At 36.5% G+C, this 72,089-nt stretch overlaps 2 pseudogenes; one reads left to right on the top strand and one right to left on the bottom strand.

The window, feature by feature from the left end:
- Window positions 1-31,111: 31,111 nt before the first annotated feature.
- On the top strand, window positions 31,112-31,504 carry LOC101442333 (small ribosomal subunit protein eS24 pseudogene; annotated as a pseudogene).
- A 19,717-nt stretch (window positions 31,505-51,221) lies between these two features.
- On the bottom strand, window positions 51,222-51,758 carry LOC101442773 (ubiquitin-conjugating enzyme E2 C pseudogene; annotated as a pseudogene).
- Between the last annotated feature and the right edge of the window lie 20,331 nt (window positions 51,759-72,089).

The following is a 72,089-nucleotide window of genomic DNA, read 5'->3' as shown; positions in this document are numbered from 1 at the left end:
TGATAGACATAGGAAAATTATTAAAATCATTTGTTATCAGGAATGCAAATTAAAACCACAAAACTTAAAAATGGACAATTCTAGATGGTTGGAAAGAGGTGGAGCAACTGAACACTCGTACACTACTGATAAGGATGTAAGCTGTACAACAACTTGGAAAACTCTTTAGCAGTATATAAACATATGCATATGTTGTGACTTAAGATATTCTCTCTTAGGAATATATCAAACAGTAAGGTAACAAAAGAAATATGTACAAGAATGTTCACAACATGATTCATAATAACAAAATTAGGGGAAAAAAGACCCATCAAGAGTAGGAAGCATAACTGACATGTAGTGTAATAATACAATTAGCATAAAAATGAACAAACTACTGCTACATATAACATGAATGAATCTCACAATCAAAACTTGAAGGAAAGACACCTCACTTAAGAATAAACATTTTATATAAAGTTTAAAAAGAGGCAAAAATGATACTTGGTGTTAGAAGGCAGATTAGTGGTTGTGGCAGTTTGAGATTATTTTATGAATCCCAAAAAAAGAAAGATGATTTTTATAAACTAATCTGTTCCTCTGGGTATGATACACTTTGATTGCATTGAATTCAGTTGAAGGGACTTTAATTAGATTACTTGATAAGATCTAGTTAGGGCTCTTGATTGGATTACATGTCAGTGAAGTGGAACTCATATTGAGTCTCAATCTCCTTGTTGGGTCTGATATAAGAGGATTCACATGGAGAGACAGAGGAAAAAGGGAGCCGGCATATTTGATTCTGCAATGAGAGAGGACTGCTTAAGCATGAAGCCCCCAAGAGGCTGGGCCCACAGAATAGGTCAAGAGGAGACTAGCCCTGCTATATGCCTGATAGCTTACAACTGAACTTGGGAAGAGAGCAGAACAGTTAAGACTGATAGAGGAGGCCTAAATAGAGACTAGCCCTATGCCTGGTTGCTCAAAGTTGAGCTCTAAGAAATGGTAGATTCTGAAGGGAAAGGCAGAGACCTCCACAGAGATTGGTGGCCATCTTGCTTCACCATGTGACAACAACATCAGGATCAACAGTAGCTGATTTTGGTGAGAAAGCACCTCTTATAGTGCCTTAATTTGGACTTTTCATGGCCTTGGAACCATGAGCTTTTACTCCAAATAAATAACCTTTATAAAAATCAACACATTTCTGGTACTTTGCATCATCAACCCTCTGGCAAACTAAAATAGTGGTTATCTTTGGAGAAGAAGGAGAGAGATGGAGGAGGAAGAGAATGAAGGGGCTTCTGATGCTGGTGAAGATTTATTTCTTGACCTAGATGGTTACATGGATATGTTCACTTCATGCTAATTTATAAACCTTATATTCTGGTTTTACTACTTTTTCATAACATATTTCAAGGAAAATATTTATTCAAAAATTGAAGATTAAAGATAAAACACCAAATACCATGGTGTTAAATACAGTCCTTTCTGGGCCAGTGCTTATAGCACCATATTTTCAAATGCTCTTATTCTCTTCATGTAAGACATTAAAATGATCTTGAAATATTTAGTTGTTTTAGCAGACTCTAACTTGTAAGCAGGAACAAATAAAGTTGTTCTTTTTGAAAGTTTCACTTCCATTCCAAAGAGTTATATAATGTCCTGTCTGATCGAGGAAAGTACTTTGTTTTAATAATAAACAACCTCCTTCTTATGTTCTCTACAGTTTAGAAAAACATCCTTCTGTAAAATTCCTTGTAGATTTTCAGTTTCTTTTTAGGGTTAATTGATGTTCCATCCAAAGACAGGTAAGAGACCTGACCTATTCTTGGATTCCATGTTTGACTGTAAATTCCAGGTGATACTCCCACAGTATTCATTTGTTTGGCTTACAGGTGTACTCATTAACTTTAATGCACTTTTAGAACTTTCATTATCAAGAAATTCTTTCTCCACCTATAAAGCAAATAAGAAAGTTTAAAATCTCAAGTGAAATTACTTTTTTTTGGAGGTATCTTGTACATGGGAAGCAGGTGCTCAACAATTGAACTACATCTGTTCCCCAATGAGAATAGGTCTTTTTGTTTGTTTTGTTTTTAGAAGGTACGGGGGATCGAACCCAGGACCTCATGCATGGAAAGCATATTCTCAACCACTGAGCTACATCTGCTCCCTAATGAGAGTTTATTTTCTTGTTTGTTTTGTTTTTAGGAGGTACCAGGGATCAAACCAAGGACCTTATATGTGGGAAGCAGACACTCACTTGACCTACATTCACTATAGATGCACTTAATCTATGATGACTAGACCATTAAAGAGGCAAGTCTACTTCTTTATCTTAGTTAAAGGATTTTCTTTCAGTAGGCTACACAACAAATTGCATGGCTGAATTAATCTGTGGATATCTGACAAACTGTGAATATTTTTCCTTATTTTTAGAACAAGGTGATTCTGGATTTTCTATTATTTTTCATACTTTAATAAACTATAACTATAAAGTTCATCTTTAAAATATAAAAGGAAATAATTTTTGTATAAAGCACATGCATCGATTTATCAAGATATTTTATTCCTCCAGAAAAAATCAGATAAAAAATAAATGATCTGAAAAGTACTGATTTTAATATTATATTTTGAAACATGAGCTATGGAAACTGTGTTTTATAAGGGATGTGGCAGGCTGATAATTAGACATTTCATATACTAATACAATTTTTTGGCATCAGAAAATATATAGCTATTTTTGGTAAAACTTTAATTATTTAAACCTCTTGGGCTGCAAACTGCATACCCAAGAGTTTTGCCAAGTATTCTCCATACAATCAGTCCCAAGCATTAGATAATATAATTTTGGTGACACAAGCACTACCCAATTATATATTAGTCCGCACTGGTTTTTATTTTGTTTTGTTTTTAATTTTTGAAATGTTAAAGCTATTTCTCAATTATCTATTTTCCACTTATCCTTTCAAATTGAAAACAAGTCTCAATGACTCCTGGAAGGTGGAGAAAGAGTCAGCACTGAGAAATGGAAAGAAGAATAAACTTAGAATCTAGAATTTTGGCTTCTAGTTCTGGCATTACACGTCAGCATTTCTTTGGGCAAATCAGCCTTTCTGAGTCTCAGTTTCCTCATTTGTAAATGTGAATAGCAATTCTTGTTTCACTTACCTTACTGGTTGTTGTGAACAAATAAGATAAATGTGAAAGTTCTGTGAATACCTGTAAGGTATTATTATTACTACTAGTATTATTACAAATGTATTGATACCAGAGTCCTAAGATGGTATCTAACTCAGTCACTTGACTTACATTTGAATTTATTTTTTGTTGAACCTGGAAATTTCTAAAACAAGGGTTCTTTAACAAGGGGTCCATGAGCTTGAATGGAAATTCAAAAAAAACATTCTTGTGGGAATGTGTTGGTACAGGTGTGATATATTTATTAAATAATACACAGTATAGTACGGACTTAGTAAGGGGTCCATGATTTTCACCTGACTGGCAAAGGGATCTGCCCAATTTTATAAGCCAGAGAGAATATTTAAAATTTTAGAAACTAAGGAAAGCTACTGTATTTGTGTAAAAGTGGTTTGCAAATGCTTTAGTGGGTTATAGAATTAAAAAGACAAAAAAAAAAAAAAAAGGGCAAGGAGAGGCATCTCCTGCAATGTCTGAATTACAGACTATTTCTGGGTGTTTAAATGCACTAGACTAGAGCAGAGGGGCTATCCATTGCAAATGGCTCCAAGGGGCACACAAGGCCATCTGATGAGAGACACTGGCTGTAGTACAGTTACTTCAAGTAACTTCCAGCTGTTTTTCCCCATGACCTTACAATTTGGCTTCCATTGCTAGTTGACACCACTCTTCCAGGAGCTCCCTTTTCCAGACTGTAGAAATGCTCCCCACCCTTCTTTGCTTGTCTCTAACTGCCAAAGCTTTGAGGTTTCCAAAGGGCAAACACAAGTCTGATCCTCCTCCCATTGCTGCTTTTAAGTATCTCAAACCATTTGTTCCATTTGTTGGGCTTTGAGACTCAAGAATAAAGAAAACCTGTGGGAAGGCTCCCAGAGTGTTTAAAGTGGGCTGACTCATGTGGCCTAGGTCACACTAACTTTTCAGAGTCCTCAGGACTTTCTCCATGAACCCAAGCATCTCTCTGAGCAGTTACTAGCAGCTTTCATAGAGAATCAACAATCTATAGCTCCCAGATAGCCTGGTCCAGCACCTATCCACAGTTGGAAAGTACAGCCTGAATTGTAACAGAAGCACTCTGAATCCCATGTGATTTTGTGCAGTAGGACAAGTTTGGCTGGTTGCTTTACTTAGGGATTTCCCAAAGTAGTCAAGAGGATTTATATTGCGAAATAGAAAACATGGGCCTCTTTTTTCAATTACGTGCATGTTATGCATTTATTGTTACACCAGATTTTCACTTACTTCTAAATTAAAATTATATTTTCAGTGCTAACACCAGATGAGTCCTGACTTTGTTCATAGAGTAATGGTGAAAATTACAAGTGGAGTTTTAACATTGGGGAGAAAGGAGGGATACAGGAATGGTTGCTCAGAACATCACTAGTAACTAAGTGGGCACGATTTCTCCTTTCCTCCTCAAGAGGGTGTATTAACATCCTCAGCCAATAGAGAAATAGTTTAACAATTCGGCTGCCAGGGATCTCTGAGAAATGCTTTGAATTCCCCATGGGTCTTAGCAGCAGCTAATTCACACTTTTACTTGTGGTAAAACATACAAATCTGTCAGGTTACTCATATCAATCAGCACATAATTTATTTGTCCATCAAATGTTTTACAACTTTATCCATATTTTCATTTTATCACTCCTCAGAGTCTTATAAAACATACACAATTTTTCTTGCTCAAATTTCAACATTTTGTAGATTTTACATAAAATAGCCCCTTTATGTATATCTGTACCACTACAAATGATAAAGGTTTCCAAAATGCTTTGTTTCTAAATAATATTTAGGTGTTCAAAGTTTTTATTTGTATGTGATAATCTAAGAAAATAACCCCTTTTGCCCCCAAAGTCAGTACTTGAGTCTAGAAATTTTGCCTGCTACTTTGATCTTCTGTAGTCTGGCTGATTTCTATTCATCTTTCAGACCTCAAGAGAAATATTACTTCCTTAAGGTAAACTCCCTAAATCCTAGGACTAGCTTAGGTCCTTCAGCTGTAATACTCTGATAGTTCTCAGGACTTTATGTTCACATCAAATTACAGAGTTCTCATTAAATACCAATTTGTGTAATATTTATTAAGTTTAATACTTCACATCTGCTCTGTAAACTCAATCTGGGCAGAAACCACTGTTGCCTTGAATTCTCTTTGTCAAATAGAGTGGCGCTTAGTAGTAGCTCAAAAACTTTTTTCTATGAATGAAGAATGAAAAAGCGAAAACTTCTCTTGCACACAATTCCTGGTAAACCCAAAACATGTGATCTAGATGACCCCTGAATCAAATTCAGGAATACCTATACCCACTAGTTGACCAGCAGTAGAAGCCAAGGAGGCAGGAGAATCTACTCTCTGTGTCTTGCTTCAGTTAACTGAATTGTCATGATGTTTTAATTCTTCCAACTTTTTCAAACTGATCACAGAATCAGAGGCTGTGTTGAACGTCTGATGCTCTTTGATGGACCATTTGCCAGTTTTAAGTCAAATGACTTTGGAATCCACCTCTAAAGTATAAATGGCAGTCTCCATACCCTATAAGTTCAAATACCATATGAATGGTGAAGTCTGTTTGATTCACTGTTTCTTATCCACAAGGTGAAAAGCTGAGATATAAAGCTACAACTCCCATGGGAAATTAAAAAAAAGATGGACCATTTCTTTAATTCTCCTTTTTGCCATCTCAGTTAAAGAGATTACCAACAACCATATTTCTTTCAGGTCCCACTGCACATACTAAGAATTTGCTGTTCTTTCTGATTACTCAACCACTCTGTGGCAGCCATCAACTGAGTCTTGTTCTACTTGCATGCCAAAAATTAGGAAATAACCAAAAGAAAAAAAAGAGAAAGAAAAACAAAATATTCTAAAGACAAGGACTGCAAAGACAGCAAATCTTTGAGCTATTTTATAAAACATAAAAGTCATTTTGATAGCAATCTTCCTTTGTTTTAATGGAAACAGTAAAATCAACTCTCTCTTCATTTCTCAATTAAGATTCTACTGCTTGCCATATACTTAGAAAGTAGTATTCTTACTCACCCCCTTTTATAAAAACAATACAAGAGCCTTAAAGACCCCAATGATTTATCACATAACCCTCAAGTTCTAGGTAAAATTTAATTTTTGACCTTTTTCTTTTTCCAAACAAATTAGACAATGTACGATTAGTTTGTTTACTCCAGATGTCATTGTTATTTATTTTGAATGTATGATTCCAAAGATATGCATTAAACATATTATGGATATTTCAACTATGAAACAACATATAATTGTAATCATCATAGTCTTTACACTTACTTCATCTTAAAATGTGGGGCTTGGTTGTTGATTTGAAATGTTGTTTCCCTTCACCATAGTACTAGAGTTATCAGAACTAAAACGTGGCAAAAATTTAAGGATAGATGCCAAACATATGGTATCCACAACCAGTCAGCATAACTTTTGGAATGCTAATTGCAGAGAAGAGCCAAATGAAAATGCTTAATGGGACACATATGGCCAGTAGAGGATTTCCTAATAGAGTGGCTTTCTCTAGAGCCTGTAAATATCTTTGTCATGTAGAACAGGCAAATTTTAATGTTGCAAGAAATATCATGATTAAATGCAGTCTTGAAAATGTTTTATGTAGCCTTTTAAGTATAAAAGTAAAATGTGATTTTTCATATCTTTGTTAAACCTATAAAATGTCTTTTCTAAAACTGTATACAATAAGTACCAGCTATTTCTCTATTCATTTTTAAGCCAGAGCCCAACAAAATTATAGGTAAAATAATTTTTCTGGAACTAAATACATAGTTTCATGAAAACAGCCGCTACAGTGGTGTAATTCTAATATGTAGCTGATGCTGCATTTATTTGAAGCACTAATCATGGAATCTTGGAACAACTTTTCAGCTCAAAGGAGGCTAGAGATCATCTAGTTTGAATGCTTCATTTGTTACATGAGGAAATTGTGATTCATAGAAGTTATGTGAATTGCTCAATACACCCAGCTTAAAAGTGACTGACCATTGTTCTTTTCATTACAATACTGGGTATGGCTCTTCTATGTACATTGTGGTGTTGACAAAAGCAATTCTAAGATGGCTTCACTCATTGTCTGCCACCTCAGCTGGCTAGAATCTGGCTGGGATGGCTAAGCCTTTATCTTCTGGTGGTATTGTGTGGACTTACCCATACGTCTGTCTGGGTCTCCCATTTTTCTCCATGTGGTCTCTCTCTTCCCATGTGAATGTCCTGGACTTATTTATATGGTAGCTAGCTTATAATCTGAGTGAAAGCAGAAGCTACTAGGTCTACCGAGTACTAGGCCACAGACTACCAAATGGTTCCTTCCACTGCCTTATGTTCTATTGATGAAAACAAGTCATAAAGCTACCCAGATTCAAGGGTTAGGTTACAGACTTTACATCTTGATTGAAGAAGTAGCATATGCATTTAGCTATGGGAAGAATTGTTTGTGACTATTTTTGCAGGCAACCACTTTTGTGAATTAATGGTTTATATTTATATATACTGAATAAAATGAGCGTATACATCTATTTTTAAGTACTAATTTCCTTTCACCTTTGAATTGGTGAAACACTTAATCAAGAATAACAAAGGTAATGATTGCTTGGTTCCAGTCTTTTGTCATATAATTCCGAGTTGCATTTCATGTTGGTTCACACAGATGCTTGTGGAATCCTTGGACTGATGCTGACATATTAATTATCACCATGGGTAAAACTTAAAAATTCAGTCTTTAAAACAAAAAATATGCTTTTGCTGTTTTTTTGTTTGTTTTACCTATGGTTCAATCACCTCAATTTAATTTTTCAATTATTTCTCACTCTAATTTCTATGGCACAGATCCATCCCATATAAAAAATCTGTAAGATGTAATCTTCCTCCCATGCAAACTTGATCTACTACTTTCTTCTGCAAAATGATCATAAATTTTTCCTTCAAAATGTTTTTGAATGATGATAGTTGCATCCTGCAGAATGACTTTAAAGTAAAAGTTTGCTTAGACATCTCTGACTTTAGTTTGAGGGAAAAATAAGAAGAGGGAAAGATGTTGATTTTAATCTGGAAGATTATACTTTATTTTCAAATATTATTTACTCTGTGATTGTTTCCTCACTTCTTTTATCAACCTTCCTTTATATATCTCTTTCTACTCTTCACACACTTCCCAAATTGTCAGCCTCTTTCCTTTTTGAGGGTTTGTTACATAGTTGTTTCAAGCCTTCCATGGATATAAATTTCTTTAATTTACATGCCAAGTCAGTTTAGTTTATATACCAAATCAATTTAACTTTTAAACCAAATAAAGTCTAACTGAAAGACCAGGGAGCCATTCATCAAAGAATGAGATGAAGAAGGATATTCTAGGCTGAGGAAATACTGTGCATAAAGGAATAATGTGCATCAGGAAAGCATGTGGGGATGTTCGGGAGTGGTCCCGTATGATTCAAGCCACCTAAATTTACAGCTTGGAGTTCAGAGCTAGATCACAACGTGTTTTGCATGCAGCATGAGCAGTATATTTAAATGTTTGCATTTTTGTCAATATTTAATAATTGGGATATTGTAAATCACACTCCAGATTCCTGATTTACCTTCATATGGAAACTCTGTGGCTGCCTTTCAGCAAGGCAATATAAAATAATTAAGCTAGGCTAAATACTATAATAAACAACTACAAAATTTCAGTGGCTTAACACAATGAATATATATTTCTTCCCAAAGGAAAGGTGTTCCTATTTCCAGCACCTTTTCTGGACGGCCTGCCACCAAGTGATGAAATAAGGACACAAGCTCCTTTTATCTTATGACTCCACCCTCCCCTAGGTCTTCCTTTGCAGTCCTCTTTATTAGGCTTGGACATGGGGAAAAAGAAAAGAGGATTCAAATGGGTAAGGTTTCATGGCCCTAGCCTAGATTTGGGGTTTGTCAATTCCACTCACATTTCATGAACCATAGGTCAATCACACTTCTCACTCAATGGAAATGAAGACTGGGAAACATACATTAACCGTGTGCTCAGTAGAAAAAGAAAATGACTTATGAACAATTAGCCAGTTTCTGCCATGTGACAACAGAGTGGAGGTGAGTAGTCTCTGCTCCCTTTACCAGGACGTATGTTCACTCTTTTTCCAGAGCCTGCACCCAGACTGCTGAACTCATCTGTTGTAGGCATTTGAGAGTCTAACAGTATCATAAATGGAGAAATACAGATTTGAAAGTAGTGAAAAGAGCTCTCTGTGAAAAGGGAAAATATTTTAAAGACCTTGCATGTAACATATTTTCTTCTGCCTTTTTTTTCAGTTTTTACAGTTTTAAAGTTTTATATTGTTTTTTTTTTCATTCTCTTTGGGCCAATGGATCACATAAAGATGTACCAGGGGAAAATTATTTACTCTTTCAGTCCATCACTTTCAGAATTGCTTTTGATGTACTTAAAGATAAAATTAAATATTTGCGGTATCTGTATAATGCCAATATTTTTCTCATAGTAGAACTCTGATTTATGGATTATGATTTTGGATAATAGAGAAAATTTAGTGCAGTCTTGTTCGACATTTTTCTCTTTAAACCTCTCAATTCCTTGAATGCTAAGACCAAGTTTATAAACATCAGGATAAAGCTAGCATTGTTTCTTTAAGTCCTACTTCTGCTGGCATGATCATTTTAAAAGTTGTATCCTTTTAAAACCAGAAACAGGGAAGCAGATTTGGCTCAACTAATAGAGTGTCTTCCTACCACATGGGAAGTTCAGGGTCAAACCCAGGGCCTCCTAACCTGTGTGGTGAGCCGGCCCATGCACAATGCTGATGCATGTAAGGAGTGACCTGCCAGGCAGGGATGTCCCCAGCATAGGGAAGCCCCAAGTGCAAGGAGTGCGCCCCATAAAGAGAGCCACCCCATGCAAAAAAAGTGTAACCCGCCCTGGAGTGGTGCCGCACCCATGGAGAGCTGACGCAAACAAGATGATGCAATAAAAAGAGCCACAGATTCCTGGTGCTGCTGACAAGAATACAAGCAGATTCAGAAGAACACAGAGTGTATGGACAGAGAGAGCAGACAACTGGTGGGGGGGGGGGGGGGGAGAGAGTGAGAGAGAAGTGAAAAATAAGTCTTTAAAAAAAGCAAACAAAAAACATCATTTTAAATGTTTCTACTGATTTTCCTTTGTGCACCTGCTAAGTGGAAGCAACTATATAGAAAATATTTAGAAGTAGTTTTAGTGGTAGGAGGGAACTTGGAACCATAAAAAATTGAAACTTCGTTTCCCAATGGAGTCACTGAGGCCATTAGAGATACACTGTTTTGTCCACATACACAGCTACATAAGTTTCAGGGAACTCCTTGGTTGTTTTTCAACACAGTCTCTTGATTTATCTACATACCATAATTAAATCCTAATACAAACACATTTCTGTTTTGGTGGTTTAGAAGTCATCATGGTGGCATCAACAAACACAGCAAAGGCTTCCGGGAGACACAGGCAGAGGCAGATTAGGAAGTGGAGCATGGGGCTGAAGCATAGTGAGTAACTGCCTTTCCCAGAATGTTCTCGAGGGAGATGATCCCTGAGGAGGTTTTTAAGTTGACCAAACCTCTAAATAGATGTAAAACAAATAATATTGTCTCCTACTATTGTCCCTCCATTTCTCCAGTAGCAAATTATCCTATCTAGCCTCTCACTGGACCAAGCCAATCCATACTCAGCTATCACCCTGATCCTGGATAGAGAAAGTACAAGTAGGCATATCATCAAGTTCGATAAACAAATTTTCTTTGTATTACTTTTGCAGTTTCTCTATGAGAGAAAACATCTTTCCTGGATTCTGATCTCCTCTTTCCTAGATTCATTAGCTTGGGATCCTGACTCTGTTGCCTGCATGTTTTAGTTTTCCCAATCTCCTTCACCAGGATAGTAATTTTAACCTACTATCTCTGTTTATTCTCCTTTTAGCCCAACTACTAGCCATGGACACTCTAATTCTCACGTGTTCTGATCACCCTAATCCTACTATGATTGACCTCCTTTCCCATATGTATGATATATTATATGCTCATTATATGCCTCCAATCTGTCCCAAACAGTCTAAGCTTGCACTATAGACATAAGATGAAAATTATCTTTCCACTAAAAAGATGACACAAGGTGACTTAGCATGTGTTCATAAGGAAACCTGGTTCTAGTAAAATGTATTGCCAATTACGATTTCATGCCTTTATTTTGTTATTATAACATGAATGGGTAATGACTCTGATTTTTAGACAGCTAACTTTCTTAAAATATGTGTTCAATTGGGTTCCTCCATATACCTACTAAAAGCAGTGACTTAAATATATCCACAACAGGAAAGGGTATAACAGTGCAATGAGAGATCCAGTGTTGGCCAAAGTGCCTCTGAGCTCCATTAAACCTCCAAGAAGCCTTCAGGGTCCAGTTCTCAGATTTTAATTGCATCATTGGTCAAAGTTTTAACAAACTCATTCTGACAAAACCAGAAATACATAATAGCAAGGGAATTAGATGAAGTTATGACATTCTTAAGAACTAAAATTTGATTTATTGAAAAATATGTCAAACAAATCTAAGATAAATTTAGAGCAATTGAATGTGCTTGGAAAATGTATAAAGCTTTTCTCTCAAAAATTAAAAAAATAAGATTTCACTTAAGAGATTCATTATGAATCACATTCTGGCTCTTGGCATAACACCAAATCTTTCTTCAAATCCCTAAATTTTTTTCCCTAATCTTCACTGTAAATTCACAGTTATCTTAAAGCCCCTGCCTGATAATTCTAACATCTGGAAAATTTCTGTTTCCTCTCTTAATTTGCTTTTTCGACTCTTCCTTTCTTGACCATAGTTTATCTCTTATATTTTCATGAATCTTGTGATTTTTTTTATTTTTTGCCAGATATCTCAATAAAAGTATGGTAGAGAATGAAATAGATTATATTTAAATCCAGAAAGTGGCCTGCCCTTTCTTGTCAGGCCTCTAGAGTGAGAGTTATGTTAATGTGCTCTTTATTGAGCTGAATATGGGCTTTTGTGTACTTTTAGTTTTATCAGTTCACTAATGGATTAAAATGTTTTGAGGGCAGTATTGGGACTTTGTCCTCACCAGGGTCTTCAATCTGGGCAAAACTGCTTTTTCAAAATGTGGTTCCAAAAGTGCTTTTTCCTCACAGCTCAGCAACTTGCTTTCTAAACTGTAAGAAATTTCTTTGCTTTATACCCTGCTGCCAACATTTTGAGTTGCAGAGGAATTCTCTTTGCTTTTCAGTCCTTCCCTTAATTTAACAAAATCTCTTTTCACCCTGCTACCCCACCCTTGGCCTTTGGAAAGCAAATGAACTTTCTAGCACTCTGAATGCAGGGAATGTCTTGGATGGGTTTCACTCAGTTCTCCTGCCCCATCCCAAGATTTGTGATTGGGCCTGGAGTACCAGGGGAGAGGGTGGTTATCTTAGTTCTCCTACCCGCTCCTGCATCATTCCTTGGCTGAAAGACTTTATAGTGCAGTTTTGCTCCCTTTGGTGGAATTTAGCTTGTCATGTCAGGCTACACTCAGTCATTAGAAGTGTAAAGTTAGGCTGGTTTCTTCTTACACCCATCTGTGGAGGATTCCTCCCCTTTCTAAGTTGTTCATAAGATAACCCTTCACTCTATCTCTTATCTAGGACTTGTAATTTTCTAGATTTAATTTATTTCAGTTCTTTGTGTTCTCTGATCCCTGGTCTTTGTTTGTTTGTTTTGTTTTGTTTTTTTAATGTGTATTTATTTCTCTCTGCCCACCCTGCCCCTGCCCTGCCCCAGCTGTCTGTTCTATGTCTATTTGCTGCTGCTTCTTTTTCCCGGCTTCTGTTGTTGTCAGCAGCATGGGAATCTGTTTCTTTTGTTGCGTCATCTTGCTGCGTCAGTTCTACATGTGTGCAGCACCGTTCCTGGGCAGGCTGCACTTTCTTTCGCGCTGGGCAGTTCTCCTTACGGGGTGCACTCCTTGCACGTGGGGCTCCCCTATGCGGGGAACACCCCTGCGTGGCACGGCACTCCTTGCGCCCATCAGCACTGCACACGGACCAGCTCCACACGGGTCAAGGAGGCCCGGGGTTTGAACCGCGGACCTCCCATGTGGTAGATGGACGCCCTAACCACTGGGCCAAGTCTGCTTCCCTGTTTGTTTTTAAGTCTTTGATTTTACAATTTTTCCAACGCATTTTGGTTGGAAGAGCAAGAGTAGCAGTTTCTCACAACTTCCAGGAATTTGAGAGGAGAAGCAACAGATTCCAGAAAGTTTTGTGAGTATATATCAAGCATTTTCCATGCCTCAGCCCTCATAAACAGGCCCTGAATTTTTAAGAAAACAAGCAAACAAGGTATCAGTCTTCAGATTTTTCTTATTTTAGGCACTTCTACCTCCACAACAGTCTCTCATAATTCAAGCAAATTCTGAGCTTAATATATCAAGGCATGTTGTAATAGGGGTAAGTCCTTGGCAAGAGAAGGTCCACAGAATCATATGGGCCAACTTATTAGTCTTCGACAGTCTTATTGCATCTGGCCAAAATACAGGCAAGTGAATTTCACTATTGAGAAATATTCTGTGGAGTTGGGATTGAATTGCCTTTCTTGGTGACTGTGGTAGAAAATGCCCAGGTCTAATGAAGCTGTATGAAATAAATCATGGAAGTATGTAACTTTTCATGAGCAAGAAATACCTTGCATACCAAGAGAATAAAGTCTTAAGTACCACAAGGCCCTGTCTACACTCACATAAAATACATAAGTCCATTGACTGGAATCCTCTCACAAGGCAGATTCCTAAAATTAGGCTAAAATTGACCACTAAATTTCAAGTGTATTGTGCTGTGAACAACAAGGGATACATCAAGGAGCTCACAAACTCATCTGTATCTTTGATCTGGCATTTCCCAAGTATGGATTTGTCCCCCTATTTCTTGCCATTAAGAGAGCAAAGTGGAAACAATCATGAACAGTATCCAAGTAGTCATGTTCATCATTACTCAGTAGCTATAATAATAATAATAGAATAATAATAATGACTGTCACTTCAATAGAACTTAGTATATTCCAGGTACTAATCTAGTTCTTTATAGTTAAGTCCTACAAAAATCCCTATGAGCTAAATTCAATTATTATCTATATTTTACAGATGAGCAAATTGAGGCAAAAAACAGTCAAATTGCCCAAGCCATAGATAATGACTTTTTTTTCTATCTGGTTGTGTCATGGTCTTTTTGGTGTGTAGCTTCCCTGCATGGGGGCCTTTACCTCACCTCGCAGGTCTGGAACACCATTTTTCTTTTTTTTACCAGGAGGCCCAGGGAATTGAAACTTGGTCTTCCATATGGTAAATGCGAGCTCAATTGCTTGAACCACAGCTACTTCCCAATAATGGCTTATTGTATCTAGAGCTTATGGGGAATAAAATTTATGTTATCATTCAACTGCAATTAATTATACTAATTTTCATTATCATTTGATATTGTCACAATGATGATGCAGATCAGAGGTGACTATTCTGACACTAGTTAATAGAATATTTTAAAGTATCTGTTTATAATATGAAGCATTCATTGCTTTCTGTCTTTCACCTCCCCATCTTCTTTATGTATAATCTTAAGAGAAAGGAAAGATACACTTCGTGTAGTATATACAAGTAAAATAATAAAGGAAGAAAGCCAAATTGTGCAAGTCTTTGAGCAAATACTCTTGTATTATACATTATATTCATCCTTTTTCACAAACAAGCAAACACCCTTCAATAACAACAAAAAGAACAATCTCCAATACTCTTAACTAGGTGAATCTTCAATCCCATGTTAAACTTATAAATGACACGTTCAATGTCATTTGAATGATGAATAATGCTATATCAACTTGTGCTAAGATTATCAGTGAGAAACATTCCCTCAAATCAAGACTTATTCTAAAGACACATTCCAAATTCCAGAATGCCCCAACCCCAAATCATTTTGTTGAAAACCTGGAACTCCTTCTGGTTGAAAACAGAGAAGGGTGTGGTGAAAGTGAGGTTGAGAAAAAGGCTTTGGAGAGAAAAACAGTGAAAGATAACTCTGGATGATGGTTCAAGAACAACTTATAAACCATATGAAGTTTGAAATAAAAGTACCTTGCTAAGACAAAAAAATAAGCAATATATTTTTTAAATGAATATTTGTGTATATTTCATGTAAGAGTAATTGCCAGTCATTTTTTTTTAATTGACAAATATTTATTGAGGGTCTATGAAGTCCAGAACCTGAATTGTTCTGAGGTTTAAGTGGCAATAATACAATGCCCTTACCTTCACAGAGCTTATGTTCTACTGGAGACAATTAAAAAATTTCATAGAAAACCTGTTACAATAAAACTTTAACATAGATCAATTATGAGAGATTGTAATTGTCCTTGACTTCTGGCCCAAGACAAGTTTGATTCTCAGGGGCCAGACTAAAGCAAAATCCTCCAGGTATGAAAATATATGTGTGACCTGGCATCACCTACCAAAGGTTCTTCACTTTTTTTTTAATTAGAGAAGTTGTGAGTTTATAAAACAATCATGCATAAAATACAGTATTATTGCACACCATACAACCACTAACACCTTGGAATGATGTAGAACATTTGTTACAATGGATAACAGCACTTTTCTTTTAATTCTACTATTTTTTAACAGTAGTTACCTTTGTTCAGTTAATGAAAGATTATTAAAATAGGTCTATGTCCATTATTTACATTATTTTTTCCCATATACCACCCTATTACTACCACTTTGTATTAGTATCTTATGTTTGCTATAATGCACGAACAAATATTCTTTTATTTATACTAACTATAGTCCATCATCTATAATAGGGTTCAATGTGTTGTAAAGTCCTATGTATACACCCTAGAGTCTCCTCTTTTAACCACATTCACCTATATAACTGTGCTACCATCCTATACAATAGGATTCATCTATATAATAATATGCGATCATCATTACTATCCATTTCCAAACCTTTACCATTAGCCTAAGTAGAAATTATGTACAAGTTAAGCATCAATTCCCCATTCTCTAACCCCAATCTATCTGCTGGTAACCTATATTCTAGATTCTAACTGTATGAGTTGCTTAGTACTAGGTTGGTGCAAAAGTAATTGCAGTTTTGCATTGTTGAAATTTGCTGTGTGATATCGGCATACATTCTTAAATAAATATGGTTATGTTATACAACGTTTTAATGTGCATTTCTTGCTTTTTTTTTTGCTAATGCCTTATTAATTGCTGTTTATTTTATATTAATTTTAGACTATGGAAATGATATTAGAGCAAATCTGAGCAATTTTCTTATTTGAGTAAAGCATCAGAGACAACTTGCAACATCAGCAATGCATTTGGCCCAGGAACTACTAAAGAACATAGTGCAGTGGTGGTTCAAGAAGTTTTGCAAAGGAGATGAGAGCCTTGAGGATGAGGAGCTTAGGGGTCAGCCATTAGAAGTTGACAACAACCAATTGAGAGCAATCATTGAAACTGATCCTCTTAAAGTACACAAGAAGTTGTCAAAGAACTCAACGTCAAACATTCAATGGTCTTTCAGCATTTGAAGCAAATTGGAAAGGTGAGAAAGCTTGATAAGTGGGTGCCTCATGAGGTGAGTGAAAATCAAAACAATTGTTTTTGTGCTAAGATTACACATCACAATCCAATCGAGAAATGGTTCATTGTTGTTGAGTAGAATACGAGAAGATGACACTTCAAAACAATTGTATCGCATCAATTTGCTAAGCATACTTTTCAGATGTAATTTTTTTGCTGGGATTCAGAAAGCTGTGTTTGAACCTAGTTATAATGATTTAAAATTCATGGTCTGAAGCCACAATTCCTTTTGCACCAACAGAATATAACTAGTTCAGAATAGTGAAATCATACAATATTTGTCTTTTTGTGTCTATCTTATTTCACTCAACATAATATCCTCAAGGTTCATCCATGTCTATTGTTACATGCATCAGGCTCAATTCATTTTTATGGCTAAATGATAGTCCATTGTAATGATATACCGTATTTTGTTTATCCATTATTCAGTTGATGGACACTTGAATTACTTCCATCTTTTGGCAATTATGAATAATGCTATGAACAATAGTGTGCAAATATCTGTTTGAGTCCCTGTTTTCATTGTTTCTGGGTATATACATATAGGCATGAATGCTGGATCATATGGTAATTCAATACTTAGCTTCCAAAGTGGCTGCACCACTTCATATTTCCACCAGCAATGAAAGAATGTTCCTATTTCTTCACATTTTACACTTGTAATTTTCTGGTTTTTTTTTAGAAATAGTGACCATTCTAATAGGTATAAAATGATAGTTCGTTGTGGTTTTGATTTGCATTTTTCTAATAGCTAGTGATGTTGAGCATCTTTTCATATGCTTTTAGCCATTCATATTTCCACTTTGGAGAAATGTCTATTCAAGCCTTTTGCCCATTTCTTAATTGGGTTGTTTGTCTTTTTATGGTTGCGTTGTAGGTTTTCTTCATATATTCTGAATGTTAAACCTTTATCAGATATGTGGTGTAGCAGAAAATTGAATTATGTTTGTAAACTTGTCTCCTCTGGGCATATTAGATTATATTGGATTGATAGGGTTACTTGTGCCCATAGGGCGTTGAGTCCCTACCCCTTGGTGGGGGATAAAAGGCATGGCAAAGGACAGAGTTGGGGGTTTTTATGTTGGAGTTTTGATGTTGGAGTTTGATGCTGAAGCCTTAAGCCAGAGCCCTGGGAAGTGAGGACACAGAGAAAAAGAAGCAAGCCTTGGGAAGATAGGAACTCAGGAAGCCTGAACCCTGTCTGATGTTAGCAGCCATCTTGCTCTAATACGTGGAAATAGACTTTGGGTAAGTAACTTATGCTTTATGACCTGGTATCCGTAAGCTCCTAACCCAAATAAATACCCTTTATAAAAACCAACTGATTTCTGGTATTTTGTATCACCCCTTTGGCTGATAATAAATGTGGTTTCCAAATATTTTCTCCCATTGAGAAGGTTGTTTTTTCACTTTTGTGATGTGCAAAAGGTTTTAATTTTGAAAAGGTACAATTTATATATTTTTTTCTGTTGTTACTTGTGCTTTTGGTGTAAAGCCTAAATAATCATTGCCTACCACAAGATCTTGAAGATCCTTCCCTATATTTTCTTCTGAGTTTTATACTCCTGGTTCTTATATTTAGGTCTTTGGTCTATTTTCAGTTATTTTCTTTATATGGTGTGAGATAGAAGGCATCTTTCATTCTTTTGCATATGGATATCCAAATCTCCCAGCACTATTTGTTGAAGAGACTATTCTTTCCCAGTTAAGTGGACTTGGAAGCATTGTCAAAAATAAATTGGCCATAGATGTGAGGTTGTCTTTCTGAACTCTCAATCCAATTCAATATATACATATTTTATGTCAGTGCATGCTTTTTTTGACCACTGTAGCTTTTTAATATCTTTAAAGTTAGGAAATGTGAGTCCTCCAACTTTGTTGTCCTTTTTAAGATGTTTTTAGTTTTCTGGGGCCCCTTACCCTTCCAAATAAATTTGATAATTGGCTTTTCCATTTCTGAAAAGTAGATGGTTAGAATTTTGATTGGGATTGTATTGAAATTGTACATCAATTTTGGTAGAATTGACATCATAATGATATTTTGTCTTCCAATCCATGAACATGGAAGATCCTTCCATTTATTTAGGTCTTCTTTTATTTCTTTTAGGAAGGTTTTCTAGTTTTCTGTGTGCAAGCTCCTTACATCCTTTTTAAATTTTATTCCTAGATATTGATTTTTTAGCTGCCATTTTAAATGGATTTTTTCCTTGATTCCCTTCTCAGATTGCTCATTCCTATTATATAGAAACACTACTGATTTTTTCAGGTTGGTTTTGTTTCCTGCCACTCTGCTGAACTGTTTTATTAGCTCTAGCAGTTTATTCAGATCTTTCTATGTAATTGGTCATGCCGTGTACACATAGTCAATATTTTATTTTTCATTTCTAATTTGGATGCATTTTATTGCTTTTTCTTGCCTACCTGCTCTGGATAGAAATTTCTAGCACAATGCTAAATAAAGGTTGTGACAATGGACATCTTGACTTATTCCAGATCTTAGAGAAGCTTTTAGTCCTTCCCCATTGGGCATGATGTTAGTTGTGGGCTTTTCATATATGCCCTCTTTCATGTTTAGGAAATTTCCTTCTATTCCTATTTCTTGAAGTGCTTTTTTAATCAAGAAAAGATGCTGGATTTTATCAATTGCCTTTTCTGTGTCAATCGAGATAATCATGTGTGGTTTTTTCCCTTTGTTTTGTTAATGAGGTCTATTACATTAATTGTGATTTGTTAATGAAGTGTATTACATTAATTGATTATCCCTTGTACACCAGGGATAAAACCCACATTATCATAGTGTATAATTCTTTTGATGTGTTATTGGATTAGATTTGCAAGTATTAGTTCTGAGGAATTTTGCATTTGTTATCATAAGATAAATTGGTCTTTGATTTTCTTTCCTTGGTATTAGGGTGATGTCGGCCTCAGACAATTAGTGAGGTAATTTCCCCTCTTCAATATTTTGGAAGAGATAGAGCAGTATTGGTTTTAATTCTTCATGCAATGATTGGTAGAATTTACCTGTAAATCCATCAGGTGATTTTTGATGACAGATTCAATTTCACTTGTAATTAGTCTGTGGAGGTCTTTTATTTCTTGTAGGAAATGTATATTTATGTCTTTCATCAGAGCTCAGAGACTTTTGGCTTTTATTTCCTCAAATATTCTTTCTTCCATTTTTCCTGCTCTTCTCCTCTGGGACACCAATGAAGTGTGTGTATATATATATATAAAATTTTTTTTTTACTTCATGCTTTTATTCAAATCCCAGAGACTCTGCTTAATTTTTCCATTCTTTTCTCTATGTTCTACTGTCTGTAAGGTTTTCATTGTCCTGTCTTGTCTTTTACTTATTCTTTCTTTTGCCTGTTCATGCCCATAATTTCTGCTATGTTTTATTTTATACATTTAATTTCTTCTTTATGCTCACACAGTATATTCTTAATATCATTAGCTCTTTATCTGTTTTTCATTTATCTCCTTCAAGAGATTTGTTTGAACTTCTTTGATTAGTTGTTCCAAATTCTGTGTCTCCTTTGAAGTTTTAATTTTTTTCTTGACTGGGTCATGTCTTCCTGTTTCTTAGTATGGCTTGCAATTTTTTGCTGATGTCCAGGCATTTGACTGTCTTGATAACTTAACTCTGAAGGTCATTTTCTCTCTTTTGCCTAAGGTTTTATTGCTGATTAGCATTGTATTAGGGTTGTTCTTTGCCATTTTGTTCACATTATTCTAGACTTTTAGAATAGCCCATGTTTAACTGAGTCTATTTTTTCAGGTTTTCTTTGTCTTATTTTTGCCCTGGATATACAATACCATTTTTAAGATTGCACATTTTGTACAATTGTTTATCCTCCAAAGAAAGTTGCCTTTCCACTCTTTCTTCTCTGAGAATCTTAATTTGTTCTGGTTTTTTTTTTGCCTCTATAGCTTTTTACATTCCTTTCCTTGTCTCGCTCTTTTTTTCTTGGAGGATTTATTTGTCAGCCAAAGGGGTGCTTATGCCAAGTACCAGAAATCTGTTGACTTTTATAAGGGGTTTTTATTTGGGTTATAAGCCTACATTCATGAGTCCCTAAGGAGTCTAAATCAGGTTACTTACTTACCAACCTCTGTTGTCATGTGTTTAAGCAAGATGGTGGGCAGTGTCTGAGAGGGTTCAGCCTTCATGCTTCCTCTTAAGTCTCCATGGTCCCAGCTTCTTCCAATCTTAGTGGTAGCCTGGCATAAAGTTCATCTCCCTCCCCAGGGCTTATTTCTTTTTATGTTCAGCTACTCTGTTCTCTTTACAAGGTCAGCTGTAGACCATCAGGATCATCTCTCTTCTCAGTGCCTCTACGGTGTCTATTGAGCTGTCTCTCTTCTCTGTTCTTCTCCAGTGTGTCTACTTCTGTGCGGAAGTCTGTTTTATCAGCCCAAGGGGCCTGAGACTCAATGCTAAGTCACATGCTAATGATGTGGTTGAATCAAAGCCCTAATCTTAACATAATTTAATCAGACTTCTCAGCTGAATATAATACATGCAAAGGATAGATGCCCAGAGAAACAGACCAGGTTAGAAACATAATCAATATCTCTTTTTGGAATTCATAAATATTGTCAATCTGCCACAGAGTGCAAATTCTGTGAGGAGGAACACTCCAGAAAGGACTTTGCCAAGTCAATTTTTCCCAGCCAAAACAGGTCCAGGAATCCACAAAAGTTTGCACAGACTGTCTCAAAAAATGCCCTAGAGAAGGAATCAGGGAGGATGCCAAAAGCCTTTTAGGCTGCTCCCCAAAATTATGCTATACTGGCCTTCCCAGAAAATACTGCCCTTCACCTAATTGTTCTCTAGAGCCCTGAGGAGGCACTGTACCTTTAAATTTCCACTGCCTCCGCCCCAGGGCAGGACTGAAATTGTAAATCAGAGCTGGGATCCAGTGATCCAAATTCACTACTCAAAAGCTATGATCAGTGATTGGCATCGCCCACCCTTGTTCTTGTGGAAGATAATTTTTATGTACCATCCTGTCACCAGTGACCTAACCAGGGACCTGACCCTAAGTCTGCCCACTGCAAGAGTGGGGAACTGATGTTGGCTGCTGCCACTTAGAGAGAGCTACTCACTGTTCTTTATGTGGTTTATCAGCTTCTTCCTCCCACTCTTCTCTGGATGCTGTACAATGTTTTTCTGGCCAGAATCTAGACCGGTGACTGGAACATTATAGGTGCACAATAAATGGCTGTAGAAGTAAATTAACTTATTTTTTTCTATAATACACAAGTCATAGATTATCTACTACCCACAGAAACACAAGGGTCTCTCCTGTATTTAAGCTAAGGAGTTCTATATAAAGTTTAATAATGGTTTCTGACTAATAAACTCCTTCTCTCAAAAATCTATCTCCTTGTTGACCCAGATGGTAGAGTAAGATGCTCCAGTGTGCTGTTCACTCACAAATTTTGAACAACTAACAAAAAATGGCAGAGCTATCTTCCTCAAAACTCTAGAATATAGTTAAAGGGTTGCAATAACTGAATGAGAGATGCATCAAGAAAACAGCTTTATAAATGGTAGGAGAAGCACATGGTACCTTCACTGGCTTCTCACCCAAAACCTCCCCAGCACAATATGAAGCCATACTGCACTATCATTGTGTCTTTTGGCTCTGTTCCAAAAGGAGTAGAGTAAGCCTTTTGTGCATACTGGGATACCTGTATATGGGTGCCAATCTATTTGTGGCAGTCTGAAAGATTGAAACAGGAAAATCATCTCTGACTTGCCTTCCAAGAATCTGCCCTGTAGGTAGAAGAGCTGAAGAAGAGCTAAAACAGTGTAAGAAAATATTGTCATAGCATCCAGGAACAAAAGAATAACTGCTTTAAGAAATACAATAGCGCTCCCAGGATAGGGGACAGGGTATTTCTTAGGGAGTAGAATGGCCATTCAAATTCCTATAAATAGAGGGAATTCCATAGGTCCCCAAAGAAAACAAGCCCAGGAAAATATGGCCAGGACAAGATGCAGGCTCAGTAAAGAAGAATCTCACTTTCGCATCTTGCTGATAGGAGGGCTAAATTCTCAAGGAGAGCACTGGCCAAGGCAGAGCTAATTTACAAGGACTAGGAAAGGAGTTTCAACTATGGTTTGTTTTTGTAAGATACTGGTACTCAAAGTAATCTCTATTGTATCATAAACTGGATACAAACTTAAGGAACAGAAAGTTCAGAGACTAAATCCCAGGGTTATAACATTACAATATTAAAATGCATAGTGTACAAGAAAGATTAAAGACTAGAAAAGATACGAGAAATTATGGCCCATCCAGAAAATATCAAGAAGACCAGACTTTAGACATAGCAGGCAAAGATATTTTTAAAATATATTTTCAAAATTTATTTTTAAAAGATACTTAGATTACATAAAATGTACATTAAAAAAATAAGGGATTCCCATATGTTCCATTCTCCACACCTTCCAATTTTACCCACATTAACAACTGCTTTCATTAGTGTGGTACATTCATTGCAATTGAAAAACACATTTTGGAGCATTGCCACTAAGCATGGACTATAGTTTACAATGTAGTTTACACTCTCTCCCACTCAATTCTGTAGGTTATGGGAGGATATATAATGGCCTGTACTTGTCATTACAGTGTCATTCATGTCAATTCCAAGTCCTGAAAATGTTCCCATATTACACCTCTTTTTCCTTCTCCCTGATTTCAGCACCTTCAGTGGCCACTATCTCCACATCAATGATATAATTTCTTCCATTGCTAGAATCACAGTAAGTCTATAGTAAAATACCAGTAAGTCCACTCCAGTCCATATTTTATCCCCCAATCCTGAGGATTCTGGGATGGTGATGCCACTAACAGAGAGAGTGCTTTGATCTTATATGCCTGATGGATGGGAACTCTTTTGCTTGTAATTTTTAAATCTCAGTTCTTTGGTAAGGTGGTTGTACATCCTCACCTCCTTGTTAGTTGTCCTGGGTGAGTCAATGAACTAGAGATTAGGTGTTGTAACTTCACTGAGGCTCAGAGCCCAACTGGCACATGGACAGCCCAGAGATTCAAGACTCTTGGATGTACATCTACCAACTCCAGCACCAACTATGGGTTCAAGTAAAAGAAACAGAAGAGGCATGTGTAGAGAAGTCACATCTAGGTTGAACTCTGTCACACTCAGGGGCACAAACTCCTAAGTAATGCTGACTGGCAAGGTACCAAACTCTGGAGGTATCTGCCATGACTATAGGACCTGGGAGTCTCCAGAACCCTCAGGAGCCCCGCTGTTTGGTGTAGTATCTACTTTGGCTATCTATGAGATCCTGCTGAGATGTGCATAAGCTTAACTCTCTGATGACCACCCAACTCACTTTGAAGTCTCTTAGCCATATAAACTCATTAATCTTTACCTTTTTCCCCTTTTATTCAAGGTCTTTTTCCAGTTGCATCACCAGCTGGTGCTTGATAGTAATCCCTCAGTGCCAGGGAGGCTTATCTCTGGGAGTCATGTCTCATGTTGGGAGGAAGGTAAAGCATTTATATGCTGATTGTGACTTAGAGAAAGACCACATTTGAGCAACATGGAGGGTCTCAAGAGGTAACTCTTAGGCACCCTACAATACTAGGCTAAGTTGCAAATTAAAGAGGAAAAAGCTCATAAACATAGTCATCAATATTAAGCACCATCCCTCACTAGTCATTGTCCCTACACTTGTGAGATTGTTGCTGTTTCTTTAGAGAATGTGACAGAGCTCCCCAGGATGGGAATTCAAGATTCTTTCAGTAGTTGTATGAATCTATACATACTGTAGCAATGCCCTATGAGCATTTGAACATATTTATATACCTTTTATATATGCCCAGGCGAACTTCTTCCCATGTATCCCCCATCACTGACAACCCACACCAATGATCTTCCCCTGCCATAGTTGTAACCCTTCTGTGATCCAAAACTCCTTCAAAAATGAAGCCAAGAATAGTGCCAAGTTCAACTAATAGGAAAATGCAATAATAATGATAGGTTTAAACACTTGAAATAAAATACATAATAATTTAGAAAAATTAAAACTAAAATAAAGTAAAAAAATTTAGGTATTAAAATAAATGAAAAGTATTTTTAAAAATTTTTTACATTTTGCCTTTCATCACTGTAATATCTATTGTTTTGTATGTACAGTGGCATTTTCTTCCATTTCTTCTCCAGTGTCTTACTTTTTTCCAGTTTGTCTGCAAAGAAGTTTTAGGTCACAGTAGAATCACATACAGAATATAGGAGACTCCCATATACCCTATATCCTCCCCCTTTTCCCCCTATTAAAAACCTTTTTACATATGGATGGTACACTTGTTACAACTGCTGTAAAAATATTGAAACATAGCTAATAACCATGGTCAATGGTTTCCATTATGGTGTACACTCTAGGCCACACACTTTTATAAATTTTTGGTGAAAGTCAACATGACTGGTATCCATCAATGCAAAATCATGCAGAACTCATCTATTGCCCCCTAAATACTCCCTCTTTCATATACTCTATTCTTCCCTTCCCCTCCCCTCAGGGCTCATGGCAACCACCAAGCTTCACCCCTTGAAGGACAAGATTCATAGATACTTGCACCAAAGCTGAGGGCTTGGCATACTAGTCTGTCCTCCCCAATTAGGAATAGTCATGTTCTTGAGAGACACACTTCCCTCTGTTTGAGACCATATCGGGCCCCCTGAGTATGGAAGTCCAACTCCTTCCCCCCCACTGATTATACATTCTGTGGGACCCCCCACTGATACTACACACTATGACAAAATAATCACTCAAATTCTCTAGAATACTGCCCCAGGTGCACCCTGTCTCAAATGCTCCCCCATCCAAACACTAAACCAATTACCCTTCCTTGTTATATTGACCAGAGTTTGTTCAACATTTTAGTATAAACCACACCCACCAATCCCCAGTGTTTAACTACCCCCACCCCCAACTCTACTCCCAGTTCCATGGATTGTCCATCCCATCCTCCCCACCCTATCCCCCTGTCAAGCTTGCTCCACCCAACACAATAGTATCCATACACCCTTGTCATATCACTTCACTGCACAACTAATCACTTCCACCTTATTATAGTCCATATGGGCATTGACTCACAACATTCTTCCTCCTTTCTATTTCCAGTAAACCTGTATTCCAGACTCTGAGGTGGCATGATTTGCTTAATTCATATAAGAGAGGCCATGTAATAGTTGTTCTTCAATGGCTGACTTGCTTCACTCAACATAAGGTCATCAAGATTGATCCATGTTAACCTGTGTGTTCATACTATATTCCTTCTTACACCTGAGTAATATTCCATTGTATGTATGTACCACATTTTGTTTATCCGTTCATCTGCTGATGGGCATTTGGGTTGATTCCAACTTTTGGCAATAGGGAATAAGGCTGCTATGAACATCGGTGTGCATATATCTGTTCTTATCCTTGCTTTCAGTTCTTCTGGGTACGTACCCAGCAGTGGAATTGCTGGGTCATATGGCAGATCTATACTTAGTTTTTTGAACACCCACCAAACTGCCCTCCACAATGGCTGGAACCTTCTACATTCCCACCATCAGTGGATAAATGTTCCCATTTCTCTACATCCTCTCCAACACTTGTAGTCCTTTTTTTTCTAATGGCTGCCTGTCTGAAGGGTGTAAGATGATATCTCACTATAGTTTTGATTTGCATTTCCCTAATAGCTAGTGATTTGAACATCTTTTCATGTGCTTTTTAGTCGTTTGTATTTCTTCTTTGGAGAAGTATATGTTCAAATCACCTACCCGTTTTTTAAATGGGCTATTTGTCTTTTTAATTTTGAGATACAGGATTTTTTTGGTATATGCTGGATATTAGGCTCCTATCAGGTATATGGTTACCAAACATTTTCTCCCATTGAGTAGGCTGTCTTTTCACTTTCTTGACAAATTTGAGTTGCAAAAGGTTTTAATTTTGAGGTGGTCCCATTTATCTATTTTTTATTTCATTGTTCATGCTTTGGGTGTGAAGTTCATGATGGCTTTTCCAATTACAGGGTCTTGTAGATGCATCCTTACATTATTTTCCAAGGTCTTTACAGTCTTGGCTTTTATATTTAGATCTTTGATCTGTCTTGAGTTGATTTTTGTATAAGGTGTGAGATGGTTTTCCTCTCTCATTCTTTTGAATAGGAATATCCAGTTCTCCAAACACCATTTGTTGAAGAGGCCATTCTCTCCCACTTGAGTGGGCTTGGTGGCCTTGTCAAATATCAGATGACTATATATGTGAGGAACTATATCAGAATTCCCAAATCAGTTTCATTGGTCAGTATGTCTATCCTTGTGCCAATACCATACAGTTTGACCACTGTAGCTTTGTAGTATGTGTTTAAGTCAGGTAGTATGATTCATCCAAGTTCATTTTTCTTTTTCAATATGTCTTTGACTATTTTGGGCCTCTTGCCTTTCCAAATAAATTTTAGAGTTAGTTTTTCCAATTCAGTGAAAAATGCTGTGTTGATTTTTACTGGGATTGCATTGTATCTGTAGATTAGTGTGGGTAGGATAGACATCTTAATGACATTTAGTCTTCCTATCCATGAACAGGGAATATTTTTCCATTTATTTAAATCTTATTTGATTTCCTTTAACAGTGTTGTGTAGTTTTCTGTGTATAAGTCATTTACATCTTTAGTTAAATTTATTCCTACATCTTTGATTTTTTTAACTGCTATTGTAAATAGCATTTTTTCTTGATTTTTTCCTAGATTGCTTATTATTGGTGTACAAAAATGCTACTAATTTTTGTACATTGATCTTATAACCTGTGACTTTACTGAACTCAATTATAAGCTCTAGAAGCTTTGTTGTAGATTTCTCAGGGCTTTCTATGTATAGGATCCTGTCATTTACAAATGTGAAATATTTACTTCTTCCTTTCCAATTTGGATGTCTTTTATATCTTTTCCTAGCCTCAGTGATCAAACAATTACTCCTAACACAATGTTAAATAGTAGCAGTGATAGTGGGCATCATTATCTTGTTCCCAATCTTAGTGGGATAGCTTTCAGGATTTCACCAATGTATATGATGTTAGCTGTGGGTTTTTCATAGCAGAAAGTTTTATGTTCAGAAAGTTTTCTTCTATTCCTATCTTTTGCAGTGTTTTTATCAAGAAAGGGTGCTGTATTTTGTCAAATGCTTTTTCTGCATCTATAGAGATGATCATGTGATTTTTTTCTTTCCATCTTTTTATGTGGTATATTACATTGATTGATATTCTTATGTTGAACCATACTTGCATACCTGGGATGAAACCCACTTGATCATGGAGTATAATTCATTTGATGTGTTGTTGAGTATGATCAGCAAGTATTTTGTTGAGGATTTTAGCATCAAGGTTCATTAGAGAAATTGACCTGCAATTTTCCTTTCTTGTGGCACTTTGTTTGGCTTTGGTATTAGGAAAATGTTGGCATCATAGAATGAGTTAGGCAATGTTCCTTCTACTTCTGTTTTTTTTTTTTTTTTTTTTTTTTTTTTGAGGAATTTAAGCAGAATTGGTGTTAGCTCTTTCTGGAATATTTGGTAAAAATCATCTCTGAAGCCATCTGGCCCTGGATTCTTCTTATTTGGGAGGTTGTTTATGACTGATTCTATCTCTTTACTTGTGATTGGTTTGTTGAGATCATCAATTCTTCTTTCATCAATTTAGACTGTTCATGCATTTCTAGGAATTTGTCCATTTCCTCTAAATCATCCTTCTCATTGCCATATAGTTTTTCAAAATGTCATCTTATGATACTCATTATTTCTGTGGGGTCAGTGATGATATCCCTTTCCTCATTTCTTATTTTGCATATTTGCATCTTCTTTCTTTCTTTGTTAGTCTAGCTAAGAGTTTGTCAATTTTATTGATCTTCTTGAAGAACCAGCTTTTGATTTTATTTTTTCAAGTGCTTTCTTATTTTCTATTTCATTTAGTTCTCTTTTTATTTCCTTCTTTCTACTTCCTTTGGGGCTAGCTTTTTGCCCCTTTTTTAATTCCTCCATGTGTGCAGTTAGGTTTTGATTTTAGCTTTCTTTTTTGATATATGCATTTATGGCTATGAATTTCCCTCTCAGTATAGCTTTCACTGCATCCCATAGCTTTTGGTATGTTGCATTGTCATTTTCAATCTTTTTAAGATAGTTACTGATTTCTTTTGAAATTTCCTCCCTGCCCAAGTGTTTCTCTAAGAGTTGTTTAACTTACATATCTTGTGCCTAATCTGGTCTCTGGCCCTTACTAATTTCCAGCTTTCTTCCATTATGGTCAGAGAATATAATTTGTATAATTTCAGTCTTTCTGAGTTCATTGAGAATTTTTCTTTGGCTTAGGATGTGGTCTATCTTAGATAATGTTCTGTGTGCACTCAAGAAGAATGTATATCCTGCTGTATTTGGGTGTAGTGTTCTGTATATGTCTATTAGGTCCAGATCCTCTGATGTATTATTCAAAGTCTTTGTTTCTTTATTGATTCTCTCTCATGATGTTCTGTCTAACGGTGATAATGGTATATTAAATTCCCCCTCTATAATCGTAGAGGCATCTATTTCTCCACTTAGTTTTTCCAGTGTTTGCCTCGTGTATTTTGAGGTGCCCTCTTTAGGTGCATAAATGTTTATGATTGTTCTTTCTCCTTGAAAGATTACCCCTTTTACTAATATATAGTGTTCATCTTTGTCTCTTACAATAGTTTTGTATTTAAAGTCTATTTTGTCTGATATATTCGTATAGCTATTCCCTCCCTTTTTTGGTTATTGTTTGCTTATAAGATTGTGTTGCAGCCATTCACTTTCAGCCTCCTTGAATCCCTGGTACTAAGGTGGGTTTCTTGTTGACAGCATATAGATGGAGGATATTTCCTTATCCATTCTGCCAATCTGTGTCTCTTGACTGGTGAGTTTAATCCATTAACATTCAGGAATTACTTACATTAGCCATATTTTCTTTGGGGTTTTGTAGGCCATATGTTGTTTCCATTTCTCTTTTTGTCTTTTTAGTTGTTCTTACACTCTATTCCAACTCTCTCTCTCCTTTTATTTCCTTTCAAACTGCAGAACTCTCTTTAGTATTTCATGAAGGGCAGGCTTCTTATAGGCATACTCTCTTAATTTCTGTTTATCTGTGAATATTTTGAACTCTCCATCATTTTGAATGCCAGCTTTGCTGGATAGAGAATTCTTGGCTGGAAGTTTTTTTTTATTTTTGTACCTTAGCCATGTCATACCACTGCCTTCTTGACATCCATGGTTTCAGATGAGAAATCGGCACTTAATCTCAATCTTATTGAGCTTCCCTTGTGTGTGATGATTTTCTTTTCTCTTGCTGCTTTCATTATTTTCTCTTTGTCTTGAGCAGTGAACAATTTGACAAGTATATATCTTGGAGTAGGCCTGTTGGGATTTATACTGTTTGGGGCTTGCTGTACTTCCTGAACATGTACATTCATCTCCCTCAATAAGGTTGGGAAGTTTTCAGACATTACTTTCTCCAACAAATCTTCTGTCCCCTTTCCCTTCTCTTTGTCTTCTGGGATGCCTATAATGTGTACATTTGTCTGTTTTGCATTGTTGTTCAAATCTCTAAGTCCCTGCTGAATTTTTTCTAACTTTTTATCTAACTGTTCTACTATCTGTTTGATTTCAGAGGTACTGTCTTCCACATCACTAATTCTTTCATCTGTTGTTCTAATCTGCTGTTATATGCTTCCAGTGTGTTTTTAATTTCTTGGGTTGTGCCATTCATCACCATTACATCCATTATCCTTTTACGTATGTTTACAGTTTCTTCAGTATTTTTTCCCAATATCTTCTTCATATTCTTAATCTCTTCCTTCACTTCATTAAGTTGATCCATGATATTTGTTTGGATATCTTTGATTAGTTGTTGAATGTTCTGCATCTCTTCCTGTTTTTTAGTTTCTTCCTGCTTCTTGGTATGTTTTGTATTTTTTGTTGCTGTCTGGTCATCTTTTTATTTTGAAGGGTTTTTCAGTTGATTAGCTTCTTTCTCTACTCTAGAGTATTATTTAGCTGCTGTTTCTGTGTATGTGTTAAGTTTTTTCTTTGACAGTTTGTTCTTATTGTTTCCTTGCTGTTTGTACATTCCCTTGAAGGGAAAAGATGAGGGCCAGAGAAAGTGAAAGAGGTAAGAAAAGAAAAGGGAGTTTTTTCCTCCCTGGCTGCCTGAAGAACTCCAGCCCTCATGAATGACACTGTAACTATCCAGAACAGGAAGTTCATGACTAACAGACTACTTCAGCGGAAACAAATGGTCATCGATGTCCTTCATCCTGGGAAGGCAACAGTACCTAAGACAGAAATTCGGGAAAAACTAGCCAAAATGTACAAGACCACACCTGATGTCATCTTTGTATTTGGATTCAGAACCCATTTTGGTGGCGGCAAGACAACTGGCTTTGGCATGATTTATGATTCCTTGGATTATGCAAAGAAAAATGAACCCAAACACAGACTTGCAAGACATGGCCTGTATGAGAAGAAAAAGACCTCAATAAAACAACGAAAAGAATGCAAGAACAGAATGAAGAAAGTCAGGGGGACTGCAAAGGCCAATGTTGGTGCTGGCAAAAAGTGAGCTGGAGATTGGATAACAGAAGGAGTAAAGATTCTTCAGTGACTCGATTGGTGATTTGGCAGGTTTTTCACCAGAGGATTAATAAAACTCTAAAAATTTTGATATGTTTGGTTGTTTGAAATACATTTGAAGTTTACTGGAAATGTCAGTCTGCTGTTATGGCAGATTTAGATTGATGCTCAGGGTTCACCTATTGTCCCATTAAACATTCAGTGAAAAAAAAAGAAAAGAAAAAGGATAATAGTAATAATAATATCAAAAATTAGAAGAGGAATCATATAAGACTTAGAATATTTAACTCATGTAAGCAATGTAGAGTAATGGAAATAAAAAAGTGGAGTACCTACAATGAAATGGAAAACTGAATAGAGAAAAATGTGTAGAATGAATTAAAAGGCTGTAATCATGAGGAGAGAGGGAAAGGGAAAAGAAAGGACAGAAAAAAAATTAGTAAAAGAAAGAGAACAGAATAGATGAGATAGAAATAAAAACCAGAAAAATTGAGGACTAAACAAAGAGAGGTGGAATGTAAGTACAACAACATTGAGATAGAAAGATGAAGGAATGAAAAGAGATAGAATTGGTAGACAAAATTGGTATACACAGAAAAGGGGAGATCAAGGAAGAGCAAACACACCAAACAAGAAACAAGCCAGCAGCACCTTATAAAACAAGAAGGGGGGGGGGGGGAATAAAAGAAAAACAAGAAAACAAAAACAAACACACAAGCATGCAATCAAACAAAAACTAAGGAAGATCAGTCTTCCCTCTTAGACCCCTGTGGAGCTTCTCATACTGCTGGTGTTCATCAATCAATTAACCTGCAGCCTTCTCTCTGCAGATTTTGAAGTGGGTTTTAGTGAGTAAACTAAGTTAATCTTTTTTTAAAAGTAACCTTTTTAGGAAAAATAAGAGACTTAAGAGAAGCTAATAGAAAAATAATGTCTATGTTTTCTCTGTCCTGGATGTTTGATATCCCAGTGGATCACTACTCTAAGAGGAGCTGGGAATCAAACTAAGGACCTCATATGTTCAAGGTGGAAACTCCTTCTCTGAGCTAAACTTTCTCTTGGGTCAGTTAGCTCTTCAGAAAGCTATCCAGTCACTTTCCCTTGGGCAGGTTTGACATTTTGCATTTTGATAGATTCCTGTTGATTAGGAGTCTGTCTCTGCCCACTTTCCATTCTTATTGCTTTCTATCCTAGGGCAGCAGGATGCAATAGCCTGCATGAGGGGATCTCCCCTCATATCTCCAGATCAGGTTGAGTTCCCTTTTGAAATTCAAATGGGACCCTGGTGACTAAACTCACCACAGGAAAATGTCTCTCAATCCTCTTCCAGACCACCCACTTATTAAGCACTTCCGACTGCCCTCCTCCCTTAGGGGAGTTGAAATTTTGATAGTTTTCAGCATGGGACTAGTCATTACCCTGAATCCACCCTCTCCCAGGCCAAGTTTCTTTATCCCAGATCAGGGCTGCCTCCGCAGATTTTCCTTTCCCCTCTTCCTGGTGCCACCTCAAGCCAGTTGTTATGCTCCTCAAAACTCAAAGTGGGTCTAGGCAACCAAACCCACAGAAAGGAAACCTCTCTCCACCCTTCACCAGAACCTCCCACTCTTGGAGAACACACCCTCCTGCTGGGCACCAACAGGAGTCAGAGCTGGGGGCTTGCAGTGGCTTTGCCTTTAGGATGAGGCTAATCCATGCCATAGTTTCCAGTGTCAGGTGCAAAAAACTCAAGGTTTACCTTGAGAACTTTATCTCTTTGTTCAGTTCTCTCCAGATTGATGCCCTGAAGCTTCCATTTCTTTGGGTTCTCAAAATAGCTCTTTTGGACAGGATCTTGCCCCCCACTCAGCTGTTTTTTTTGTGAGAGAGATGGTGCAGGCATACTTAAACTGACGCCATCTTGCTGCTTCTCTGCAGGTGAACTTTTTCTTTAATTTATTGAAGTATATCACTTATGCATAAACACATATAAACAATAAGTATATGGTAATAGTTGTGAACTTACAAAACAAACAAATATAACATCATACAGCTCTTTCATAACCTGCCCTACCACGAATACCTTGTATTGTTGCTAAACCTTTTTATCTAAAGATTAAAGAGCATTGTCAAAACATTTCTACTAACCAAACTATTTTCCCCCGACCCACTCTATTATTATTATTATATTCATATCATTTATATATGAGCATACATAAACAATAAGAGTATAGTAAAAATTGTGAACTTACAAAGCAAACATGCATAACAGCATACATGGTTCCCATACATCAACCCTCCACCCAACACCTTGCATTGCTGTGAGAAGTTTATTGCAAATTATGAAAGAATATTGTCAAAATCTTACTACTAATTTTAGTCCTTATCTTACATTTGGTGTAATTTCCCCCAACCCACCCTATTATTATTTTTAAGTATAATTTTTATGACAGAAGTTGTAAATTTATAAAACAATCATGAACATGTGCAGAATTCCCAAACAACACCCTTCTATCAACACACCACACTGTGGTGGAACATTTGTTACACATAAGATAATATCATCTGCTTGTTATCACATCCATAATGTACATTTGACACACGTTTTCCATACTGTCCCATTATCCACACAGTATATCTTTGGCACAGATGCAAAAATATTGTATTATCACTGCTAACCACAGTCCAGACGTTACTCCATTTGTATTTTTCCCATGCTTCTCCACATTCCCACCAGCCTGCAATAGTGATGTACACTTGCTCTAGCTCACGAAGGACATTCTTGCATCTGTACCATCAACCAAAATTCTCATCCACCTCTTGCTTGCTGTACTGTGCTAGTCATTTCCTAGATTACTCTCTAGCATTCTGTCAGTTGGCATTTATATACCTAGACTACCATTTTGAGCCACATTCCCATTTATAAACTAGCTGATACTATTTGTTACCATCCACTCTATATATTTCCACACTTTAACTAATTAAAACTAATTAAAACTTCTACAAACATTAAACATCAGTAGTCCATCTCAGTCCTCCTCTTATCTCCTTTAAGAATCTACCACCTACTACTGGTCTTGAAGATATTTTCCTACAATTTCTTCTAAAAACTTTATGGTTCTTGCTTTTATTTTTAGGCTTTTGATCCATTTTGAGTTAATTTTTGGATAAGGTGTGAGATAGGGGGTCCTCTTTTCTTCCTTTGGCTATGGATATGCAGTTCTTTCAGTACCATTTATTAAATGGACTGTTCTGACCGAGCTGTGTGGACTTGACAGGCTAGGCAAAAATCACTTGACCATACAGGTGAGGGTCTGTTTCTGAGCCATCAGTTTGGTTCCATTGGTTATGTGTCTGTCTTAATGCCAGTACCATGTTGTTTTTACCACTATAGCTAGATAATATGATTTAAAGCCTGGAGATAAGGGCTTGCTTTTCATTTTAAGATACTTCCAGTGCTTCAGGACCCCTTACCCTTCCCAAGAAATTTGATAATTGTTCTCAATTTTAAAAAATTGCTGTTGGAACATTTGGGGGGATTGCATTGAATCTGTATACCAATTTGAGTAGAATTGACATCTTAATGTTATTTAGTCTTCCAATCTGTTAGCATGAAAAGTTCTTCCAGTTATTTAGGCCTTTTTTTATTGTGTCAGTTTTCTGAATGCAAGTGCTTTACATTGTTGGTTACACTTATTCCTGACTATTTGAGTTTTACCTGTCATATTTTATTTCCACCACTCTTTTGACACTTTACCTTTATTGATAAAATCTTCATATCTGGAATCTCTTCCAGGCCTCTTTCTCCTATCTTCTCTTTTCAGGCTCTAGCACACGCTTTAGTATTTCCTGAAAATCAGGTCTGTTGGTTAGATATTCTCTCAGTTTATGTTTATCTGTTAATATTCTAATCTCATTCTCATTTTTGAAAGACAGTTCTTGCCGGATATAAGATTTTTGCCTGGATGTTTTTCTCTTGTAGTATCTTATACATATTAAACCACTGTCTTCTTGCCTCCATGGTTTCTGGTGGGAAATCAGCTTTTAATCTTATTGTGTATCCCTTGTATGTAATGCATTGCTTTTCTTTTGCTGCTCTCAGAATTCTCTTTTTGTCTTTGGCATTCGACATTCTGATTAGTACGTATCTCAGAATTGGTCTATTTGGATTTTTTCAGATGGGAGTACATTGTGCTTCTTGCACATGGATATTGATGTCCTTCAATAGGGTTGGGAAATTTTCTACCATTATTTCTTCAAATATTCTTTCTGCCCTGTTTCCCTACTCTTCTCCTTCTGGGACACCCATCACAAATATGTTTGCATGTCTTTTGCTGTTATTTAGTTCCCTGAGACCTGGTTCAATTTTTTTCCATTCTTTTCTTCATCTGTTCTTTTTATGTTCACTTTCAGAGGCCATTTCTTTAAGCTCACCAATCCTTTCCTCTGCCTCCTCAAATCTGCTATTATATGATTCCAATGTTTTTTAAATTTCATTTATTATGCCCTTCTTTCCCATAAGAGCCTCTATTTTTCTATGTATGCTTTCAAATTCTTCTTTGTGCTCATCCAATATCTTCTTAATATCCTTAGTCTCTTTAGCCATCTCATTGAATTTATTAAGGACATTTGTTTGAACATCTATGATTAGTTGTCTCAACTCCTTTATGTCATCTGGAGGCTTAGCTTGTTCCTTTAACTAGGTCATATCTTCCTGATTCTTGCTGTGGATTGTAATTTCTTGCTGGTGTCTTAGAATCTGGCTTACTAGACTGTTTATTCTAGTTGCAGTTTCTCTCTTTAGTTTAGGGGTTCCTGCCCTTTCTCCCTTGCTGGTTGTGCAGTAGAAGTCTAAGATGTGGTTGGTGTTATAAGCCGTGTAGCTCAAGCTGCCCTCATTGCCCCAGAAACTAATGAAACTTCTCCAAACTTTCTCCTTTGCCAGAAGTAGGGGCAGAGTCACAGCTGTGTGGAATAATACAAGTCTTGCAGACCTAGACTGTAGTTGCCCAGAGAGACTGATGAACCTTCATGCCCCTTTTTCTCCTGCCTGGGGCAGGGAAGAGTTGCATATGTGGGCAGCAATCTATGCAGTGTGGGTCCAAGACGACTCCAATTGCCCCAGTAGACTTCTGATTATTCAGTCTGTGCCATCCAAAAGTACTTGCAGTTACCTGGATAGGCTGGTGCAGGGCCTGCCAGCCTCCTCCCTGCCAGAGGTGGGGCTAAAGCTTAACCTAGGGCCACAAGCTGATCTGGGTGAAAGAAACCAGTTCCTACAATTATTGTGAATTTCAGGCAGCCAGGCATCCCCTCATGCTGGGGATGAAGACAAAATGGCAACCACTAGCCTCTTTCTGACTTGGACAGATTAAAACCCAGCTGTTCCCAGGGTTATACATTAGCCAGCTAAGTCTACTAATCAGTATTCAAAGTCAGTGGCCAACTGTCTCCTCCCCTGTTTTGGGGAACAGAGCTTCCAATTCCAGGCATAAAATATTTCCAGGGACAGCTTGTGCTGCCAAAGCAGGATATTCACCAGCCTCTGCAGTTTGGCTGGTAATTTCCCAGAGATTCTAGCACAGGTTCCTTCAGGTTCCTTCCTGCTGGAGGTGGGGTTGGGGCTTAGGCTAGAGCTGCAATCTGTTCTGATGGAAATAAGCCAGTATCTAACAGCACTGTGGTTTTCAGTCTTTCCCACTTCCCCTCATGCCAGGCATGGAGTTAAGATGGCAGCTACTGGCCTCTTTCTGACTTGGACAATTTCAAACTTTCACTGTTATTAGGATTATACTTCAGCCCACTGCATTTACTCATCAGTAGCTGAAACTGGTACCCAACCATCTCTTCCTCTCCCATTTTTGGGAAGTGCCTCTTTCAATTCCAGTTGCAGAATAGCTCCTAAGGTATCTTATGCCTCCAGTGGAGGATGGGCACTGGCCCCCCTGGTGTGGAGCACTGTACTTATGAATCTTCTCTGCAGATGAGCCGTCTTCTACTTCCATTCCTTCAAGGATGCTGCAGGATGCTCTTCTGGTCTCCTGGAGCCCCAAAACAGGTACTTCAGCTAGCTCCAGATAGCTCTGGATGTTTACTAACTGCCCTGTAGCAGGAGCTGACTCTAGGAGCTCCTTACTTTACTGCCACCTTGCTGGTTGTCCCCCAGGCAAAGATTTTGATAAAATGATCTTTGAAATGCTCATGAATATAAAAGGAAATATGGAAACAGAATTAAAAGATATCAGGAAAATGACAAATGAAAAATATGACAACCCCATTAAAGAGATAAAAATTTTAAAAATGGATCTAACAGAAATATTAGATTTGCAGACCAAAGTGAAAAAGCACCTGGAGGATTTCAGCTGCCAACTAGAATGGGCAGAAGAAATAATCAAAGAACCAGAAGGCAAGAAAACTGAATTGATGCAGACTGGGAAACAGAAAAAAAGAATGAAAAAATGAACAAAGTCTGAGAGATCAGTTCATACCAGTGTATACATTGTGGGAGTCCCAAAAGGAGAAAAAAGATAGAAAGGGGCATAATATTTCATGAAATAATGGCAGAAAACTTCCCCCAAATTAATAAAAGACATATGTGTGCATCTTCAAGAACCCCCCAAAAACACAAACAAGATAAACTTGAAGAGAAAAATACCCAACAGATATATATTCCAAAACTTATGGGATGTAGCAATTCCAGTCAGAGCTTTAACTATGCAACTGAAGGGTCTAGGAAAAAAAAGCAAGAACAACAACAAAAAAATCCAAAGTAAGCAGAAAGAAGGAAATAACAAAGATTAAAGTAGAGGTAAATGAAATAGATAATAAAAAATAAAGAGAATCAATAAAACCAAAAGTTGGCCTTTGAAAAGATAATTAGTATTGACAAACTTTTAACTAGTCTGAAACAAAGAAAAAAGAGAGGGTGCAAATAACTACAATCAGAAATGAGAAAACCTTACTACCAACCTCACAGAAATAAAAAAAGTTTATAAGAAGATATTATGAGCAATTGTCTGTATGCCAACAAATTAGATAATGTAGCCGAAATTGGCAAATTCTTAGAATCACACAAATTACCTAATGCCGAATCAAGAAGAAATAGAGCTCATCCATAACAGACCAATAACAAATAAATAAATTGAATCAGTATCAAAAAACTCTCTGGAAGTTCAGAACCAGAAACCTTCATTAGTGAATTTTACCAAAAATTCCAAGAAGAAATAACACCAATCCTTTTCATACTCTTCCAATAAATTGAAGAGGAAAGAATACTAACACCTAACGCATTCTACAACACCAATACCACAATTACACTAAAACCAGATAAAGATGCCACAAGTAAAGAAAATTCCAGACGAATATCTCTTGTGAAGATAGATTAAAGAAAAAAATAATCAAAATACTAGAGACAAGGGCCAAGATGGTGGCAGAGTAAGGAGCTCCAAGAGTCAGCTTATCCTACAGGGCAGTTAGTGATCACCTAAAACTATCTAAAGCACCTGTTTTGGGGCTTCAGGAGATGAGAAGAGTATCCTGCAATATCCTTGAAAGTATGGAAGGAGGAGACTGCCATCTGCAGAAAAAATTCATGAGTAGAGCAATTCATGCAATGGAGACCCATGCTGTGGTACAAGTTGCCTTTTGGGAGCTATTCTGTGGCCAGAGTTGGAAGCTCCATTTCCAAAAAATGGGGGAGGAAGTCATGGTGTGTCACTGACTTCAGCTTCTGATTAGTAAATTAGGATGGCTGAAGTAAAATCTTAAGAACAACTAAAGTTTAAACCTATCCAAGTCAGAAAGAGACCAGTAGACACCATTTGAACTCCACACTCAGCATGAGGTGAAATAGGGCTGATTGAAAATCACGGTGCTGGTAGGGACAAGCTTCTTTCCAATCAGATGGGAGGAAGCTGGTGGGAACTGGGCCAGCCTCTCTGGGAAACTGCAGGTCATGCCATCCTGTGTTCATCATGCTCTACTGGCCCAAGCCACCTCAGGAACTATTCCATGACTGGAGTTGGAAGCTCCATTTCTCAGAATAGGGGAAGAAGAGATGATTGGCCACTGACTTCAGGTACTGATGGGTAGACTCAGCTGGCTAAAGTATAATCCTAGGAATAGCAAGTGTTTGAACCTCCACATTGGAAAGAGGCTAGCCATGATTTTGAATCCACCCCAGCATGAGGTGAAGAGGGGCTGACTGAAAATCACAGTGAAGTTAGGGACTTACACCAAAATTGGATCACAGCCCTACCCTAGGTTCCAACCACACCTCCAGCAGTGAGGAAGCTGGAGAGACCTACACCAGGCAACTGCAGGTGCTTTGGGCTGGAACAGACTGAAGAGTTGGACATCTAGGTCTCCATCCCCACATCTCAATCAGATAGGAGAGGAGCTGGGTTTTCTCAGCCTCTCCAGTCGACTACAAGTATTTTCAGCCCACATGAACTGGTTTGCTGAGTGCCTTCAATTCCATCTCTGCCTCTGCCTCCTTCCAATAGGAGAGGAGGGGATAGTGTTTTGCCATCCTCTCAGAGCAACTGCAATCACTTTTCACATGCACAAACTCAACTGTTTGGCACCTGTGGCTCCACCCCCACCCCAAATGGGATAATGGAGGGACTGTGTTTGCCCAGCCTCTCTGGGTAACTGCAGGTGCTTTTGGCCTACACAGACTGAATAGTCAAACACCTGTAGCTCCATTCCCACTCCCAAGTAGAATAGGAGCTGGGTTTCCTCAGCCTTTCCAGGTGACAGTAGGTACTTTCTGCCTGCACAGCCTGCACTGGTGGGTACTTGTGGATCCACCCTCATCCCCTAATAGGGAAGGAGGAGACTGGAGTTTACACAGCTGTCCCAGGCAATGGTAGGCACTTTCAGCCTGTACAGACTGAACTGTTGGGTGCCTGTCGATCCACTCCTACACCCTAATAGGATAAGAGATGATGTGTTTCCTCTTCCTCTCCAGTCAATGCCAGGCACTTTTATCCTACATGGACTGAACTGTTTAGCATTGGTTGTTCTGCTACTACCCCCTAAAAGGCAGAAGAGTCAGTACTCCCTCAACCTCTCAGGGAAAATGCAGATATATTTGGGCCAAATGGCTTATATTTTTAGGCAGTCCAGAGGTTCCATCACCACCCCCAGTGTGCAGGGTGCAGGCAGTGCTACATTAGCTTACCTGGGCAACTGCAGTCATTTTGAAACAGCACAGCATAGATTTCTGGCCAAAACTACAGCTCCATCCCCACCCTAAGTAGGGGAGGAAAGGAAATGAAGCTTCAGTAGTCTCTCCAGGCAACTACAAACAGTATTGTCTGGCACAACTTGGATTATTACACATAACTGCAGCTCAGTTCCCACCCCTGGCAGAGGAATAAGGTGGGAGAAGCTTCATCAATTCCTGTGAAAATGCAGGCATCTTCAACCCTCATACCTTACAGCACAAACTACTTGCTTGGCTCCTACTACACAACCAGTAAGGGAGAAAAGACAAGAAAGCTCTAAGCTAAAGAGAGAAACTGGACCCAGAATAAATGCATCTAATAAGCCAGATGCCAAGACACTGACAAAAAATTATAATCCACAACAAGAAACAGGAAGATATGGCCCAGTTAAAGGAGTAAGACAAGTCTCCACATGATGTAAAGAAGTTGAGATAACTATCATATATTATATGTTCAAACAAATCTCCTTAATGAATTCAATGAAATGGCTAAAGAGATTAAGGATATTAGGAAGCCACTGGGTGGACACAAAGAATAATTTGAAAGTATACATAGAAAAATAGCAGATCTTACAGGAATGAAAGGTACAATAAATGAAATTAAAAGCACACTGGAGGAATATAACAGCAGATCTGACAAAGCAGAAGAAAGGATCAGTGAGCTTGAAGAAATGGCCTCTGAAAGCAAACATACAAAAAAAAAGAACAGATGAATTAAAGAATGGAAAAAATTGAACAAAGTCTCAGGGAATTAAACAACAGCAAGAGATATGCAAATATACATGTTATTGGAGTCCCAGAAGAAGAAGAGAAAGGAAAAGGGGCATAAGGAATATTTGAAGAAATAATGGTAGAAAATTTTCCTAACCTTCTGAAGGATATAAATATCCATGTCCAAGAAGGACAGCATATTCCCATTCAAACTAATCTAAATAGACCAACACAAAGACAACTGCTAATCAGAATGCCAAATGCCAAAGACAAAGAGAATTCTTAAAGGAGCAAGAGAAAAGCAATACATAACATATAAGGGAGACCCAATGAGATTAAGTTCTGATTTCTTATCAGAAACCATGGAGGCAAAAAAAAATGATGATATATTTAAGATCCTACAAGAGAAAAATTTCCAGCCAAGAATTTTATATCCATCAAGATAATCTTTCAAAAATAAGGGTGAGTTGAGAATATTCACAGAAACTGGGAGAGTTTGTAACCAAGATACTGGCTTTGCAGGCAATACTACAGGGTATGTTACAGTCTGAAAAGAAAAGACAGGATAGAGAAGCTTGGAAGAGAGCCTAGAAATTATGATTTTATCAGTAACAGTAACTAAAAATGTCAAAAGAGTGGAGAAATATAATGATTGATAAAACCCAAAGGTCAAAATGTGTGAAATAAGAGTTGTCTTTATAGTAATAACATTGAATCTTAATGGATTAAACTCTCCAATAAAAAGACAGACCAGTGGAAAAAATGGGCAAAAATTTTAAATAGACATTTCTCCAAAGAGGAAATGCAAATGGCCAAAAAAGCACATGAAAAAATGTTCCATATCAATAGCTATTGTAGAAATGCAAATCAAAACAATGAGATATCATCTAATACTGTATAGAATGGCCATTATTTAAAAAAAACAAACAGAAAACAATAATTGCTGGAATGGATGTAGAGAAATAGGAACACTCTTTCACAACTGGTGGGACTGTAGAATGGTGCAACCTCTGTGGAAAACAGGTTGGTGATTCCTCAGATAGCTAAATATAGAACTTCCATATGATCCAGTAATTCCTCTACTAGGAATATATCCAGAAGAACTAATAACTGTGACATGAACAGAAATCTTCATACTGACGTTCACAGCAGTGCTGTTCACAATTGTCGAAAGATGGAAACAATCCAAGTGTCCATCAACCAATGAATGGATAAAGAAAATGTGGTGTATACATATGATGGAATACTATGCTGCAGTAAAAAGAAATGTAATTGGGACACATGATAACATGGATGAATCTTGAAGACATTACGCTAGTAGGTCTACGCTAGTGACGCTAGTATGTCTATGCTAGTGAAGTAAACCGGAAACAAATGGACAAATATTGCATGATCTCACTAATATAAACTAAATATGAAGAATAAATTCATGGAAATAAAACCTAAAGTATAGGTTATTAGGAGATAAGGGGAGAATTGATAAGAACTACTGATGCTTAATGTATGTAGAAATTTTAATTGACTATAAATGTGTGGAAACAGATAGATGGCAACACATTGTAGTGAATAGCAGCAGGTTTATAAATGGGATTGTGGCTGAAAAAGGAAGTCTGGGGAAGTAAATGTCAATTGACAGAAAGCTAGAAAATAACCTAGGAAGTGACTAACACAGTGAACCCAGTGGATGAGAATTGTGGTTCATGGTACAGATGCAAGAGTGAACTTCTATGAACTATAGCAGATGTATGTCACTATTGCAGGGTGGTGGAAATGTGGAGAAGCATGGGAAAAATACATCTGGTGTGTCCCATGGACTGTGGTTAAGAGCAATACTGTATTATTCTTGCATCAGTGCCAAAGTTGTACTGTGCTAATAATAGGGGGTATGGAAAAAAGTGTGCTAAATGTAAACTATGGGCCATGGTTAGTGGTAATATTCTGATGATATTATCTCATAATCTGTGAAAAATATTCCACCATGGCATGTTGTGTTGGTGAAGGGGTGTTGTATGGGAATTCTACACATGTGCATGGTTGTTTTGTAAGTTCACAACCTCTGTAATAAAAAAATTTTTTTTGGATATGGTGGGTTGGGGGAAAATACACCAAATGTAAAATATGGACTATAGTTATTAGTAATATTTTCATGATGCTCTTGCATAGTTTGTAACAAATGTATTACAACAATGCAAGGTGTTGGTGGAGGAGTGATGTATGGGGGACCCCTCTATGATGTTATGTATATTTATTTTGTAAGTTCACAACCTTTACTATACTCTTATTGTTTCTGTATGTTCATGTGTGAATGATATACTTCAATAAAAATATATTAAATAAAAAATACTAGCAAAGTGAATCTAACAGTATATTAAAAGTATTATTTCCCACAATCCAATAAGGTTTATTCCAGGTATGTGGAGTTGAATCTGCATTAAGAAAATCAAGTAATCTACTACAGCATTTTAGTAGAAAGAAAAAAATCTACTTGCTGATCTCTATTGATGCAGAAAAGGCACTTGACAAAATGAAGCACCCTTTCTTGATTAAAAAAACCCTCAGAAAATTAAAAATCGAAGTAAACTTGATAAGGGGCTTATGTGAAAAATCTGTAGCTAACATCAAACTCATTAATAAATGACAAAAGGCTTTCCCTCTAAGATCAGGAACAAGACAGGTTGTCCCCTATCACCACTGTGACAGCCAGAGCAATTAGGCAAGAAAAGGAAATAAAAGGCACCATCCAAATTGAAAAAGAATTGCTTTAGTTTGGTAAAGTCTGCCACGGCAATATACCAGAAATGGGTTGATTTTTACAATGGGGATTTATTACCTTATAAACTTACATTTCTGAGGCTGTGAAAATGTCCAAATCAAGGCTTAATTAGGCAATTTTTTCTCCCTGATCTGCATCTGTGAATGATCAAGCTCATGGCATTACTTTCAGCTTTTTCTCTGTATATTCATTCTGTTTATAAAGAACACCAGCGAGAACATTAAGACCCACACTGGGTGTTTTGGTTTTCTATAAGCAGCTGGGAACAATATACCAGAAATGGGTGGGCTTTTACAATGGGGATTTATTAGATTAAAAGCTTACAGTTCTGAGGTCATAAAAGTGTCCAAACCAAGGCATCATCAGGAGATCCTTAATTCCCTAACTGCAGCTGTGGGCAGAATCAAGCACATGGTGGCACCTGCTCATCTCACTCCTCTCCCCAAACCCTCATTGTTTTCAGCTTCTGAATAAAATGTCTTCCTCTGTCTCTGCAGCAGACTCCAGGAAAGGATTAAGACTCACCCTGGGTCACACAAATAATCAAAAGCCCTTAGCTTAAGTAATTTAAAATAATGGTCCCACCTATAAAAGGTTACATGCGCAGGAATGGGTTAGCTTTAAGAACAGGATGTTCTGGGGTCCATGAATGTTTCTAATTGCCATACCATGCTATGTCTTACTGGAGTACTATAATCGAATGGCCTTTTATATTTTTATTTTTATGTTTTAAAGAAGCTTTAGATTCCTTCAATGTTATGGCAAAAATATAGGGGATTCCCATGTACCCCATTCCTTCCCCCTCCACACTTTTCCCAATTAACATCTTTCATTAGTTTGGCACGTTTGTTACAATTGATGAAGGCATATTGAGGCATTGCTGCTAAACATATCTATAGTTTACAGTATCATTTACACTTTGAACTGCACAATTTTACAGGTTTTGACAAATGTTTAATGTCCTGTATCCATCATTGCAATATTATGCAGAACAATTACATTGTCCCCCAAATGCTCCATGTTACACTTCTTCTTCTTCTTCTTCCCCTCAGAACTTCTGGTGACCAGTCTTTTTTTCAGTGTAACAAGTTCTTCAATTACTGGAATAATAATAAGTATACTTTTGGTCCATAATTGCATCCTGCCCTTATAACTGTTAATTCCTTAATCAGGATTTTTGGATAGTGATGCCCACTGTGCTTCTGATAGAGAGGGGCTAAGATCCCACACAGCAGATGGGTGGAACTGTCTTGCTTGCAGTTGTAAGTACTATGTTTTTGGGGATGGGCATTGTCCAAATCATCATTTTGTTAGTTGTCCTTGGCAAGTCTGATGAACTGGAGAGTACATGTTGGCTGCCGCTCTACTGAAATTCAGGGCTCAACTGGGAAATGAACAGACCAAAGATTTAAGTCTCTGGGACACATATTTAATGGGTAGAGTGCTAATTATAGGTTCAGATAAAAAGGGCATAAGAACCATGTGTAGGAAAATTATAAATGAGCCCAACTCTGATACACTGAGGGGATAAGTTATCATATATTCCAAGGTAAGGCTCACTGACATTATGCTGAATCCCTGGGTTGTCTGCTTTGCCTATAGTGTCCAGATGTTTCTAGAGCCCTCAAGAGTCCCCCTGCTTGAGACCCTGTTTATGGCAGTCAATGAGATCCTCCTGAGACATGCATAACATGTAATTTCTGGAATGTCCTCCTGACTCATTTTGAAGTCTCAGGCATAAAAACTCATTTCTATTTAATATTTCCCCCTTTTGGTCAAGGTTCTTTTCTGAATGCATTGCTAGTTGGAGCTTAGTAATAATCCCTCAGTGCCAGGGAGGCTTATCCCCAGGAGTTATGTCCCATGTTAGGGGGAAAGAAATGAGTTTATAAATGGAGTTTTGCTTAGAAAGAGGCCACATTAAGTAACAAGGATGCTTTCAGGTGATGTTTCTTAGGCAATATATAATATTAGGCTAAATTTCAATTTCAGGAGAACAAAGTTCATAAGTACAAGCATCGATATCAAGGGCTTGGCCAATTAGTCTATCCTCCTTCACTAGGTACTACCCATATAATCTAGGGATTTTTACTACTCTATTAGAGAATGTAGCAGGATTCCCCAGAATGATAATTCAATATTCTTGTGGTTATTGTGTGGGTCTCTACCCACCAAACAACACTCCAAGACCACTTGAACAAAGTTCATATTCGATAAAGGCATGTCCTAAGTACACCCTTCCCCACACATTCCCATATCATCCACACCCTGCACCAGTGATCTTCCCCTGGCACAGCTGTGACTCTTCTGCAATCCAAAAACAATTTCCAAAAAATTAAAATATTAAAAGTTTAAAAAATAAAAAGTAATTTTTTGTATTGTGTCTTTCATCACCATAAGACATTCTCTTTCATATACAGTAACAATTTATTCTGTAGGTACTCCCAGTGTCTTGGGTTTTTTTTTTTTTTCACTTTATTTTCAAATATGCTTTAGGTTTCAGAAAAGTCACATTAAAAACATAGGCAGTTCCCATATAACCCACTCCCTCCTCCCTCACATTTTTTATTATTAATAAAATCTTACATGAGTATGGTATATTTGTTACAATTGATGAACAAATACTGAAGCACTGTCTCTAACCATGGTAAATGGTTTACAATATGGCTTACATTCTGCACTGTCCACTTTTTTAAAAATTACCATAGATTTTTAATTTTAAGCATCATGATAATTTCTACACTTAAACAAATGAGGGCCCACAGCTTGTCAGACAGGCTAGGGTTTGGGGAACTGATGTGGGGTGTAGGTTTTGAGCAGCTTTTAACAGTGGGTTCCAGATACTGAGAAATAGAAGTTTTTCATTTGTTTGCTTGTTTGTACAAATTGATTTTATTGATACATATTAATAAAGCATAAATCCATCCAAAGTGTATGATCATTGGTATTCAGTGTAATCCCATATTTGTGCATTCATCATGTCAATCATTCTTGGAGTATATTCATTATTCCAATAATAAAAATAAAATAATAAAACAAAACTCATTGCCTCTCAATCTCTCTCTGCTACCCCTGCCATATATAATTGCTATTCTGTTTCCTTTTCTCTAGTATATTTGTATTTATATTTTGTAAAAACAGTCTTTTATATGCATTCTACATTTTCTAGTTGGGTAGCCTGTCTTTTTATTGTTAAGCTGTATGATCTCTTTGTATATCATATTCATGTTTTACATGAGATCTTAGTATTTTATACAGCCCCATGTTACAGTTTTTAGCTTTCCTTCAGTAATATCCATGACCTAAGACTTTCCCTTTCAGCCACTGTCATACCCATATACTAGCTCTGCCAGTTACAAGCACCATTTTTATTTTTTTCCAAATATTTACAAACACCCTTTTTACCAATTCTGCCCAGATTAACCCTAAGCTTTCCATTCTCTACCCTCCTTCTATTTTCTGGTGACCTATTTTCTAATTATGAACTCTATGAGTTTACATAACATATTTAGTTCATAAAAGTTCATATTTAGGTGCACAGTTAGATCTTCAATTTTAGCTCTTTCTTCTTTTTTAATGTAAGCATTGAGGGCTATAAATATCCTTTTCTGCATTGTCTTTCAGATCCCATAGGTTTTGATATGGTGTGTTCTCATTTTCACTTGTCTCAAGATATTTACTGAATTCCTTTGCAATTTCTTCTTTGACCCACTGATGATTTGAGAATGTGTGATTAAATCTCCATATATTTATGAATTTTCCATTCATTATTGATTTCATCTTCCTTCCAGTATTATCAGAGAAAGTGTTTTGTATAATTTCAATCTTTTTAAATATTGAGACTTTTCTTGTGACCCAATATATGGTCTATCTTGGAGAAGGATGTGTGTGCCCTTGAAAAGAATGTATATCCTGCTCTATAGAGATCTGTTAGATCTAGTTCATTTATCATATTATTTAAACTCTCTGTTTCTTTATTTATCCTCTGTCCAGATGTTCTATCCAATACTGAGAGTAGTGTATTGAAGTCTCCAACTATTATTGTAGAGAAATCCATTACTCCCTTCAGCTTTGCCAATATACACTTCAAGTATTTTGGGGCATTCAGGTTAGGTGCACATATATTTAATATAGTTATTTCTTCTTGCTGATTTGTCCCCTTTTATTAATATATAAGGACCTTCATCTCTTATAACAGTTTTGCATTTAAAATCTATTTTGTCTGATATTAATATGGCTACTCCAGCTCTTTTTTTTTGGTTATTATTTGCATGAAATGTCTTTTTCCAAACTTTCACTTTTAACCTGGCTGTGTCCTTGTCTGAGGTGAGTTGCTTGTAGAAAACATATAGATGGCTTTTAAAAAAAAAGAAATCTCTTCTATCAGTCTATGTTTTTTATTGAGTAGTTTGAGCCATTAACATTCACTGTTATTACTCTAAAGGCATTACCTCACCAATTTTGACCTTTGGCTTTCTGTTGTCATGTTGTTATTGTCTATCTTTTTACCCCTAAATTTTTCCTTTCTAATAATCTTCATTTCTACACTCTTTTCCAAGTCTCTCATCCTTGTATTTTTTCTTTCAGGCTGTAGCACTCCCTTTGGTATCTCTTGTATTTTGGTCTTCTCATATTCTATCAATTTCTGTTTGTCTATGAAGACTTTGAACTCTCCTTCATTTTTGAAGGACAGCTTTGCTGGATACAGAATTCTTGGCTGGCAGTTTTTCTCTTTCAGTACCTTAAATACATCATACCACTTTTTTCTCTCCCCCATGGTTTCTGATAAAAGGTCAACACTTAATCTTCTTGAGGTTCCCTTGTATGTAATGCTTTTCTATTCTCTTGCTGCTTTCAGAATCATCTTTTTATCTCTGATATTTGTCTTTCTAAATAGTATGTGTCTCAGAGTTGGTCTATATGGATTTATTCTGTTTGGGATGGATTGTCCTTCTTGAATATTGATATTTATGTCTTTCTTAAGGGTTGAGAAGTTGTCAGTCATTATTTCCTCAAATATTCTTTCTCCATTCTCTTTTTCATTCTCTTCTCCTTCTGTGACACTGATAATGTGCATGGTTTTGCATTTTGCACTGTCATGTTATTCTCTGACATCATGTTCCATTTTTTCCATTCTCTTCACTTTCTTTTATTCTGTCTTTTCTAGTGTGGTTGTTCAGTCTTCAAAACCATTAATTCTGTCTTCAAGCAATTGAATCAGCTTGTATGTGCCTCTAATGTATTTTTTTTTGTTCTTTGCTATCTTTTCTTTTATTTTTATTTTTATTTTTTTAATTAATTATTTATTTTTTTAAAGTTACATTCAAAAAATATGAGGTCCCATTCAACCCCCCCCGCCCCCACCCCTCACTCCCCCCACAGCAACACTCTCTCCCATCATTGTGACACATCCATTGCACCTGGTAAGTACATCTCTGAGCATCACTGCACCCCTAGTCAATGGTCCACATCATAGCCCACACTCTCCCATGTTCCATCCAGTGGGCCCTGGGGGGATCTACAATGTCCCCTAATGTATTTTTAATCTCATCCATGGGAATGAAATGTCTTTCATTCCCATAAGGTCTGTTACTTTTCTTTGCAGACTTTCAAATTGTCATTATGCTCACCCAGTGTCTTCTTGACAACTTTTATCTCTTTAGTCATATTTTCTTTCAATTCTTTAAATTGAGTTAGGAGGTTTGTGGTTTATCATTTATTATTTGTCTTAAATCCTAAATCTCTTCAGAATATTTGGTTTGTTCCTTTGGCTGGGCCATCTCTTCCTGTTTCCTTGTATGGCTTGTAATGTTTTGCTGATATCTAGTCATCTCTATATGCTGGTGAATTTACTCTGATGACCAAGTTCTCTCTCTTGCCTATTATTATTATTTTTTCAAAACTCTTCTTTGGTATTTGGTTCAACTTATCCTAAGACTTTAAAATTATCCAGCTTAAGTTATCAATATTGTTCCAGGGACTCACTAATGGGGCACAGATTTTCTCCCAGAATTTAGAGAACAGAGACCCAATTGCAGTTTTTGTTCATGCAGTTTTCAGATTGGCCAGCAGATGGTACTCATTGGCACATCTTTCTACAGAGATTTATCTTACTCCATTTCCTTTGTTTTGGTCTAGCCAGAGCCATTATTCAAAGTGGGCTTTGCTGGCCAATTTACTGAAGAAAAGCCTGCCAATTCACCCTCCCTTTTGCATGTAACAACTGAGATGTTGTCTCAGTTAGCGTCCTCTCAGTTAGCTGCAAAGAGCCAGAGGTTTTTCCCCCACTTAATGTCCTAGGGATAGGGGATGTGAGCCCTTCCCAGTGACCAGGAGGTTTAGTAACTCACAGTTTGTGGTTTCAGGTTATTCATCTCTCCTTCCCTCACCCTCCTGGGAGTTGTGACTCACTATCCTGGTCTGCTGACCCCCAAAGCGGGTTCCTTGGGCAATTTTGGCTCTTTCTCAGTTGTTTTTGTGAGAGAGCTGATCCTCTCCTGCCTAATCTGATACCATCTTCCCACAATCCTCCAGTAGCTGCCATCTTGCCAATTGATTTTTGACAAGAGTTTGAAGGCCACTTGATGGGAAAAGGATAGTTTCTTCAACAAACAGTGCTGGGAAAACTGGAAATCCATGTGCAACAGAATGAAGGTGGACTCAAAACTTAAACCATATATTAAAATGAACACAAAATAGATCAAAAACCCAAATGTAAGAACCAAATCTTAAAATTTCCAGAAGAAAATACAGTGAAGTGTCTTCAGAACCTCATGTTAGGTAATGGTTTCTTAGACTTTACACCAAAAGCACAAACAACAAAAGAAAAAATAATAATTGTTTTTTTTAAACCCAAAATGTATTTAATTAATATATTCATCACAAGGGCTCAACAGAGACTTAATTTAAAAAACAAAAACAAAACAAAAATGACACCATCTATACAGAAGGAAAGGACAGACCATCTCAGAAAAAAATAAGAAGACAATACAAAGAAAGGAGGGACAGTCTGGGTCAGGGTTCTTGGCTGGAGACTTGCTTTGAATAGGTTTCTTACAGTTACTTCTTAAAGTCTGTGGGGTTTTCCAGAGCTTGGCAGAATGTGTGTTCAAAGGGCTATCGATGTTGGGTTCTCCTAGCAGGCTCTGGATGGAGAGGAGGATGGTCCTGATGTCATACAAGGCAAACCACTTGTCCTTCAGGATGTCCAGGCAGATGTTACCCTGGGTGTCCACATTAGGGTGATAGAAGGGTGTCAGGAACTTCACTGTGGGTGCATTATAGGGGTAGCCACTGGGGAACTCCAGGGAGAGTTTGTATCTCAGGTCTTCATATACTGTGCCAGCTGCTCCATGGATGGTTCCTACCCATTGAAAAGGTTATCTGATTCAGGAAAGGCTGAAATTCCTTTGTCACCAGACATCATGAGGGCCATCAACTCCTGCTGGAGCCTCTTGCCCACAGAGCCCTGGGTGGTGCCCTGCTAGGCTCAGCCCCCTTATGGGTGGTGGCAAAGCTGGCTGTAGCTGGGTCACAGTTCTGGGATGCCATCTGGACAGTGCTGGCAGGAAGACTGAAGTTGGGAGAACACAACTGCAACTAATAATTGGTTCTTAATCAAAATTTAAAACAATTGCATATTGCTGAGACCAGCTCAGCATTGGGTTTGCATGAAGGGAAGGCAATGCAGAACTGAAGAAATAAAAGGACAGAAAGAAAGACACAGGAGAGGAAATAAAGATGGGACCAGGGAACTCACAGCTTCTGAAACTGTGAGCCTCAACTCTAGTTTCCACATCGTATTTATTTAGGAACTAACAAGCATCTGTTTGTTATTTACTATAATAGGGGGCAGGTGCCACATTTATGATAATAAGGTACAGGTCGAACGAAGTTCAAATGCCTCCTCACGCAAACATTTTTTTTTGAGCTGACCAGGTGATGTTCCATCTAGTCAAGGCCCGGTTTTCCTAAGCCCGCACTTTTTGTCTGCATTGTGGAAACATTACAAGTTCAAACCATATTCCTTACTGTTTTCCCACAACAGTGTATCAAAGGACTTCATCAAGAAAGAAATAAGACAACCTAGAAAATGGGAGAAAATATTTATAAACTACATATTCAAAAAGGGTTTAATATCCAGAATATAATAAGCAATACAATACGCAACAACAAAAATCAAACAACCCAATTTAAAATAGGGCAAAAGATTTGAATAGACATTTCTTGAAGAAAGATATACAAATGACTTAAAGTCACATGAAATGATGTTCAGCATCATTAGCCATTAGGGAAGTACAAATCAAAACCACAATGAGATACAATTTCACACCCACTAGACTGGCTACTACTAAGAAAACCGAAAATAAAAGGTATTGGAAGGATGTGGAGAAATAGAAACACTTGTTCCTGGTTGATGGGAATGTAAAATGGTGCAGCTATTGTATAAAACAGTTTGATGGCTCCTCATGAAGTACAGAACTACTAAAGGACCTGGCAATCCCACTTTTATGTATATACCCAAAATAACTGAAAGCAGGAACTTGAACAGATATTTGTACACTAACTTTTACAGAGGCATACATAGTTCACAATTGTCCAAAAATGGAAGTAACCTACATCCATCAACCCAAGAATGGATTAAAAAAAAAAAGTGCTATACATATATAATGGAAATTAATCAGCCTAATAAAAGAATGAACATCTGATATTTTTGTCAACATGGATAAATCTTGAAGACATCAAATTGAGTGATAAAAGCCAGTGCAAAAGAGTATGTTGTATGATCTCACTGATAGGAAGTAATTAGAATAAGCAAATTCATAAGATCATCAACTAGAATAAAGATTACCAGGGGCTGGAGAGTTAAGGCTTAATTAGCACAGAGTTTCTTTTGGAGCTGATGAAAAAATTCTGATAATATTGGTGTTGATGGTAGCACAATATTGCACGTGTAATGAACACCACTTAATGATGTTTGAATGTGGTAAAAAGGGAAAATTTAACTTGTTTATGTGTTACCAGAACAAATTTTTTTAAAACAACATAGAACTATTCAACACTAGCAGTGAACTCTAAAGTAAACTATGCACTATAGTAAATAGCATAATTACAATATTGTTTTATCAAATGTAACCAAGTTACCACACTAATACAAATTAATAATAGGCAAAACTATACATGGGGGTGCATAAGGGAACTCTGTCTTTTCTGCATTTGTTTTCTGTAAACACATAACTTCTCCAATAAAAAAAAATACACTAAAAAATCTTTCTCACTTTTTTGCCAATCCATTCTCATCATCTCTTTCAGGACAGAATTCAAAGTCCACTTTTTATGAGAAACTTTCCCTAGCTCAGCTACCCTCTTCAATTCACAGCATCCTTTACTTTACTTCCTCTAAGCACATATGACTTTCTTTCTAATTTAATATCCAATAAATATTTATAAATGCTAACAAGTTCTGTAAGCTGGAAAAGTTGAGGTGAAGGTCAATCAATTAGAAAAGACTATGTGTCCCTGGCTAAAACAAGAGAGATAAAAACATAATTCACATGAGACATTGTCCTGGTTAAGTCAATGCCAGGTAGGCCAAGGCCATTTAGGAACCTGAAGATACAGAGCACACTATGCAGATCTGAGGACCCAACCTTGCCAATGCCAAATGTTTACATAAATCTCCACACCCCATACTGAATTCTCTCTTAAAAGAAGCAGAATTGGGGCTGGAGATATGAAGGAAAACTCTTAAAATAGCTAAAGGGATTGAGTTTACCAATGGATTAAAAGTTGGTTAATTAGTTTTATTTAATTATCTCTTATCTTCCAACAGATGTAGACATAGGAGGAAGACAATATCTACTTTAGGCCAAATAAATTCTAAAACTTTTTTGGGTATAATGTGAGTGATATTATGTGTAAATTGTGTGCCCCAATATATTAGTTTTAAATTTACATCTGTTGCTACTTTAGGTCTTTATACACCCATGGGAAAATAATAATAATAACAATTAGCTAAAATTCCTCTGTACCAGGTAAAGTCCCAAATGATTTGCATGGATTATTTTCTTCATTCTTCATAATTATCTGGTGGCAATATTCTTACTGTTTCCATTTCTTCAGATGAAAAAGCCAAAGCAGAAAATGGTTAAATCATTTTCCAAAGGTGTAAAGCCAGAATTCCAAATCCACAAGCATTCAAATCCACAGCTTGTTTTTTAAATCACTGGCTATGGGACTCTATGTTTTCATTACAATGTTCACTTTGATCCAAAACTATGACAAGTAGGTTGTTGCATACCAAGTAGGAAAAAAATATCTGTATGAAGAAAAGAATTTTTTACAGAGTTGATCATGTCTGCATTGTAATATGGTAAGTAGATTTTGGGTTACTTCTACATGACCTTAACGAAATATTCCACTAGTTTAAAGTATATGAGTTTAAAATTCTTATGTCAGGATTCCAGTGTCTCTGTTATAGTTCTGTGGTTCAACAATGGAAATCCATTCCAATTATGAGTCTGAGACTCTTTGGTATAATTATTTCCTTCAGGTTGCCTGCTTTTTTATTATTCCTCATACCCTATCTACTTTTTCTGCATCTTCTTCCTTCTTTTTTCTACACCTTCAACTCATTCATTTATCTTCTCTATCCTCTCCATGTATCTCCTTCTTTTCCACTCATGTTCTTTAATAGTTTTCCTTTTATGAGGGGAGGTATTTTTTCTTCATGCATTCTCTGTCCTCTTCTATAAATGTGATGAGCATGACTATGACAGAAAGAATATTAAAATAAGAGGCAGAAACTAAGAATTATTTGATGTTGGCTATGTCATTTACTTTTCCTTGCTCAGTTTCCTCACCTGTAAAATAAAGGGACTGAACTAGAAAGTCTCTAAAATTTACTTCAGTTCAAGAAATCTTTATTGGTCTTGTCAAATTAACTATTTACACTTTACACAGAACACAATTAGCATAAGTTATGTATACACAGCACCAAACATTGCCAATTTAATTAAAAACATTTATTTAGTTATCCAAGTGTTTTATCTCCATGACAACAAACATCTGGGAAAACTGGATTTTGGACTCATTCTACCAAACTAGTTTAACTACTTTGTAGATCCAGCCAATCACCTAGCAGAGCTGATAATTTGTATCTAGTTCTCAACAGGCGTTTCTATATGTAAATCAGAATCTCCTTTCTAATCTTTGTGTTTGATTTGCAACTACTTTATAAATACTCAGGGAATCTAGTTGCAAATTTGAATAAAACACCAGCTTTTATGTGGTTAGCTTGACCAAGCTATATACAGAAAGGTTCAACTTGCTAAATAGTCCTCTCTATAGCCTGTGTTGAACTAGAGGATGAAGAACAAAATATGACTTCCTACAGCATATGTGATTCTAGAATTCTTGGAAATGGAAAATTCCTATCTTCCTTATATCTCTATATAAACTGTATTCCTTAGAGCCACAGCTTGTTTACTCCTCTTGATAATTCCTTAGAAATGAAGAAGCACATTTGGTCACCATCTACCTATAAAAATAACTGAAGCACTTGAAGATGTTCCCCATCAGAATATCATCTTCCAGATGCATTTTGCAGAGATGTTTTAGTTTGCTATTTAAAACTTATTTTGCCATTGTCAAGATATAGAGTATATTTGGTAGGGTGCACAGGACAAGATGAACAATTATGATTGTTTAACTTGTGTATTAGTCAGCCAAAGGGGTGCTGATGCAAAATACCAGAAATCTGTTGGGTTTTATAATGGATATTTATTTGGGGTTGAAGCTTACAGTTACCAGGTCATAAAACATAAGTTACTTCTCTCACCAAAGTGTGTTGCCATGTGTTGGAGAAAGATGGTTGCCAACATCTATGAGGGTTCAGGCTTCCTGGTTCCTCTCTTACAGGGTCTCATTTCTCTCTCTGGGCTCAGCTGCTCTACTAGCTCCACAAGGCCAGCTGTAGACTATCAGGTGAACAGCTCACCTCTCTTCGACAGGGCCTCTGCTGTGTCTTATGGAAACTTCTCTCTGCTCCTTTTGTGTTTACTTCCCAGGTTCCAGCATTTGAACTCTAAACTCCCTTCTCTGTGGTGTGGTTTCTTTGTGAGTCCCCACCCACTAAGCGGGTGTGGATGCAATGCCCTACTGACTATGGCCCAATCAAAGACTTAGTCATTATTTAATTGAGTAAAATTGAAACCTCTGAATCCAATATAATCTAATATGCTTGGAGGGACAGACAAGTTTACAAACATAATCCAGTATCTGTTTTTGGAATTTATAAACAATATCAAAGGTTTTGAATTAGGATTACTTGTTTTAGGATTACAGGAGAAATCTTGGATGTTAACAAGACTGGAGACTGTCAGAAAATGGGAAGAAAGGTCAATATAGTTATAGCAGGTCATAATAATTAAAACTGTTATTTTTTGACAACCAACTTTTATTACTGACATATTAAAAACACTGTATCATAATCATTTTAAAAAGTTAGGACATAAAGTTTCAGGAAGGAAAATTTTCTAATCACACACAAAAAATGATCTGAATCAGAGTTCAAATCCAGCTCTCTCCAAATTCCAGTTTTTTTCCAATGTACAATGTTATCACTATACCAAAAAGTCCAAAGGGACCATTATCTCATGTAAAACACACAGATTTATTTTAGTGTTTTTCAATTTTTCAAAAGATTATTTTTAAATGATTCATTTCAAATAAAATCCAATCTCTGATGTATCTTGGGAAAGTTAGATCTTGCAATGCTGATCCCATAATTCTCCACATAAAAATAGGTAGTAGCTATTTCCCCTTAAAATAGGCATATGTTATCCAGTTTTCCCCAGTCTCCCCCATTCTTTATTACCTCTTTATGCATGGATGTCTGTTGCTGAATGAAAATATTAAATATTCTGTCATTAGATTACCAGAATAATACCCCTTTCAAGTCATGTAAGTTATATGCACAGTTTTTCTAGGTACCTAAAGACTAAAGCATGTTCAGGAGAGGCATCCAGTTGAAATACAGAGAAAATATAAATGGAGTTATAATTTTTTATCAAGTAAATGAATGTGGTAGGCATCTCCTTCATTTCTGAATAGAGATTAACCTGTGATTTTAAACTGTTTGAAGGTATAATGTGCCCAAATTCACGTTTACATGAACACTAATGCAAAAGTTTCAAAGACATCGCATGACTTGCACCAAAAAAAAAGTGGCTTTTGCAATAATGTGGTGAGAGAACACCCACACATAGGTACCGTTGGTTTGCCAAAACATCCAGATGGAAAGCATGATGCTATGTACTCTATTAAAGTTTGCTCTGAAAAAAATGTGGTCACAGAGCCAACATTCTATTGCTCTGCTATATGGATATAACATATATGCATCTGTCACCCAGCTGTGTAATCCAGATTTGCTAAAAATAAAATGTGCTATGTTCAAATAAAGAAGTCAGCATTAATATCTTGGATAAATAATTTGAGCCAGACAGATTTCATATCAGCTGACAAGTTTTATACTTTCAGTCCACTGTGATTTTGTCATGAAGGGTTAAATAACATCCTAAATTAAGAAATATTATTTTGCATAATCTTTTCCTGAGAGTCTTTGCAAATACAAACAAAACTGAGTCTCATATATACTCAACAGAAAGTTCAAGTTGCAGGAGGTAATACCATCATACTGCTTTGCACTTGCATATTTCTAAGAGGCAAATTTGTTGGCAGAGTGGACCAAAAAAAAGCAAGAGGAATAAATGGTATTTGGATGGCATTTATTTGTTTAGAAAATTTTTACAATATGCCTGCTATGTGCTACACTGGGTCTGGCACAGTAGATACCAGTGTCGAAAAAATAAAGCAAAGTGTCTGCCCTTACGGTGTTTGTAGTCTAGTGGAAAGTAAAAATATTAGTCACATAATTACATGTAAAATTGCTCTTTGGCAAGTGCTATAAAGAAGATTTGACCTGAAGAGAGGACTTCTCTTTGAGAAAATGAGGTTTTTCTGATAGCCAAAGGACAAATAGGCATTAAAAAGATGAAACAAGAGAGAAGAACATTTTAGACAGTGTAAATAGCATATATAAGGGACCAGTGGTAGGAATCAGCATTGGAGTATGAATGGAATGAAAGAACTCAACTGTGGCTGGACAGAGAGCAGAGTTGAATGTGAGAAGAGGTTGGGAGTGTGAAGACAAGCCAGAATAAACCAGGCTTTGTTCCTCATGTTGAGCAGTTGGTCTAAAATAAATGGGGAGCTATTGAGAAGTTTAAATGTAATGTAAATTAAGACTCATTTGTGTTATGAAAAGGTCACTCTGACTACTAGGTGAAGAAGTGATTTGAGGGAAACCAGAACAGATATGGGCAAACAGCTAATAGATGATTGCAGTAACTAGATGTATTAGTTATTCATGGCTGCATAACAAATTATCCCAAAACTTAGTGGCTTATGACAACAATTATTGTCTCACAATTTCCTTGGATCAGGGATCTGCATGTAGCTTAGCTGGGTTCTCTGGTTCTCTCACAAGCTTGCAGTCAAGGTGTCAACCAAAATTATAGTTCTCTCAAGGCTTGGGTGGAGGAGCTTCCACTTCTAAGTTCACTCACGTGGTTATATGGAGGATTCAAATCCTTGTGGGCTCGTGGATGAGAGCCTGAGTTCCTCATTGGCTCTTGGCCAGAGGTCTCCTTCAGTTCCTTCCACTCGGACCTTTCCCTAGGCAAACCTCCAATATGGCAACTTTTGATAAGAGCAAGCGAGAAAGTAAGAATAAGAGAGCAAGATGGAAGCCCAGGTCTTTCTGTAACCTAATCTTGGAAGTGATGCTCTATCACTTTTGTCGTATTCTATTCAATAGTCACTAGGTCTAGCTCATATTTATAGGGAGAAGATTATATAAGTTCGTGAATACCAGAAGACAGAGATCATTGCAAGCCATTTTAAAAGCTGCCTATTACACTGAGTAAGAGATAATAGTAGCTTGAATTAGGAAGGAATGGAGAAAATAGTATGGACTAAAGAGTTTATTTAGAGAGAAAAAAGCTAATTAATTTGGTGATAGATTTCAACTTTGGGGATGAAGGAAATGGAGTGTCAATAATTTTTGCTAGGATGTTTAATTGGATTAATGGTGATTACATATACTGATACAAAATATTATGGGAGATCATTTTTTCTTTCATTAAACAAATATGCATTGTTCACTTACTGTGTGCCAGGCACTGTTTTCCCAACTGGGGAGAGAACAAAGACAAAACAGGCCTTACAGCTCTCAAATAGCCTATATTCCATGTAATGTGTAGGTCTGTAGATGAAAGTAGAGACCTGAGCTAGAGATAGGCATTTATGAATCTTCTGCTTAAAGGGATAATTGAAGCAGAAGGTGTGAATGACATGCATAGGGAGATAGCAGAGTGAAAAAAAAAAAAAAGCGAGGGTCTAGGACCATGTCTGAAAGAACTCCAACACTGAAGTCTGGGTTCAGGGGGATGGATTACAAAGGAGTTAGGGGAAGGGGAGAATGAGAGTAGAGAGAGTTCTTTCACAAATACTAAGGGAAGATAGTGTTACATAAAGCAGGGAGTGGTCATCTAAGTGGAAAGCTATCGAAAGCTCAGATGAAATGAGGGCTGAGAAATGTGTGTTGGATTTAGTGCCATGGAGATTCGTTGTAATTTTGGTAAAAGCTGGATAAGAAGACAGTCAAGATTGAAAAGTGTGCCAATTAAAGAGTAAGAGGTGATATAATGTAGATAGGAATAGCACCCACCTCTGCTAAGACATCTATGTGTGTGTGTGTTAATGGGAAGATAAAAGTTAAGAGTGGAGTGAATGAGAAGAGGCTGAATCTACACAAAAAAGAAGGGGTAACAAATTGTGCTGATAAGAGGAAAAGCATAAAACATAAAGAACAGGTGATGGAAAAGATTAGCCTCAGAAAAGAAGAGGGAGAGCTTCTTCATGATGAGATGTAGGCAGCTTGTAGGTTTTGTATCAGGAAGAGGTGGTAAATGTAGTGCTTACAGTCATAGACCCAAATTAGGATCCTAACTACCTGATGAGATGACTCCTAACTCTGCCACTTGTTAGCTGTGTGACTATGGGCAAATTATTTAACTTTTCTGTTCCCCAGTTTCCTCAGCTACAAAATGGAGATCCTGGGGTTGTTATAATTGTTGTAAGTTAACAAATGTATAGTTTCTAACTGGTGATTGACATACAGTAAGGACTATGTATGTGTTACTATCATTATCATCAGCATCATTATCTCTCTATACTACAGATAAAATAATCTTCTGAGAGTGGGAATGAAGGAAAGTTGAGAGTTTCAGGAGGTTAGAGAGGGTTAGATAAAGACACTGTTGAGAGTGGGAAAGTAGTCCAGAAGTGTAGTAGGGTTGTTGAAAGCCCTTTCAAATTTGGGATTGTGAATTTTATTACAGACCCAGACTGTTCTATTACATGACGTTTTCATCACTATTCAGCCATATGGGAGAAAAAGCTGAGAAAGTAGATATCCGAATACAACCAGATTGGGGTTTTGCCAGATGGACTGGTGAGACAAAAAGAGTAGGGAGTTTGAACACATACACAGGAAGTTATTTTTCACAGACTTAATGTTGGGTAAAGAGGTACATGAAGGAACCAGATGGATACTGGACTTGGAAAAGTAGAGGGGCCTCTTTTTAAAAATCTATGGATAATAATAACAATGGAAGATTTTGCCAGTTAAGATGAATACATTTTGGCTCTGATTTAAAACAAATTTATATCTGTTAAAATAGAGATTGATGTGGCCCAAATGCAAGATAATGGTGCAAGTGAGAACAATTTAGTGTGTCTCTTTAGATATAGTAGGTAAAAGTGCACTAGTTGAGTACTTAAAAGCCCGTTAGGAAATATTCTTCAGACACGACCCCTTCTCCAGTATATTAAAGGAGATGAAAAATTAAAAAAAAAAAACTCTGACACATTTTTATGGCTGAATAATATTCTATAGAATGAACATACCACAATTTGTTTATCCATTCATCTGTTATGGACATGTGGGTTGTTTCTATCTTTTGGCTACTGTGAAAAGTACTGCTTTGAATGTCCATGTACAATATTTATTGGAGTACCTGTTTTCATTTCTTTTTGGTATATACCTAGGACTGGAAGTGCTGGATTACAAGATGATTATTATATGTTTAACATTTTAGGAATTGCCAAAGTGTTTCCACAGTGACTAATTTACTTTTCCATCAGGTTCCAATTTCTCTACACTTCTACCAATACCTGTTCTTTTCTTTCTTCTTTTTTTATTCAATATCTATCCTTGTGGATGTCAAGAGGTATCTCATCGTGGCTCTAATTTGTATTTCCCTAATGATTAAGGATGTTGAATATCTTTCATATGCTTTGTTGGCCATTTGAATATCTTTGGAGAAATGTCTATTCAAGTCTTTTGTATAGTTTGTAATTAGGTTGTTTGTCTTTCTGTTGTTGATATGTAAGAGCTCTTTATATATTCTTAATACTAAACCTTTATCAGATAAATGATTTGTAAATATTTTCTCCCATTCTGTAGATTGTCTTTTCTTTTTTTTTTTATTAGAGAAGTTATAGGTTTAGAGAACTATCATGAATAAAATACAGGATTCCCATACACTACCTCATTATTAACACTTGCATTGATGTGGTACATTTGTTACAATTGACAAGTACATTTTTATAATTGTACTATTTTGATGCAGAAAAGTTTTTTTTTCATTTTGATGAAGTTCAATAGTCATGTTTTCTTTCATTGCTTTCGATGTCACATCTAAGAATCCACTGTCAAATTCAAGGACATGAAAATTTATTACCATGACTGACTTCTTTTAACAGTTTTATAGTTTTAGCTCTTAGATGTAGTTTGTGAAGCAATTTTGAGTCAATTCTTATGTATGGTATGAGATAGAGGTCCAACTTCATTCTTTTGTATGTGGAAATCAGTTGTTACAGCACTATTTGTTGAAGAGACAATTTTTTCCCCACTTAATGGTATTGTCACATATCCAGGCTGCTATGACAAAGCCCACATGGTGGTTGGTTTAAGCAATGAGAATTTATTGTTTTTGAAGACTACTTGACTTGTTTCCCCTGAGGTCAGTAATACTTTGGCTGATGGCAATCCTTGGGTTCACTTTGTTTTCCCATAACATGCCCATATCCTCTATCTGATTTGTTGGCAAACAATTGCTTGTAATATTCTCTTGTAATCCCTTTTATTTCCATAAGGTTGATCACAATGTCTCCACTTTCATTTCTGATATTAGTTGTTTGCATATTCTCTTTTTCTTTGACAATCTAGCTAAAGCATTGTCATTTATAATGATCTTTTCAAAGAGCCAACTTTCGGTTTCACTGATTTTCCATATTGTTTTTTTCTCTTCTCTGTATCATTTAATTCTTTTCTAATCTTTATTATTTCCTTTCTTCTTATAAATTTTGGTCTAGATTCTTAAGGAGTAAAGTTGGGTTAATTGATCTGAGATCTTCCTTCTTTTTAATGAAGTGGTTACAGTAATAAAGTTCCTTCTGAGCCCTACTTTTGCTGCATCCCATACATTATGGAAGGTTGTGTATTGTACTCTCTACCTATTTCCTCATTTCACTTATGATTTCTTACTTGATCCATTCAAGTTTTCCTTCTGTTGTTGGTTTCTATGCTTCATTCCATCATAGTCAGAGAAGATACTTTGTAAGATTTAAATCTTTTTATATTCATTGAGACTTGTTTTGTGGCCAATACTTGATCTATCCTGGGGAATGTTCCATGTGCACTTGATAAAAACGTGTATTCTGCTGTTTTTGAGTACAATAGTCTGTGTAGGTTTTGTTAGGTTTGTTGTGTTATAACATTTTTCAGTCCTCTCTTTTTACTTTATTATCTTCTCTCTAGATGCTGTATTCACTATTGAAAGTGGAGTATTGAAGTCTCCAAGTATTATTGTACAGTTATTTCTCCCTTCGGTTATGCCAATATTTGCCTCAAGTATTTCGGGACTCTGCTGTTTACTGTGTATTTTTCCTTTCAAGTGCCATCAAGGTGATGCTTTTCTCTGTGGAGACTGGCATTCTGGGGCTGGCAGCCAGCAATCCTTGACTCCTCTGTCACATGGCCATGGCAAAGTATATGCCAGTGTCTTCTGGTCTCTCCCTTCTCTTCAGGTTTCTGTCAATGTCCAACCTCTTGCTTCCTGTGACTTTCTCTTACTCTGTCTGAATTTCATTCCACTTATAAAGGACTCCAGTAGCAGGATTAAGACCCATCCTGATGGTGCTGGTCCATACTTTAACTGAAATAACTTCATCAAAAGGTCCTACTTACAATGAGTTCATACCCACAGGAATGGATTAGATTTAAAAACATGTTTCTCTAGGGGAGATACAGCTTCAAACCACTAAAGAAGCACTTACTTCTGCCATTTTGCTGTTTATTTTCTCTCTTTTTTGTTCCTCAGTTTCTGTAATACTGCCTTCTTTTGTGCTCACTTGATTTTTGCTGGTGTACCATTTCAATTGCCTCCTCATTTCCTTTTCTGAATATTTTTAGTTATTTTCTTAGTGGTTACATAAGAACCACAATTATGTTCTTAATTTATAACATTCTGGTTTGAATTGATATGAACTTATCTCAGTAGCATACAAAAATTCTCCTATACATCTCCACCCTTCTTAGCTGTTGTCACAAATTGCATATTTGTACATTGTGTACCTATTAACACTGATTTCTTAAGGTATAAAGTTGCTATGATGTGCTATGAAGTTTTAAACTTCAGAATTTCTATATGGTTCCTTTATATAATTTGTCTCTTTATTAACATTCTTTAATTGTTCATACATTATTTTTCCTGTTTTCCTTTAGTTCTTTGTCCATGTATTCCTTGAGCACTTTGAGCACAATGAAAACAATCAATTTCAAGTCTTGGTGTAGTAAGTTCAATGTTTGGATTAAGGATGGTTGTTCTGTCCATTTAATTTTTTTTTCTGTGAATCAGCAATATTTTCCTTTTTCTTTCTATGCCTTGAATTTTTTTTTCTGAAAACTGGACATTTTGAATATTATAATGTGGTAACTCTAGAAATCATAATCTTCTTCCTTGCACCCCAGGTTTTACTCTTGTTTATTGAGAGCAGCAATAGTTCATTTGTTTATTATCTTACAAATAATTTTTGCAAAGACTGCATTCCTTCTTGTGTGTGTTCACTGAAGTTTGTGTTCCAGTATCTTTTCTGCCAACCAATGATATGACAGAGATTTCTTTAAACATCTGAATCCAAAAAGAAAAATATATATACTCTCCTGGTCTTTGTAGGTTGGATGTTTGCTAGAGCACTACTTCAACACTTAGCCTAGCAATATACAACTCTGTCTCAGCCTTCTTATCTTGCTTACACAGCTCAAAGATTACTCAATGGTGCTAGTTTAGGACCCTCTCAGTTTTTTGTAAGCGTTCTGTAAGCCCTCAGAATGTGTGTTGAGCTCCCAATCTATATGGTAACCCTCCAAAGCTCTTATCCCCCAAGAATCTTCCTCTTCATATGCCTCCTTCTGAAGCTTTTTGAACTGTTTTCTGCTTGCCTTATCTACCAGTCATCAACCCAGGCAGTTAAGGGTAGTACATGTCTTTAAATGTTTTCAACAGACAATAGGCTAGGAAGCTGCTTCAGTGTGAGGGGACAAAACAAAGGCATGCCTCTGCACTGGAGCCTCAGGAAAATGTCAGTCAGGTCAAGATAAACAGCCTCAGTTTTTGGAGAATTAGATCTGTTTTGTTTCCCTTGGCACTAGCAGTTTCAGGAATGCAGGCCTTTGTCCACCCAGTCACCTCTGACCTGGGGAATGGGGATGATAAGCAGGAAGCAAAACTTCCATAGTACATTATTTCTGAAATTTAGCAGCCTCTTCCTCCACTAAGTATTTCCCTGGTTCCTGTAAGTTTTTGACTAGACACAAAAGTTGACTATTTCAGTTTTGCCAGTTTAATGGTTGCTTAGTAGACAGTCTAATTTTTAGAGCTCCCAACTCAGTCTTTTTCTTTGACAACATTCTTGATATTTGTATTTGTGTTGCAAAATATTTAAATTTTATTAATGACAAGGAAGCTCTCTTGAAACCCAGGAGAATGATGTTATAACATTACTTTCAACAAAAGAGTGAAGTCATTCTAATGCCAAGACAAAAGCAACATTACAGCAGCCCTTTTGGGTCAGGCTATAAGGAATGGACACAAGGCAGAAATGTTTCACAAGAATAGAATTTCCCCAAGCAGAAAAATATAAAAATGAAAACTCAGAGGAGATATAAAGAAAATATCAAAAGAAATTAAAGTAATTTAAAATTAATGCCAGTATTAACTAATCAAATATAATTCTAACATTATACATTCAACTGATGCTATGGAATGGGGAAAGGACAACTGTAAAATCCAAAAAATGGATCTCTTACCTGGTTAAATGTTTTAGTGATAAGTATAGTAGGAATGAAGTAATTAATTAGAATGGACTTTGGCTGGAAACCAAATCACCAAGTCTCATCTTATCCTTAGATGAATATGGCAAAAATCTTGTCCTCTCTGAGCCTCCAGTTTCCTCATCTATCAGAAGCACTTATTTTAGTTAATCTCTACGACTCTTTCAGCTCTAAGATCTGTAATTTTGTGTTCTGGGGCTTCAATTTCCTAGGTTAGCTACAATAGCATTCACTGGAGTGTGCTTAATAATTTAGATTTATTCACAAACAGAAGATCATCTATTGCTTACTGGACAAACAATCCAAGAAGGGCTTAATTTCATGATTTTAAAGAGTTCCAAGGAAGCGTATTTCCTCCATGTGGTTTTGGTTATAGGAAAATGTAAAGTACATCTCTGACTCAATTTCTGGGTGGCCAAATGGGGGAAAATAAACAAAGGCTGGTTCTGTAATATGTTAGGTCACTGCAATTTTGTGTTTGTAGAAGCTGCCTGAGAAAAGATAAACAAACAAATGCTCGGACAAGTGAAAAAAGAAAACTTTCTGTTAGATTCAGCTATATGCATGTAGAATACACTGCTTTATAAGATGGGGAAGTGGATATTAGTCTTTGATAATTTTATCCTTCCCTTATACTCCCACACAAACATATACAAACCCACACACACCCACACACACCCAAAGAGCCCACTTTAAAAGTATCTTTATGGCATTAATAATCTACAAGATAACTTCAAGTGAATAAAAGTTCTATTTTACAATGTAAATTTTCTTGGTCCCATTTTTAAAAAATATTGTTTCATTAAAAAAATACTTTATAAATATATGGAATTTTACCATGGCAGGTTATAAAGGAGATTGGTAAAGGTCCAGGTACAGCCTAAAGGTTTTCTTCAAAACAAAGTCACAATATTATAGAGTTAAAGCTTGTTCTTTCCTGAAGAAACTATAGTTGATAAAATTGGAAGAATATTGTGGAATATTTCCTGTCAATTAAATAAACTCTGTATCCTGATGCACTGAATTGATTTTTATAGATAAAAATAAAACTGCACATAAAAAAAATAAACCAATAAACTGCAGATAAGAATTCAATTACAAATGAATTTCATTATTTTAAATTTATAACATTTATTTCTTATAAGTATCTGAATATAAATTCCTGATTAAAATCAGTTTAATTCTATTTTGCTGAAAAAAGAAAAATCAGACTGCACAAGAGTAAATCCATAGGAAAATGACCTGATCACATTACCTCTGTTTTTTCATAGGTGGATGGATACATGGTATTTTTCTGTTTATTATTTCGGTTAATTCGAGTAACTTCTGAAAACACTTAAGTGCAATTTGGGGTCAAGCATCAAATTCCACACCTGGAAATATCTCTTTCATATAGAGATGATTTATATATCTTTCACAAGTATTCTTGTCATTATTAGATGTTCTCTGTGCACAAAAAAATGTGGTACAGTGAAAACTTAGAAGAGGGAAACATACACACATATAAAACATTTTACTTGAGTCATTTTACTTGTTTTTATTGCCTTTCTGCTTTTTGTATGTATGATGTACTCATAATCATATGTGTATAGGTGAGAGATAAAGATAAATTCCAAGTGACGTTAGCCCTGAATGGACTTGTAGAAGATAATCTCAAAAACAACTGGAAGAAGTGGCCATAGAGAAAAAATAGAAAAGATTAGTATCACAGAAAAGAGGGATAAGAGATGTGTTAGGAGGGATATTGATTAGATTTCATTAAGACCTCTTTTATTTTCTTTTTTATGTAACAAGAGTAATAATTTAATAATAATCCCCAACTTACATAACTTTGTTGGAAACAAGTCTTTCTCCCTTTTCTATCAGGCATTGCAATTTGGGGGAAGTAGAGATGTTAACATGTCAACTCAGGGAATCAGAGAAAGCCATGAGGGCACAGATGATCTCTTCCTACCCAGGAAATGTGGTGAAGGGAAAAAAAAGAGAGAGAGAGAGAGAGAGTAGAGGGATAGCCATCAGGTCAATTATGGGGATCCAAGCCTCCCTTCTCTGCACATAGACCTAGAATATGAAAATGTGTTGTATAAATTGAGGAACATGCCAAAAGGATTGGATTTGGGGGGAAGTAATTGATCTACAGGGTAGTTTCTTGCCAAGAAAGAGTTTTTCCCAATGTACCTATGAGAGAAGCAAGGTCTAATCAAGCAGGGAAAAAGTCTAGTCCTTATTCCATAAGGTTCAAGTATACCAAAATTTAGAGCCGGCAGATTTGTTATGGTGCCTGGCATGGTATGAGAAGTGATAAGTAAGACAGCCAGTTGCCACTGGAGGATAAGGCAGAGAGGTTTGCAGTACTACTTAAGAGCCTAAGGGAAGACAAGTCAGCACAGAAGAGAACCCCAGGTCTGAGCAAACTAAGAATGAATATGACACAAGCTAATCAGAGATGGCCATCAGTAATCCCTAACAGAATGATCTGAGGCAAGACTAGTCATCCCTATCTCAAGGGAGAGCTTTGGCAGATACCAAAGCACCAGTGTGAAATCTAGGGGACCCCTTCTCCTCTGCCAACCCAAAATCATTCATGTATCTCCCACATACCTTAAGCATCTTAGAGAAGAACAGGGGAAGAACAGGAGGGATCTGAAAGTATAATATGCTAGTCAAAAACAAATGAGCTAAATCTAGAGAGACCTCAAATTACCATATGTGCTATGTTTTAAACTAGATGGATTCGTAATCAAGCCACCTTTGCCAACTACTCAATGTATAAAGGTGGATATGGGAGACCAAAGCAGTTTTGGAAAACAAGGAAATCATTTGACATTTTTTTCTGCACTTCCGTGTAAAGTGTAATTTTTCAACCAAAAATTATGCATCTTTCATTTTTGTTTCTTGGCCCACTGTAGAATTCTTTTTGCAAGGTTGACCCTTTATGTGAAAAGAAGAGGTAAGTTGGGTGAGTAAATTAGGTCAGATTTCTCCACTGCCCCTATCCTCAAGCACATCCACATTTTTTGGATTACCTATACTTCTGAAAATCTTTGATTAATGATGTGTGCCTTTTGTAGCAAGACCATTAGCAAGAGAGATGCAATTGGAAGCTATTTATAATTTAGAATGTATTGATTATCAGGCATTTTCTAATTAGTTCTAGATAAAAACAGAATACATAGCATATAGAAAAACTTTAACAGAGTCGGGGGGAGATTTGATATATGGACATTCCTAGAAAATGTGGATAGTGATGGGACTTTGAAATAAGAGCATAAAATTGAAGCATAGGAACATTGGGCTATTCAAATGGGGAGAAGCACCAAAACATTTGAGAAGATACTGAAATTAAGGATATGGGGCACAGAAGGGAATAAACTAACATTTATTAAAATTAGAATATACAAAGAATTTTATCACATCTAATAGTCTATTGGAACCATAAGTCTATTTCAAGATGTATTACCTCTTACCATTTTACCAAACAAATGCTCAAGATTACCAGTGGTAAAGTGATTTATCCAAGGTCATGCCACATTCACTGGCAGAATCAGCCCTGGGACCCAAGTCATCTGCCTCCATAATCAATTTTCTTCCCATTACTATCATAGCAACTTTTCATACTTCATAATTTTGCCCAGGGCCAGCACTATATTTTTGAACATGCCAAAACAAGTTAGCACAACGTTTCCTAAGAAAGCAAATATCCCACTGTATTAGTCAGCCAAAGGGGTGCTGATGCAAAATACCAGACATTGGTTGGTTTTTATAAAGGGTATTTATTTGGGGTAGGAGGTTACAGTTACCAGGCCATAAAGCATAAGTTACTTCCCTCATCAAAGTCTATTTCCTTGTTTTGGAGCAAGATGGCTGCCAATGTCTGTCAGGCTTCCTGGGTTCCTTTGGGTTCAGTTACTCTGTTTTCTCCATAAGGTCAGCTGTAGACTATGAGGCTCTCTAGACTTTGCCTCTCTACACAAGGTTAGCTGTGGATTATCAGGAGAATGGCTCTGTCTCTCTCCCTGGGGTTTCTGCCATGTCTAAGGAGCCATCTCTATTCCTCTGTGTTCTTCTCCTGGCTTAAGTCCTCTCTTACCAGGGCTTACTTCTGTTTCCTCTGCATGCTTACTTCCTGGAGCTCTAGCTTAAGACTTCAGCACCAAACTCCAACATCAAAACTCCAACATCAAAAATCCTCAGCTGTCCTTTGCCATGCCTTTTATCTCTGAGTCCACCAAGGGGTGGGGACTCAACACCCTAATGATGTGGCCCAATCAAAGCCCTAATCATAACTTAATCATGCCCAGATACAGGCCAGATTACAAACATAATCCAATATCTATTTTTGGAATTCATAACCATATCAAACTGCTACACCCACCAAAGCTTCCAAAACTGTAAAAACTTCAGATCATGCATCATAATCTAATCTCTTCAGATGTTTTTTTATTAATATATACATGCTAACATGTGCCTAAAATCTAGGATTAATGTGTTCAAAATGTTTTTGGAAAAATGACAAAACTCATTTTGTCTAGTGAGTTTCTCTAATGTGAGAACATTTCAAAAATGAGTTTGTCTAACGTAAGAAAAAAGATATGGCATATGAAATTTGCTTGCATTCTGGACTTATCACTATAAATCAGACAAATGAAATATAACAAATTGTGTCAGTAAGGGGGTCCTGGTAAATATTTAGTTGTGTAAAGATACAAAATATATTGTTGTAGATTAATAGTGTACTTATTATTCAGAAGGAATATGTGAAAATACCAAAGATTAAATTTCCCAATGTAAAATGAAATATTGGTGTATTCAGAGTTCAAGAATTTGTACAGTTCAAGATTTGAACAAATGTGAAATGTGCTTTTAGTGGTAAATGTACTTGGAGAAAATTCCAGATAATAATGAAACAAAAGGAGGGTTACATCCAAAGATGGATAGGACACAGAATTAAGAAGGGTTAAATGTGAGAGTTATTCTCATATGGTTGGTCACTGTGCTCATCACCATTTATGAAAATATGCTTAAGAAGAGACTATTACTTTCTTTTTCCTAATATTTACATAGTATATATTTTCCATCTTCCAAAATTCAATCTTTCTGTAATTTCTGTTACAGATTTATCTATTGTAAGTGCTTTATAGTTAGATTTTGTTTTTTATCTTCCTTGAAAATATTCATCTTTTAACTTGAACAATTTTAGTCCATTCACATTAAAATAATTACTTCAGCTGATGCTTCTGCAGCTGCTGAGAAGTCAGCTGAATGACACTAATTTGAAGGAAGTGTGTCTTGTTTAGTTACATGTGAATTTTCTCTTTGTTTTTGGTTTTCTATTTATTTATTTATTTAATCTTCTGTGATTCATTGACCTTGAAATTTTGGAAGGGTATCTGTAAAAGTTTTTTCTTTTTTTTAATGCTTACAATTCTTCTCTAGTTGAACAAATTTTATTTTACCATGCACAGAGTATTTATCTCCACCTCTTTGATGTGGAACTTCTTCATATAACTTGTTTTTGCTAGGGGACTCTAGCAAGAAGTGAGAGTATGTCAGTTCTTAGCCAAGGCCAAATGAAATGTCAGGTGTTTCCATTAGTCCCTCTTGTCTACTGTTAACCACAATGAGAAGACATATCCTAAGTAAATGCTGTTCACAAAATGAGATCCCTGTGGGGTAGTATTGAACTCATTCCACAGCCAATCTGAAGAATTATGAACAACAACAAAAATAAGGTTTTATTTTAAGCCACCAAGATGTAGGGGTTGTTTGCTATACAGCACTATTAATGCAGGTTCCAGACTAATGTAGTATCTTTAATCAGTTATAGTAAATTCTAAGACATTATCCCTTTATAAACTTCTTTTGCTCCTCTCTCCTCCCATTACATATATGCTTGGCCTTTTTACAGTTTATTCTTTCCTTTATTCACAAATAAAAGATTTCCATTATTTGATCTTTCCTTGTTGTACTTTAGATAATTCCTTCTAACCCATATTCTAGATCATGAAGTCTCTCTTTAACTTGGTTTAATAACTTTTTAAAAACATCTATAGTGGGATTTTTCCTACAATATCAACTTAATTCTTTCCCAATATGTTATGGCATTTTAATAGAATCATGCTCCCTACAGATATCCTTAAGCTTCTCTTTTCTTTTTCATATATCAGTATAGTTGTTTCTTAATTTGAATCTGATAATTAATTCCATAATCTTGGCAGTTGGTTTACTTTTTCTCTTGTTTCTGCTGGACCACATTCATTTCCTTTGTCACTGGTTATCTTGCCTTACTAGTTATATTTTTAAATTTTGGAACTATGTTAAATGTCTTTTCCATTAGAAAAGATGTATGTTTTCATCTGGAA

This window comes from Dasypus novemcinctus, chromosome 7 (assembly GCF_030445035.2).
Source record: "Dasypus novemcinctus isolate mDasNov1 chromosome 7, mDasNov1.1.hap2, whole genome shotgun sequence".
Lineage (NCBI taxonomy): Eukaryota > Metazoa > Chordata > Mammalia > Cingulata > Dasypodidae > Dasypus > Dasypus novemcinctus.
The sequence above is the reverse complement of the archived record's forward strand: the minus strand, read 5'-3'. Positions and strand labels throughout refer to the sequence as shown.